Source organism: Myripristis murdjan, chromosome 7 (genome assembly GCF_902150065.1).
Source record: "Myripristis murdjan chromosome 7, fMyrMur1.1, whole genome shotgun sequence".
Lineage (NCBI taxonomy): Eukaryota > Metazoa > Chordata > Actinopteri > Holocentriformes > Holocentridae > Myripristis > Myripristis murdjan.
In genome coordinates, this window is record NC_043986.1 from 4,981,090 (window position 1) to 5,033,071 (window position 51,982).

General features: G+C 41.5%; 3 protein-coding genes across 4 annotated transcripts; all 3 read left to right on the top strand.

Annotated features, from left to right (window-relative positions):
• The first annotated feature begins 9,725 nt into the window (after positions 1–9,725).
• Positions 9,726–31,759, top strand: LOC115362485 (tripartite motif-containing protein 16-like). The gene is made up of 3 exons (XM_030056431.1): positions 9,726–11,465; positions 22,740–22,741; positions 31,709–31,759. Exon 1 carries the CDS (start codon positions 9,762–9,764, stop codon positions 11,427–11,429), a length of 1,668 nt encoding a protein of 555 aa, XP_029912291.1. The 5' UTR covers positions 9,726–9,761; the 3' UTR covers positions 11,430–11,465; positions 22,740–22,741; positions 31,709–31,759.
• LOC115362482 (tripartite motif-containing protein 16-like) lies at positions 22,384–24,598 on the top strand. 2 transcript variants are annotated; one of them, XM_030056424.1, is made up of 2 exons: positions 22,384–24,235; positions 24,444–24,598. In XM_030056424.1, the coding sequence occupies exon 1, from the start codon at positions 22,517–22,519 to the stop codon at positions 24,182–24,184; it is 1,668 nt and encodes a 555-aa protein (XP_029912284.1). In that variant the 5' UTR covers positions 22,384–22,516; the 3' UTR covers positions 24,185–24,235; positions 24,444–24,598. The 2 variants fall into 2 exon arrangements, with proteins under 2 accessions (XP_029912284.1, XP_029912286.1); XM_030056426.1 differs by having other exon boundaries at positions 24,465–24,598.
• An 11,832-nt stretch (positions 31,760–43,591) lies between the features above and the next one.
• tmem81 (transmembrane protein 81) lies at positions 43,592–47,994 on the top strand (the record flags this gene model as incomplete). The annotated part of the gene is made up of 5 exons (XM_030056155.1): positions 43,592–43,726; positions 43,933–44,078; positions 45,064–45,179; positions 47,526–47,713; positions 47,889–47,994. Coding segments are annotated over 5 exons (678 nt in total), but the record flags the coding sequence as incomplete, so codon positions are not given.
• Positions 47,995–51,982: the final 3,988 nt, after the last annotated feature.

A 51,982-nucleotide genomic window follows, 5' to 3' on the forward strand; every position in this document is an offset into this window, starting at 1 on the left:
CTAAATGCTTTACGGGGTCGTCTTTGCTCTCTTTGTCTTGGAACTTCGGTGAAAAAGCGAATTCACTGATTTCTGAAGCTTGTCATGATACAAGCTGAGGTGCAATTTGAAAGCTGGTGGAAATAAGGTGAATATTTCACTAAAATGCCGTGTAAATGTTGGGGTATGAGCTCATTCTGATGCCTCATTGGCTGAAGACACACCTCGTTTATAAGCACAAGATGCCATTTTTCAATTACATCAAATCAAAGACAAATCCTGCTGTCCTGTGCATTATTAAATTAAATGTACATGTGATTCAGCAGGACACATGTGGTGTCTTTTGAAACCTTGGGAACTTGAACCGAATTTATAGAATACAGTTTTGTGAGCTGGCACACGGCGTGGCCACGCGGCGTGCGTGAATGGGAGGAGCTGAAGGAGTTAAAATGTGATTTGCATGACGAACATGAGCACAGCGGTCTGTCTACAGCCGGGCTCGCCGGTGCTTCCATGGTCAAAGACGGCAAATTCAAGGATTTTATTCAGAAAATAAGAATGTGTAGTCATTTGTAAATGGATGTGAGTCATTTCATCATCAACCTTAGAAAAGGCCCATCAGACAACAGACAGCCAATCAGGCGAGGACCTGAGGACGGAAACCACTCAAAATCATTTCAGATTTGATTTCCTCCCCTTCAGATAAAAACGCAGCATTTGCATAAAGCAGCAGACACCGTTATTATCATTCAGGGTTGATCGCTTGAATGATTTTATGTTAATTTGATAGTTAAGTTTGAATAGATGAGTAGGTCAGCTGCAGAAAAATAAAAAAAAATAAAAAAAAAAATAAAACTACAGGAAGAACCAAAGCAGCATGAGAAGGAGGAAGTAGATTTAGACGATTAGTTTGTTTAGTTTGTCGTCCTGCTTTTGGGAAAATAGAGACATCACAGGTAAAAACATGATGCACAATAAAATAACATTCAGAGAAACACCAATATCACAGCCAAAAAAGGGTCTGTGAAGGCAGATGTATAACATTTTTAGTTTTGCACTGGAGAATGGAAGTATTTTCTAATTCTGCGGTAACATAATGTCATTTAAAAACTTTGCGACTGCGCTCACAGTCTCTGAAAAAAAGAAAGTCCACCATCAAAAACACAGGCGGTGTCCAAACCCGTGCTTTTTACGGAAGCCGTAAAAGGTCAGGGGTCATCATCACAAGAAAACGTGCTCCTGAGATAATGAGATGTTTTCGTTCAAGCTTGAGATCATGAAAGCGTTTTCTGAAGAGAATGACAGAAATGTAATTAATCCGAGACCTCGAGGGAATGAAACGTTGATTTCCTGACATGATGAAGTGCCACAGCAGTGCTGGTTATGGTATATATATATATATATATATATATATATATATGTATACCACAGAAACATTATTCCATGTGGAGACAGGCGGCTGTACCTGCGTCAGAGCTCAGAGGGTCCCTCGGTCCGCGCGGCACGTGAGGTGTGATGGAAATTTTTAGAAACCACCTCACAGATTTCATTAAAGAAAATTTCATTACCGAGATCTATCCGAGAAATATCCTCCTGTCGCGTAACTGGTTAGGAGACTGGAGACTATCAGACGTGGGAATGACGTGAGGCGCCCAAATTCAGGAAAGTGAGGCTGCAGGTTCCACAATGAAGGAGCTTTAAGGAGACATTAAGGAGCTTTATCGCCACAAAAACTTCCTCTTCCATAGCATCAAATGGTGGGTCTGTGTTAATTACCCAAACAGAGAAATCAATCACAAAGAAATTAATTTTATTTATTTCCTCATTTAACTATTCTTAATTGTCAAATGATCTCAGTGACTCTGAACAAAAAGGAAAATACTGCAGATTAACACTGAAATTAGTTGAATATGCGGCTAAACAAATACATGGCATTTCCAAACTCAGTAAGAATAACTCACTTTGGACGCACTGTGCAGAGCAAACAGAGCAGCTATTAAACATGATCGAGAATTTAGTGACATTTACATACATTTGCATTTTTACATTTGGAAGTCACTATAATTTCAGGATGATGTTTTGTAGAAATGAATTTATTTGTGAAGCTCTGGCTCCGTCTTTTCTCACGAGTGGAAATCACCCAAAACACTTGGAAGAAAGCACAAAGTGGCCTTGATCTGGCATCAGACTGTACATGCAGCTCTCCAAACATGACTCATCTATGCATTTAATCTGCCCGTTTGATCTGAATGGTACAGTGAAGTACAGCAGCAGGAGGAAGAGGCTCTGGCCTGGAAAAGGAGAGGAGAGCTTTGGAGGCCAGATGGCATTTTTCAGAAAGTCCACAGAGGTTCAGAGAGGCAGTGTGTGGAGTGAAGTGGAGTTATTGTAGCTTTGGCAAAGTGTGTGTGTGTGTGTGTGTGTGTGTGTGTGTGTGTGTGTGTGTGTTTTCAGATGACAGAAGTGTGAAATGCTGATTTACCATATATCAACGTCAAGGGTTGTTGTCTTTGTTTTTGGTGTGTGATGGTGAGGGCAGGCAGGCCAGTAATCTCTGCCGCTGTGTGTGTGTACGTGTGTGTGTGTGTGTGTGTGTGTGTGTGTGTGTGTGTGTTATCAACAGATTTTTGATGGCAGAGGTGGTTCATGACACTGACAACACAACAAATCCCTGCGTGGCATATTAGCTTAAAAACAACAAGTAAATAACACCTGAACCGGAGGAGAGTTTCTGAGCTGCACCGTTTGTATATGTCATAACAATAATTTAAAAAAAAAAAAAAAAAAAAAAAAAGGAAAAGGAAAAGAGAAACTAAATTCAGCGTAGCACTTTGACAACAATGTATGCACACACACACACACACAGCAAGAACACACATGACATGCAGGTACACACAGATCCTATCAGTAACAGTGTCATATGGCTTAGAGGGAAAAACAGACAGTATGATAACTTTTATACACACATCATAGTTCTCCATTATTATTTTATAAGACTCCGGCATTATAATTGTATGTAAGTGGATCTTATTATTTAATTAACCACTCATTATTTAATTAACCACTCATTATTTAATTAACCACTTATTTTTTAAGCAGTCGTTATTGCAGGCCTTTTTAAGTGTCATTTTCTTCTGATGTCAGTTTTTTTTTAAACAAAGAGAGAGAGAGAGAGAGAAAGAGAGAGAGAGAGGTGGTAGAGTGAGATAGATGGTGAATGGAGAGAGAGTAGAAGTACCCAAAACAAACATTAAGCAAAGGTTTTTGACGCACAGCACACACAAGAAAAAAAAAAAAAAAAAAAAAAAAAAAAAAAAGTCTGATAGACCTAGTAGTTTTCCAAAACAATTGTGGACACACACACACACACACACACACACACACACACACACACACATATCTCCACCCCCGGCCTTTTTTGCGTCATGGAGACAGTAAATAAATGAGACAGTATGATTAAAAACTGATTTAGGAGAAGAGTCCAGCACAGGATGTGTGTGTGCACATCATGTATATATGTGTGTGTGTGTGTGTGTGTGTGTGTGTGTGTGTGTGTGTGTGTGAGAGAGAGATGGGCAATGGAGGTTTTTTTTTTTTTTTTGCAGGGTGTTTGTAGAGCTTTGTCCTTGAGATGAGCGAGAGCGGCTGAGTGTTTGAAGTGCAGCGTGGCGCTCGCTGGGCTCCGACCGCCACTCAGGCCGAGTGGGCAGGAAGTGGCTCAGCATCCGGTCCTGCAGGGCGAGGGAGGGAGAGAGGGAGGGAGAGGGGGAGGGAGGTGGGGGGATGGAGGGAGGGAGGGTCTCACTCAGCCTCCTGCAGTCTGCTGCTGAAAAATGAGATCTGTGATCACCCGGTGAGCGCGGATGGTGCTGAAAGCTGAGCTGAAATCAGCAGTGTGTGTGTGTGTGTGTGTGTGTGTGTGTGTGTGTGTGTGTGTGTGTGTGTGTGTGTGTGTGTGTGTGTGTGTGTGTGTGTGTGGGTGGGTGTGTGGGTGGGTGGGTGTGCGCGCGCAGGGGAGAGGGCATGTGGCAGCACAGAGACAGCTTCTGTTTTTCCTGTCAAAACTCACACACTGGAAGTCTCGTTAAAAAGTCCTGGTCAAATTGGATTTTCAGCAGGAAGAGAACAGGTGAAACTGTATTTCTCACTTTTGAATTACACTGATGTTGTTTTCCTTCTTGAAGCAAAACACAGAGACGAATTTCTTGCATGCTCTTGGCAATAAACCTGATTTTTCAAGAGAAAAACCAGCGCTTCTTTATTTATCCAGTCATTCGTAATATCATATGTCATAATTTTTGGCTTAAAATGTTGGTGCTCATATTGTTCCAGCTCTCAACACTGACTCACACCTCAGGCTTCCTAAATTTAACTCAGAACTGGCTTCACAAACTGGGAGTAAGCAACCATGCATTTTCAAAATTAATTTGTTATTGCTGTTGCCATTACAGGACTTGATTATATTTATTTATTTATTTTTAATATATATATCTGACTGGAAATGTGATCCTAAAATTAATTTATTCATCCAAACCTTTGTATAAACACTGAAAATCACTGAAGAGATCCAGAGAAACATGACGGACTGAATGACTGTTAAATCAAACAATATTCTTTGGTAAATATTAGTTTTAGACATTTCTCTTTTATTAATATAACTAACTTAATGTACATTCTGCTGACATTGCAGATGTTTCTTTGCGTTGTAGATGCTTTCTGTGGTTGCTCTTCTGTGTTTGGCTGACATCTAGTGGACATGATGCGTAATTACAAGAGACTGTAAAAATCACCATCCACACACCTGTAGGTGCTCGTCATCCAGAAATGTGATTTATCATATTCAGACGAGTTTACAGGCCAGACTCTTTATGTTTGGAACATACGTGTTCTAAATACCAGAGTTTATAGGTACAATCATCAATTTATTGGACTGTTTACCTGCCTAAAAAATGCATATAAAATTTACTTTTCATTATTTCATTATGTAAGAGCCATATTTGTTTACACTGGTTACCAAGGTGACCAGTGCATTGTCAAGGCCAAGCACAGGTGTTGCTGATTCGGGGAGGCTCACCCTGCGTTCCAATACTCATACTCCCTCACCAAAAAGTAGTATACTCAAGTATAATTGTAAGTATACTTTTTATGAACTAAGTATACTTTCTGTGAACTAATACTTAGGTAAGTATACTTTTCAGATAACTCTCCACTCAGCTATTTGATTTAAGTAAGGCTATGTCAACTCAGTGGCCAAGTGGTAGAGTGTCCGCCCTGAGACTGGGAGGTTGGGGGTTCAATCCCCAGCCGGGTCATACCAAAAACTCTAAAAATGCTGCCCATTGCCTCCCTGCTTGGCACTTGGTATTTGGGGTTGGAATTGGGGGGTTAGATCACGAAATAATTCCCGAGCACGGCACCGCTGCTGCCCACCGCTCCCTCAGGGGATGGGTCAAACGCAGAGAACAAATTTTGCATCCTTATGCAATATGAAAACAGTTTAATTCAAGTATAAGTAAAGTATATTTCAAGTACATTGAGTATACGAATGGTTTACTTTAAGTAAAAGACTAGTACAACTCAAGTACAGGAAATAGTATAATTTAAGTATACTTATATATAAGTAAAGTAACCTTGAAGTTTACTCGAGTATACTCAAAAATGGGCCAAATCAGGGTACTTTTAGTATAAGTATACTTTGTAAGTATACTAACTAGTACATATGTAAGTACACCACTAGTACATAAATACAAGTATACTTGGTAAGGAAAGTATACTTGATAAAGTATACTCAAACTCCACTTAAGTATACTTGGAAAGGTGAACTAGAAGTTTACTTCTTTTTGGTAAGGGCTACCATACTATTTAGTAGGGGAAAAAAAGAATTAGCATGCATATTTCATACTAAACTACATACTTTGTAAGGGCAGCTGCAGTAGGCCTACATACTAAAAGTAAAAAGTGTAAGTATGCGATTTGGAACGCAGGGACAGTTTTAGACTGCTCAGTGTGGTTGACGTGTAGATGTCACAGGGTGTGTGTGGGCGGGCCAATGGACACAGCGCTTCCAAGCGGCGCGTCCAATCCCCTCTCCGCAGGTAATCACGGAGATGCAGGCCAGGTGTGTGACAACGCGCCCAGGATGAGCCAAAAGGGCTGCACCGTGGCGGCTGGAGGAGAGACGGCAGGCGGGTGCGACAGTAGAGGCAGCAGCACACTCGGACGGCAGCTAGTGATGGGAAAATGAAGCTTCTTGAAGCAATGAGGCTTTCCAGCCCATTGCTTTGCCCTAAGGTTCACTACTCGAAGCTTCATTCAGTGCTCACTAGCCCCATCTGTTGGTAGAGCTAAACTATGACAGCCTTGTTATTTTGCAGAGTAAACACTGTGCAGTAAACCAGGGGCCCGTTGCACAAAAGTAGGATTAAGACATCCGGGATAAGTGAGTGAGCCGAGCTCAACGAATCCAAAACAAGAGCGTCCAGGCTCAATTGGTTGCACAAACGCCAAGCCAGGATCAGCGGACACGGATTCATCAAGCCAGCTGAAACCTATCCTGGATAAGTGCGCGCACGCGGCTTCCTCAGTAGACCCCGCCATCGATCAGAGATTCACCGATCCACCATGGCAGCGAGAGCAGCGTATTTCTCCTCCTCTGAGGCAGAAATCCTTACGGAGGCTTACGAGGAGGTGAAAGATCAAATAAAAAAGAAGGGCAACACGGCCGCTGTAATCAAACAACGAGAGAAAGCGTGGCAAAGTGATGCAGACCGCCTGAATGCGTAAGTAGTGCGCAAATACACACTCACTGTTCCGCTGAAACCATCACAATTACAATCCAAATAGTTAATTAACATCTCCGAAAACGTAGTTGTACTCTGATTATTAATCAGTTGAAACTGTAAGTGAAATTGACTGCAGATGTGAGTGAAATTGTGTAAATGCAACTCCATCAGACTGTATAACAATTTGATAAATAGATGAGCTCACTGACTGAATTGAATTTCCCTTTAGGATAAATAAAGTTCCTCTTATCTTATCCTTATATTTGCCCCTCATGCTCCATGCTCCTCTGCATGCATATCAAGATAAAATCCCCCTCAGGTGCTCATGAGGCGGATTTTGTGAATAGGAAATCCTTTCACAGCATTAATGTTTAGGTGAACATGACTTTTTGATATTGTCAATTAATGAACACTGTACATTGCTTGTGATGTGCGTTGATTGGTTTAATAGTCTTCATCTTATAATTTCAGATGGTCTGCAATGCTGACTGTCTGATCAGCAATGTTGTGGCAAAGTGGCCTGGCTCAGTCCATGACTCCCGAGTCTTTCAGACCTCTGGAATCTATCAGCGCCTATCACAAGGTGAGCCACACAACCTCTATTAATAACCACTTTTTACATCATGGCTGTGTCAAGAATGTCACTCTATTTATGAGGTTGTGATGACGAGATTTTGTATTGACAGGTGAATTCTCTGGTGTGTTGCTGGGGGACAGGGGGTATACCTGCCAGCCTTTTCTCCTGACACCACAGGGGAGCACAGCAGGCCTTACAGTCCTGCCCATGCCAGGACAAGTGCCAGGACTGAAATGACCTTTGGCCTCCTGAAGGCACGCTTTCTCTGTCTTCAGGACTTAAGGGTCAGGACTTTGAGGGCATGTGACATCACTGTGGCCTGTGCTGTCCTCCACAGTGTGGCCTGCCTGAGGAAGGAGAGGGCCCCCAGAGTGCCATCACACAGACTGGGACAATCCTGCCATCTTCCCTGATGACGACAGTGGTCGGCTGCTCAGGGACCAGTATGTGTTAAATTATTTTAGTTAACATGCATGCTCTAAATTTAAGTTAAATATGTCCTGCAGTGGCAGAGACGCATGCTGTGAATTTCAGTTAAATATGGCCTGCATTGGCAGAGGAATTAAAAAAAAAAAAATGTATAATTTTATTTAAACTGATTTTGTCTCTTATGTCGTTTGGGCTGTATACTGTGTGTATACAAGCTTGCTACTGCATCCATTCATTTGTCTGTTCATTTGTTGTGTATGGATTTGTCCTGCATTTATTTCAGTGTGCAGACATGCAGGGTGTATTACATACAGACCTTTGAATGTGTCTTTATTCTTGTGTTGTATAATATGCTTTGATTCTGTGCTTTCTATCATGTAGAGTCACTGTGTGAAGGAGCTGATTGTTTACCTGCTCTGCCTTATTCAATAAAGGAACGTCATGTTACTCTTTGATGTGTATTTATATTTATATGGGATGTGTATTTTATAGTCTATGGGAAACTGTAAATTATCTAATATTGCAACATCTAAAATCATCATTTATCATCAAATTAATGATCACAAATGTTTAAATAATGACAGTGGGTCTAGTTTCAACACCTTCCTAAAATAATCGCCTAAGTCTTTTTTTTTTGTCAAAAACAAGTTTTTTGCCTAAATCATCTCCTCTTGATGCTGGCCACCTCTGGTGAAATCACCAGCATCAGAACAGGTCATGCCATTCTACCCCTGAAGTATAACTGCCTAAATCACTTGTGTGCAAAAACTGTGACCTTGGTAGTTTTATTTTTGCCTAAGGCAAAAAAAAAACAAAAACAAACAAACAAAAAAAAAAAAGTTTTTAGGCTATTTTAAGCATTTCAAGATGGCAGCGGTATCAAGAAGAAAGAAAATTATTAAGTTATTTATAAAAATAGTTATAAAAGTTATTTCAATGATCCAGGGCTCATCCTCAATTGGTAAGTGATGAGGTTTAGTATAAATTTGGCATATAACATATTACAACTGCCTAAGTCAACAAAGGCATGTTCAGAAATTTGCCTAAGTCATTTATTTCTGTTATGTTACATAATTGACTGACATTGTTTTTAGTATGTCAGTAGTCATCTTTTTTTATATAACATTTTTGAGTGAAATTATCAATAAATATCATAGTTAATTTTTGGTGAATTTTTTTGTGTCTCTTGAAAAACCTGAAAAAATGACTTAGGTGATTATTTTAGGAAGGTGTCGATGTGATAACAATGCGTAGTGGGCAGTGGAATAACGTTTAGTTTCCGTTTGTGGTGACTGTTGACTGAGATAAGGGATAAGATTAAATAAATCCTGGAACTTAGCCTGGTCTGGAGCAGGCTAGCTCCACAGAATAAATCTCCATGGTAACTTATATCAAAACATATCCTGCTATCCACTATCCTACTTTTGTGCAACCGGATCAAGGATAAATTAATCCAGGATAACCAAGATATCCCGTCTTAATCCCTTATCCTAGTTTTGTGCAACAGGCCTCAGGTCTACATTTTTCAGACTGGATCTGTTGGATCTGTTGTGTTGACTGAGTTCTCACTGACAGGAGGGTCATAATATAACTAGAGATCATATTAGCTATTGAAGATGAAAATGAGATGGAACAGTTTAATTATTTTTGTCATAAACTTCACTTCATGTTGTAAATAAGAGCTAAACACACACTGCCTCTTTAAGAGCGCTCCTCTTCCTGAAGTGAATCAGCAGCTGAACCCCTCCCTCTTCTGTCTGATCTCAAACATTACGAGTTTTATTCTGCCCAGATATTTCCTGTTTCTCAGATCTGACAGTTTAAAGACGAGTGGAAACAACACAGTGTGAAGGACAAGAGCCCACAAGCCTGTTTACAGCAGATCAGCGAGTGACTGTGAGGAAAAGCTGCTGTTTGCTTTGGATCGGAGCACAACTCTTATCTGTTGATAGAAAGTGAAACTAGCAGACGTTTCACTGTGACTGAGAGGGGAAATGGCTCAGCGAGGAATTCAGCTGGACTCAGCAAAGTTTTGCTGTTCCATCTGTCTGGATCTGCTGAAGGATCCGGTGACTATTCCCTGTGGACACAGCTACTGCATGAGCTGTATTAAAGACTGCTGGGATGGAGAGGAGCACAAGGAAATCTACAGCTGCCCGCAGTGCAGAAGAGCCTTCACACCGAGGCCTGTCCTGGAGAAAAACACCATGTTAGCAGAGTTACTGGAGGAAATGAAGAAGATGGGACTCCAAGCTGCTCCTTCTGATCTCTGCTACGCTGGACCTGGAGATGTGGCCTGTGATTTCTGCTCTGGGAGGAAACTGAAAGCCCTCAAGTCCTGTCTGGTGTGTCTGGCCTCTTACTGTGAGCAGCACCTCCAGTTTCACTACAATGCAGCTCCATTTAAGATACACAAGCTGGTGGAAGCCACCGTGAAGCTTCAGGAGAACATCTGCTCTCGTCACGATGAGGTGATGAAGATTTTCTGCCGCACTGATCAGCAGTGTATCTGTTATCTCTGCTCCATGGATGAACATAAAGGCCACGACAAAGTCTCAGCTGCAGCAGAAAGGACCGAGAGGCAGGAGGAGCTCGGGCTGAGTCGGCAAAAAATCCAGCAGAGAATCCAGGACACAGAGAAAGACGTGAAGGTGCTTCAGCAGGAGGTGGAGGCCATCAGTCGCTCTGCTGATAAAGCAGTGGAGGACAGTGAGGAGATCTTCTCTGAGCTGATCCGTCTGGTTGAGAAAAGAAGGTCTGATGTGAAGCAGCAGATCAGATCCCAGCAGGAAGAGGAAGTGAGTCGGGCTGAAGAAGTTCAGGAGAAGCTGAAGCAGGAGATCGCTGAGCTGAGGAGGAAAGACGCTGAGCTGGAGCAGCTCTCACACACACAGGATCACATCCATTTTCTACAGAATTACCCCTCGCTCTCATGTCTCAGTGAATCTACACACTCACCCAGCGCCAACATCCGTCCTCTGATCTACTTTGAGGATGTGACTGCAGCTGTGTCAGAGCTGAGAGACAAACTACAGGAGCTTCTTAGTGAGGAATGGTCCAAGATTTCACTGACAGTGACTGGAGTGGATGTTCTACTGCCACAACCAGAGCCCAAGACCAGAGCTGAGTTCTTACAATATTCATGTCACATCACACTGGATCCAAACACAGCAAACACACGTCTGTCATTATCTGAGGGGAACAGAAAAGCAACATTAATGACATATCAACAGTCATATCCCAGTCACCCAGATAGATTTACTGGAAGGTGTCAGGTCCTGAGCAGAGAGAGTCTGACTGGACGTTGTTACTGGGAGGTGGAGTGGAAGGGGGGAGTTGATATAGCAGTCTCATATCAGGATATCAGCAGAACAGGGAGCGGGGATGAATGTTTATTTGGATGCAATGACAAATCTTGGGCATTGTATTGTTACAACATGAACTGTCACTTCAGACACAACAAAATCCAAACTGACATCCCGCTCCCTGTGTCCTCCAGAGTGGGAGTGTACCTGGATCACAGAGCAGGTATTCTGTCCTTCTACAGCGTCTCTGAAACCATGACTCTCCTCCACAGAGTCCAGACCACGTTCACTCAGCCTCTCCATGCTGGACTTTGGCTTGGATTTGGAGACACTGCAGAGTTTTGTGAGCTCAAGTAGACAGGAGTGATTAAAGCAGTTCTGTCGTCTATTTCTGTAATATCTGTGTTGGTAAGAACTTGTTTCTGTTCTTTTTTTTTTTTTTTTAAATCAAGAACTGCACATATATGTCTTCATTTTAAAATGATTGTTCTGCAAAATATTTTGTTGCATTTTTATTTTGCTGCTTAAAGCTCATTGCTGTGGTTTGTCAGTCCTGCACTTCCCAGACGTCACCTGTGGCACATTTTGTTCTTGGTCTGTTCAGCCGTGGTGGATAAGGGTTGAACTCCATCAGTCGACAGTAGAGAGAAGCCAAATGAACTGCACTTCACCAATAGTAGTTAAAACTTAGTAAAAAAAATATCACTGATTAAACTGTTGAAGAGGCTCTTTATGATTCTTAACTTCACTCAATATTTACTGTAACATGTTTTTGCTCTTCCTGTTCTGCTGCTTAATGGAGTCAGAAGTGTGTTCCCTTACCAAAAAGAAGTAAACTTCTAGTTTACCTTTCCAAGTATACTTAAGTGGAGTTTGAGTATACTTTATCAAGTATACTTTCCTTACTAAGTATACTTGTATTTATGTACTAGTAGTGTACTTACATATGTACTAGTTAGTATACTTACAAAGTATACTTATACTAAAAGTAGCCTGATTTGGCCCATTTTTGAGTATACTCGGGTAAACTTCAAGGTTACTTTACTTATATATAAGTATACTTAAATTATACTATTTCCTGTACTTGAGTTGTACTATTCTTTAGTTAAAGTAAACCATTCGTATACTCATTAGTGTACTTCAAGTACACTATTGCTTTACTTACTTTGCACTTTTATAAACTTAAAAGTGCACTACTCTTTTACTTTCAATGTACTTGAAATATACTTTACGCATACTACAACCATACTTGAATTTGTTGACCCGGCTGGGGATTGAACCCTCGACCTCCCAGTCTCAGGGGAGACGCTCTACCACTAGGCCACTGACTTGGCACAGTCTAATTTGAACCAAATAGCTGAGTGGAGAGGTATCCCTTACCAAAAAGTAGTATACTCAAGTATACTTATATGTATACTTTTTATGAACTAAGTATACTTTCTGTGAACTAATACTTCGGTAAGTATACTTTTCAGATTACTTTGAATGTACTATCAGGAATATACTTAACAAAAGTATACTTAGTTTATACTGACGAGTACACAGACAAAGTTTAAGTATAATCCAAGTATAACATACTTGATATACTTTAAGTATATTATCCAATAGTAGTTAAAACTTAGTACAAGTATATAAAAATGTTGTACCTGCTTGCAACATGGAGTGTTATATTACTGTATTAGGACTACAGTTATAAAAATGATTTATTCAAAAAAGCGAGTCAGATTGTACCTGGTTCGCACTCAAACATTTCTAGCACAGTGTAGTAAAATGTGGCCTGGTGTGTTTTATTTTTCTCTCTGTGGCCCCTCTGCAGCTCCATAATACACAAATATAAAACAAAAGAAGAAGAAGAATATTTACATTTTTAATCCAATCAAAGAGGACATCACACAATTCAAATTCATACAGTGTACTGTACATCAGTGATGGGAATTCCGGCTCTTTGGCTCCCAAGCCAAAAGAGCCAGTCAGATTTTTTTGTTGTTTAAATTAATTTATTACCAACAATAATGTAAAATTATGCGCAAAATGAATTACTAATGTAAAAAAAAAAAAAAAAAAACATGCATTTTTTTTGTTCATTGTATAAATATGCCTTTATTTATTCACTCTACATAGTGCTACAAAAAATAAATTAGAAAATACAAAAACAAACTGTTAGCTATTTACAGTTGAACTGAATTACTGTAGACACTGCAGCAGCAGCAGCAGCAGCAACAGCTGCAGTAGACACACTTCAGTTTTTTTTTGATTGCTTACACACTAAGAACATACGCTTAAACCAATGTGACAAAACTTTAACTCATTGTAACTAAACCTTAAAGACAGCGAGGCCATACCTTAGACACGTGCTGCTCTGAACTGTTTGCAATTCTGCAACACACTTCCTCCTGAACACTACGCACTATTATTTAATTAACCACTCATTATTTAATTAACCTTATGCAGCAAAACACAGAATCAAATTTCTTGCATGCTCTTGGGAATAAACGTGATTTTGCGTGAGAAAAACCAGCGCTTCTTTATTTATCCAGCCATTCTTAATATCATATGTCATAATTTTGGCTTGAAAAGTTGGTGCTCATATTGTGCCAGCTCTCAACACTGACTCACACCTCAGGCTTCCTAGATTTAACACAGAACTGGCTTCACAAACTGGGAGTAAACAACTATGAATTTTCCAAATTAATTTGTTATTGCTGTTGCCATTACAGGACTTGATTTTAATTTTTTTTTTTTAAATATATATATATATATCTGACTGGAAATGTGATCCTAAAATTCATTCATTCATCCAAACCTTTAGAGAAGCACTGAAAATCACTGAGGAGATCCAGAGAAACATGACGGTGGCTGTTCTATGTTTGGCTGACATCTAGTGGTCATGATTCGTAATTACAAGAGCCTGCAAAAATCACCATCCACACACCTGTAGGTGCTCACCATCAAGAAATGTGACTTACCATATTCAGAAGAGTTTACAGGCCAGACTCTTTTGTATTCAGAAAACTTCTGTTCCAAACACAGAGTTTATAGGAACAATCATCAATTTATTCGACTGTTTAACTGCCTAAAATGCATATAAAATTTACATTTCATACGATATAGAGGACAGTCAATGGAAAAAGTCAGTAAAAATCATCCATTGCATAATTTAAAACACAGCTGATGGTCACGGGACAGTGGCTGAGCCAAGTGTACAAAGGTGTTGACTTTTTTGTGAATGGCGGAAAGACAGAGCGGAGCTGATTTTGTGTCTCAACTGGAAAACACAGGAATGTATATTCAGTTTAAAACACTGGTAAAACTCAAAACGTGTTGAAAGCTCCACCCAGCTTTCTTACTCCCTGTCTGAGCCCAGATCAGGCCCAGTTTTGTCTGCGTCCCATGTTTTATCAGCTTTATAGCAGGACTGTGTGCAGCTGCCAGGCAGTAACTCCTCTCACCACAGGGGGGCGATAATTAATTTGTTTAGAAATAATCAAAATCAACCACAATTCTTCATTGCTTAGTCCCTGGACTAGATTTGAAACAGAATTAAGAGGCCTGAGAGTCCACCAAGATATTCACCATTATGCAACAACAATAAAAGACATTAAAAATAAAAAAGCCATGAAAACAAACTGTATTTTTGAGAAGCTCAGCATAGCCCCACTATAAAAACGATTGTGGATATTAGTTATGTATATTTCTGGCAATGTCTCCTGTTTCTGTCTTTGTTTTGTTCTCTGTTTTATTATTATTATTATTATTATTATTGTCTCCCATTATGTCTCAATCTCTTGTTTCCCCTGGTTTCTGTTGAATGTATGTTAATCCATGTATATAGTGTATCCCCTAAGTGTTTTGATGATCATGTCATGTTTATCATGTCTGAAAAAAACACTTAAAAAAAAAAAAAAAAATTCAACTTCTCGGCGCAGACCGGTGCCCTCGCACCCCGCAATCACATATACAATAGGGAGTTTAAGCAAAGGAGCAAAGATTGCTGTAGCTGTCAAATCCACAGTAGTCATTAAGCAAACTACCGCGACAGCGGCAGCGTTTTCCGCAGCGTTAACGTTGTGTAGTTGTATTTATTACAGTTTTTTTCGATTGCTTAGGCTACACACTAAGAACATACTCTTAAACCAATGTGACAAAACTTGAACTCATTGGAACTAAACCTTAAACACAGCGTGGCCATACCTTTGACACATGTGCTGCTTTAAACTGTGTTTGCAATTCTACAACACACTTCCTCCTGAACACCAGACACTATTTCATACAGAAGACACCTCGCTCAAAAATGAAAGCATGTGGTTACAATTTGGAAAACAATTATGTTCAAAATATAAAACACATCAGGTTATAAGAAAACCTGAGACACACGTGAAAGCACTTACTTAGAAAACTGAACACCAATCATTCAGGGCCTAAGCTCTACAAACAGGCCCCAGGTCAGCCATGTTGAGGACTTTGCGTGGAAGCGGTGAGAGAAAGAGGCACAGGAAGACATCGTATGCGATGTGGATGAGATTTTGTAGCTGTACGTAGTTTGATTTTGTTGTACTGTTTTATTTTTGCTTTACATACTATGTATGTATGTTTATTTATGTTCGTCAACTCACAAACCCTGGTTTCAAAACAGTAAATCCATCGGCCTAATGAGAGGCTCTCTGCCCAAAATAACACATTTTGTTTGCAAAAGGCTCTTACCATGACAAAACATTTCAAACATGCAGCAAAAGCACATTTTGTCACCGCCCAATACAACTAATCCAGCCACTCACTCACTTCATACTCAACACCAAAATGCAACACACCCTTTTCAGTCTGAGCAGGTTCAACCTTACTTTCCTTATCCTTAAGGAATGTGGTTACAATTGGGAAAACACTTATGTTCAAAATATAAAACACATCGGGTAATTAGAAAAACCGAGACACACACATGAAAGCACTTACTTAGAAAACTGAACACCAACCAGTTAGGGCCTAAGGCTTAGCTCTACAAACAGACCCCAGGTCAGCCATGTAGAGTACTTTGCGTGGAGGCAGTGAGAGAAAGAGGCACAGGAAGACATCGTATACGATGTGGATGAGATTTTGTGGCTGTACGTAGTTTCATTTTGTTGTATTGTTTTATTTTTGCTTTACATACTATGTATGTATGTTATTTATGTTTGTCAACTCAGAAACCCTGGTATCAAAACAGTAAATCCATCGGCCTAATGAGAGGTGCTCTTCCCAAAATAACACATTTTGTTTGCAAAAGGCTCTTACCATGACAAAACATTTCAAACATGCAGCAAAAGCACATTTTGTCACCGCTCAATACAACTAATCCAGCCACTCACTCACTTCATACTCAACACCAAAATGCAACACACCCTTTTCAGTCTGAGCAGGTTCCACTTTACTTTTTCCTGTGTGGATTGCAGTCATATTTTTTTGACAGTTTACATAGTTACATATTGTAAAGCAAGTAGCAAAAGCCAATATTTCCCTCGAACAACTCAACTTATGGCCAAATGAGTAGATTCCTTCAATCAGCTCTACTGTACTGTAACACAGCTGACAGCAGAATACAAAATACAGCTGTCAGTTTGAACAAGGTTCTCCTGTGAGCTACACATTCAAATGTGAACTTACAGTAAAGAACTGCATCCAAACTCAGAAAGACTTTGAGGTGAAATTTTACTGTCTTGATGGAAAAAACTTATAGGTCCCTTTTTTGTAGGTGCATCCTGATTGATGATGATTTGTGGAAAGGGCAGTGATGCAGGTGCACTAGTGATTTCACAGTGATGCAGGTGCAAAAGAGAGTGAAAAATGTGTGAATCCAATGAAAAGGTACGAACACATTTGCAAAAGAAAACTTCTGCTGTGGTTTAGAGGTGGAGATGACGACAAAGTGGATCCCAGTTCCAGTGGTGTAGTCTACGTGATACGCAGGTATACGCCGTATACCCACTAGAAAAGGTCCCGAATTTCCGTATAACCACTTAAAAATGTGCAAAGATATGTATCAGTATGTTTTTTTGACATAACGTTCACTTTCCCGTTCATAAAGTCACCTTCTCTGTGTTACGAAGCGGGCTCTTTTTGACCATATTTCGGGGGACACTACAGCTGGAGCTAACGTTAACGTTTCAGAAAGGGAGCCTGTGTGTGTGTGTGTGTGTGTGTGTGTGCATATACCCACTAGAATAAACTAGGCTACACCACTGCCCAGTTTCATTATACTGGAAAAAGTGATTGAAAAAAACTGTACTGTAAAGTACAGTATACTCTATACTGTATTCAGTTTTGAGTTTACACCTTTCTTATTTATTTTTTATTTTTTGGTTATTTTGGAAACAGTTGTTACTGTGAAAAATGTGCTTAATTTCTATTTTGAGCTTTCCAGAATTCTTTTTGAAGAAATAAATGAAAAGCAGTAAAAAATGCAGTGTTTTGTGTTAGTTACTGTGTTGCTTGCTGCTGCTGTGAAAGTGTGTTCATATGATGGAAATGTTTATCCTTTTGTCATCAGAGTTACATTTTGACAAAGGATTTTGAAGTTTTGATGACAGTGTTTCAGTTTGCCATAAATGTGAATGGTTTATTTCCAGGTGTTGTGTCTTATTTGCGTTGTGTTTAGAGTTTTGGCACAGTGAGCAAAGCATTTGCAAAATGAGTTCAAGCAATAAAAAAAAACTGTAAACTCCCTAATGAATGGCTGCGGCGGCCGAGGTCTGCGCCGAGCGTGCGCGCTATGTGAAAGCCCCTTAACATTACGGAGCATGCGCGAGAGTCATTTCACGAGCTCTCGCCTTGTTTAGGATTTAGGATGAATTTACCGACCCCAGATATGTGTGTTGGACCTGCAGAGTCTAAACTGCTGCTCATGTGTTTCCATTTGTTACAATTTTTGTCTCTTCCTTTGGATTAAATCCTTGAGGTCAGGTGTTGGTTTCCCAGTTAATATTACGTTTTTTAAAACGTAAAGTGTTGTTTGTGAAGTGTTTTCATGGGAAATCTCCACCTTCGCTGCCAAAAGCAGTGTGCGCTGGTGACAACAGCATCGCAAGACCTTGTGGGGGGTTCAGGGCCTGTCGGGATTCCTGACATTCCCGACTCGGGAAGCCAACCCACAGAGGCAGAGAATCGCTGGGTCTAAATGATGCCCATTGAAAACAGCGGGAGAATAGACTATACATGAGCATTGTTTTCTTATTCACCGGTTCAGACATGTTCGCAGAAGCACAGTCAGTTTAAACAGGCAACACAACACACAGCAATGAAACACTTTTACTGGCTGATGTACAGTACACTGTATGTATTTGAATTGCAGCAGATGACCGCCTATACTGCTTATGCCAAGAGCCGGCCCTGCCCCCCACCACCTCTGCATTTACTGTCTTCCTTTCTTTTGGGTCTTTAGGGATCCAGCTCGCTCTTAGCAACTCGCTTCACTTATCCTCCTCCTCCTGCTGATGCTCTCTCTTAATCAATGAAGCGATCAATAACAGCCATGGTTTGTAGCAGTAAAAGCAGAGAGAGCACAACTTCATCAACTATTGAACTCAACATTTTTTTTTGACAGTTTTATTGATCACTAAGAGAGCAATGACCTGGAGTGAAGTTGATTTGATGTTTGGAAAAAAAAGTAGGTTTGATGTAGTTGAGCTACATTTAGTCATTTTATTGTAGCTCAGCTCGCTGCATTTCTCTGGTGGGAGCTTCAGTGGAGTGAAGCTTCATGTAATGTACAGTAACAGTAACAGTGTACAGCTCAGCTCACTACATTTTCCAAGTAGCTTGCCCAACACTGGGTATATATGTGACATGGTGGGACTTTGGGAAAACAAACATTTTTCTAACTTTGAAGCTTTTTCTGTCACGGGAGTGGAGGAAGGAGGACCCAAAAGCAGGAGCCGGCAGGAAAAATGCTCAGTGGCAAACAAAATATTTAATAAACTTAGGCAGGAAGCAGAATGCAACACAGAACAGAACAGAACAGAACAGAACAATGAACCAACAAGGAACAGAACTCAAGACAGGACTTAAATACACAAGAACTAATGATCAAACAAGACACACCTGGGGAAGGGGCTGGAGCACAAGACAGGAGAACACAGAGGATAGGCTGAGGTTAAACACTGGGAGGGATCAGAACAATCAGGGATAATTGACAGACACGGGACAGGTGTGGCACTGGGAGGGGCAAACAAGACACAGCTGAAATCAGTGACTAAAGAGACAGAGCTGGGCAAAGGAGGCAACACCAAAACACAGGAAAACAGAAAAACAAATGTCCAACCAAAGTACCAAAACACAGAAAACACCAAACCATGACAGTACCCCCCCCCCCTCAAGCGACTGCTCCTGACGTCCCAAAAACAGTCTCTGGGGCACGGGGATAGATGGCCGTCATGAGACGGGGGGAGGAGGAGGCCAAAACAAACAAAAAAAATCTCCAGACAGAAGTCTATGGACGAGGCGGTGCTCTAACAGACGACCAGGGCGCAAGGAACTATGGACGAGGCGGTGCTCTAACAGACGACCAGGGCGCAAGGAACCATGGACGAGGCGGTGCTCTGGCGGATGACCAGGGCGGAGGGAACCATGGACAGGACGGTCCTCTGGCGGACGGCCAGGGCACAGGGAACCATTGACGGAACGGTGCTCTGGCAGACGGCCAGGGCGCTGGGAACCATGGACAGGACGGTGCTCTGGGTGACGGCCAGGGCGCTGGGAACCATGGACAGGACGGTGCTCTGGCGGACGGCCAGAGTGCTGGTGGTCAAGGCGGACCCTCCCTGGATGGTGGTAGTGCAGGTGGCACCACACTGCACACCGACCGTAACATCCTGCAGTGCAGATTTGGGATCGCCGGGCAGCAGAAGCGGCAGGGTGAACTCTGGACCGCCAGAAAGCGGCAATGTGGACTCTGGACCGCCGGACAGAGGCAGCAACGGTGGCAGTATGGACTCGCCGAACAGCGGTAACGTGGACTGGGGACCGCTGGGCAGCGGCGATGTGGACTGGGGACTGCCGGGCAGCGGTGGCAGCGTCGGCAGCGTGGACTCTGGACCGTCGGACAGCGGCGACGTGGACTCGGGACCGCCGGACAGTGGTGGCAGCGTGGACTCTGGACCGCCGGACAGCGGCAGCGTGGACTCGGGACCGCCGGGCAGCGGCGACGTGGACTCGGGACCGCCGGGCAGCGGCAATGTCCACTCCAGGCTGCCGGGCAGCGGCAGCGTGGACTGAGGGCTGCCTGACCGCTGATGAGCTGGTGGGACCAGTGACACAGGACACCGAGGAAGCAGCAGCACAGCCATGGGAGGTTGGGATGAGTGCTGCACGGGTCCTGGGGGCTGGTACTGGGACTGTCACAAGGGCAGTGGGAACTGAGCCTGGGGCAGTCAGTCGGGCTCGGAGAACTGGGACTGGGACCGTGTCAGCTAGTCGGGCTCGAGGAACTGGGACTGGGACGGGGATCAGGACCGGGTCAGCCAGTCGAACTCTGGGAACTGGAACTGGGACAGGGACTAGGACCGGGTCAGCCAGTCGAACTCTGGGAACTGGAACTGGGACAGGGACTGGGACCGGGTCAGCCAGTCGGGCTCGGGGAACTGGGACTGGAACAGTGACTGGTGCCGGGGCAGCCGGTCCAGCTCGGGGAACTGGGACGGGAGCAGCCAGTAGAACTCGGGGAACTGGGACAGGGACTAGGACCGGGTCAGCCAGTAGAACTCGGGGAACTGGGACAGGGACTGGGACCGGTCAGCCAGTCGAACTCGGGGAACTGAGACAGGGACTGGGACCGGGTCAGCCAGTCGAACTCGGGGAACTGGGACAGAGACTGGGACCGGGTCAGCCAGTTGAACACAGGGAACTGGGCTTGCTAGACTTCTGGAGTTGGTAGCTGGACTTGCTAGGCTGCTGAGGCTAGTGACTGGACTTACTGGGCGGCTGATACTGGTGGCTGGACTCACCAGACTGCTGAGGCTGGTAGCTGGGGCTGCTGGGATGCTGAGGCTGGTGGCTGGATTGCGGCTAGCCTACAAGTGGCCGACACACCCGAGAAGTGCACTCACAGGAGCAGCCGGAGCCCGGGATGCAACCATCGTCCTGACGGAGGAGGTGATCTCCGCGACCTGTTGTGAGATCTGGGCGATTTTAGCCGCCAGCGACCGGTTGCAGTCAGCCAGTTCTCCAAGCCTCTGCTGATGAGAGTCCAGAAAAGTGCTTTGTCCAAACAAACAATATTGCTCCGCTGGGTCCTTTAGGGGTTGGTTCATTCTGTCACGGGAGTGGAGGAAGGAGGCCCCAAAAGCAGGAGCCGGCAGGAAAAATGCTCAGTGGCAAACAAAATATTTAATAAACTTACAGGTGATGCAGGGAACACAAGAAACTCAGGCAGGAAGCAGGAAGCAGAATGCAATGCAGCACAGCACAGCACAGAACAGAACAGAACAATGAACCAACAAGGAACAGAACACAAGACAGGACTTAAATACACAAGAACTAATGATCAAACAAGACAGGGGGGCTGGAGCACAAGACAGGAGAACGCAGAGGATAGGCTGAGGTTAAACACTGGGAGGGATCAGAACAATCAGGGATAATTGACAGACACGGGACAGGTGTGGCACTGGGAGGGGCAAACAAGACACAGCTGAAATCAATGACTAAAGAGACAGAGCTGGGCAAAGGAGGCAACACCAAAACACAGGAAAACAGAAAAACAAGTGTCCAAAGTACCAAAACACAGAAAACACCAAACCATGACATTTTCTGAGGCAGTTTTAGGAGGAAGTTGGAGCTGAAGGGGTTAAAGGAGTGTTGTAGCATGAATGGAGTTTTGTTTCACTTCCATAAGTCTCTTTATGTCACTTTTTTTTAATTTTTTTTTTTACCACCTTTCATACAAAAGATTTTCTATTTTTCTTGTTATTTAGCAGAGTAAACACTGTGCAGTAAACCAGATCTACATTTTCCAGACTGGATCTGTTGGATCTGTTGTGTTGACTGAGTTGTCACTGACAGGAGGCTCATAATGTAACTGGAGATAATATTAGCTATTGGTTGAAGATGAAAATGCGATGGAACAGTTTAATTATTTTTGTCATAAACTTCACTTCATGTTGTAAATAAGAGCTAAACACACAGTGCCTCTTTAAGAGCGCTCCTCTTCCTGGAGTGAATCAGCACCTGAACCCCTCCCACTTCTGTCTGATCTCAAACATTACGAGTTTTATTCTGCCCAGATATTTCCTGCTTCTCAGATCTGACAGTTTAAAGACGAATGGAAACAACACAGTGTGAAGGACAAGAGCCCACAAGCCCGTTTACAGCAGATCAGCGAGTGACTGTGAGGAAAAGCTGATGTTTGCTTTGGATCGGAGCACAACTCTTATCTGTTGATAGAAAGTCAAACTAGCAGACGTTCACTGTGACTGAGAGGGGAAATGGCTCAGCAAGGAATTCAGCCGGACTCTGCAAAGTTTTGCTGTTCCATCTGTCTGGATCTGCTGAAGGATCCGGTGACTATTCCCTGTGGACACAGCTACTGCATGAGCTGTATTAAAGACTGCTGGGATGGAGAGGAGCACAAGCAAATCTACAGCTGCCCGCAGTGCAGACAAACCTTCACACCGAGGCCTGTCCTGGTGAAAAACACCATGTTTGCAGATGTAGTGGAGGAAATGAAGAAGATGGGACTCCAAGCTGCTCCTCCTGATCTCTGCTACGCTGGACCTGGAGATGTGGCCTGTGATTTCTGCTCTGGGAGGAAACTGAAAGCCCTCAAGTCCTGTCTGGTGTGTCTGGCCTCTTACTGTGAGCAGCACCTCCAGTTTCACTACAATGCAGCTCCATTTAAGAAACACAAGCTGGTGGAAGCCACCGTGAAGCTTCAGGAGAACATCTGCTCTCGTCACGATGAGGTGATGAAGATTTTCTGCCGCACTGATCAGCAGTGTATTTGTTATCTCTGCTCCATGGATGAACATGAAGGCCACCGCAAAGTCTCAGCTGCAGCAGAAAGGACCGAGAGGCAGGAAGAGCTCGGGCTGAGTCGGCAAAAAATCCAGCAGAGAATCCAGGACACAGAGAAAGACGTGAAGGTGCTTCAGCAGGAGGTGGAGGCCATCAGTCGCTCTGCTGATAAAGCAGTGGAGGACAGTGAGGAGATCTTCACTGAGCTGATCCGTTTGGTTGAGAAAAGAAGGTCTGATGTGAAGCAGCAGATCAGATCCCAGCAGGAAGAGGAAGTGAGTCGGGCTGAAGAAGTTCAGGAGAAGCTGAAGCAGGAGATCGCTGAGCTGAGGAGGAAAGACGCTGAGCTGGAGCAGCTCTCACACACACAGGATCACATCCATTTTCTACAGAATTACCCCTCGCTCTCATGTCTCAGTGAATCTACACACTCACCCAGCGCCAACATCCGTCCTCTGAGCTACTTTGAGGATGTGACTGCAGCTGTGTCCGAGCTGAGAGACAAACTACAGGAGCTTCTTAGTGAGGAATGGTCCAAGATCTCACTGACAGGGACTGGAGAGGATGTTCTACTGCCACAACCAGAGCCCAAGACCAGAGCTGAGCTCTTACAATATTCATGTCACATCACACTGGATCCAAACACAGCAAACACATGGCTGTCATTATCTGAGGAGAACAGAAAAGCAACATTTATGACACAGAAACAGTCATATCCCAGTCACCCAAACAGATTTACTTATTGGAATCAGGTCCTGAGCAGAGAGAGTCTGACTGGACGTTGTTACTGGGAGGTGGAGTGGAAGGGGACAGTTTATATATCAGTCTCATATCAGGATATCAGCAGAACAGGGGGTGGGGTTCAATGTAGATTTGGATACAATGACAAATCTTGGTCATTGGATTGTTACAACAGAAACCGTCACTTCAGACACAACAAAATCAAAACTGAAATCCCGCTCCCTGTGTCCTCCAGAGTGGGAGTGTACCTGGATCACAGAGCAGGTATTCTGTCCTTCTACAGCGTCTCTGAAACCATGACACTCCTCCACAGAGTCCAGACCACGTTCACTCAGCCTCTCCATGCTGGACTTGCGCTTGGAGGTGGAGCCACTGCAGAGTTTTGTGAGCTCAAGTAGACAGGAGTGATTAAAGCAGTTCTGTCGTCTATTTCTATAACATCTGTGTTGGTAAGAGCTTGTTTCTGTTTTGTTTCTGCACTGCACTGGCCAGATCACCTGTCACTCAAACCGTGTGGGCAGGACTATGACTCTCTTTCCAGGTCTCAGTGTAACAACATCAGTTGAAATACAATAGATTTGTCTTTTTTTCCTTTTTTTACTCAAGAACTCCACATATATAAAATATTTTGTTGCATTGTTATTTTGCTGCTAAAAGCTCATTGCTGTGGTTTGTCAGTCCTGCACTTCCCAGACGTCACCTGTGGCACATTTTGTTCTTGGTCTGTTCAGCCGTGGTGGATAAGGGTTGAACTCCATCAGTCGACAGTAGAGAGAAGCCAAATGAACTGCACTTCACAGGGAAATGTAAAAAAATATCCCTGATTAAACTGTTGAAGGCTCTTTATGATTCTTAACTTCACTCAATATTTACTTTAACATGTTTTTGCTCTTCCTGTTTTGCTGCTTAATGGAGTCAGAAGTGTGTTTGCACTCGTCCTTCTTTGTAGCTGAACAGCTGTTTGTTGATTTTGTTTCCAGTACTTTGTAACTATGATTTTTTTTAATGCACTGCAAATGAAATGATTCTTCTTCTTCTTGTCAGTGGGAAATGATTCATGTGTTCCTCCACAGTGTTGACATGCTGGTTTAACAGGTCGAGTGTGAGAATCACGTGACTGCTGAGATAGAAATGCCTGTTATGAGATTTTACCGATTAGGTGTGTCAACCAAGTGAATGTTTATGAAAATGAATAAAAAATATTTCCAAGAATCAACAGTGTTTCTTCTGTTCTCATTCCAGAAAGTCTATCAACCAGCTGAAGAGAATCTGACAATAACAGGACAGTATGTCTTGACTGGTTTACCTGCTAAAACACAAAGAAGTGCTGTAATGCCCTCCATGAACAGTAGAAAAGACAAAGTCCCAATGCGTAAAATCGGTTCTCAAATCCAAACTCAATATCACAAACAACAGTCTAGACCCACCTGCATTATCAGAAGATGTGTTTAAGCTCAAAGACACAAATAAAACTCTTTCAAAATTATACAAACTGTTAATAAACACAGACACCACAATAACACTCCCAACCCAAAAATGGGAGCGCGACCTATTGATCAGCCCCGATGCCGATTTCTGGACACAAATCTGCCATAACACCTTCACAATGACCAAAAACACTAATATACAGCTGATACAATACAAAGTAATCCATAGAACTCATATCACTCAACATAAAATGCATAAAATGGGATTCATAGACTCAGACATACATAGACTCAAGGTGTGTCCAAAAGTTTGGACACACCTTCTCATTCAATGCGTTTTCTCTATTTTCATGACTATTTACATTGTAGATTCTCACTGAAGGAATCAAAACTATGAATGAACACGTGGAGTTATGTACTTAACAAAAAAAGGTGAAATAACTGAAAACATGTTTTATATTCTAGTTTCTTCAAAATAGCCACACTTTGCTCTGATTACTGCTTTGCACACTCTTGGCATTCTCTCGATGAGCTTCAACAGGTAGTCACCTGAAATGGTTTTCACGTCACAGGTGTGCCTTATCAGGGTTAATTAGTGGAATTTCTTGCTTTATCAATGGGGTTGGGACCATCAGTTGTGTTGTGCAGAAGTCAGGTTACTACACAGCCGACAGCCCTATTGGACAACTGTTAAAATTCATATTATGGCAAGAACCAATCAGCTAACGAAAGAAAAACGAGTGGCCATCATTACTTTAAGAAATGAAGGTCAGTCAGTCCGGAAAATTGCAAAAACTTTAAATGTGTCCCCAAGTGGAGTCGCAAAAACCATCAAGCGCTACAACGAAACTGGCACACATGAGGACCGACCCAGGAAAGGAAGACCAAGAGTCACCTCTGCTTCTGAGGACAAGTTCATCCGAGTCACCAGCCTCAGAAATCGCAAGTTAACAGCAGCTCAGATCAGACACCAGATAAATGCCACACAGAGTTCTAGCAGCAGACCCATCTCTAGAACAACTGTTAAGAGGAGACTGCGCGAATCAGGCCTTCATGGTCAAATAGCTACTAGGAAACCACCGGAGAGGCAAGCAGAAGAGATTTGTTTGGGCCAAGAAACACAAGGAATGGACATTAGACCAGTGGAAATCTGTACTTTGGTCTGATGAGTCCAAATTTGAGATCTTTGGTTCCAACCGCCGTGTCTTTGTGAGACGCAGAAAAGGTGAACGGATGGATTCCACATGCCTGGTTCCCACTGTGAAGCATGGAGGAGGAGGTGTGATGGTGTGGGGGTGTTTTGCTGGTGACACTGTTGGGGATTTATTCAAAATTGAAGGCACACTGAACCAGCATGGCTACCACAGCATCCTGCAGCGACATGCCATCCCATCCGGTTTGCGTTTAGTTGGACCATCATTTATTTTTCAACAGGACAATGACCCCAAACACACCTCCAGGCTGTGTAAGGGCTATTTGACCAAGAAGGAGAGTGATGGAGTGCTGTGGCAGATGACCTGGCCTCCACATTCACCGGACCTGAACCCAATCGAGATGGTTTGGGGTGAGCTGGACCGCAGAGTGAAGGAAAAGGGGCCAACAAATGCTAAACACCTCTGGGAACTCCTTCAAGACTGTTGGAAAACCATTTCAGGTGACTACCTCTTGAAGCTCATCGAGAGAATGCCAAGAGTGTGCAAAGCAGTAATCAGAGCAAATGGTGGCTATTTTGAAGAAACTAGAATATAAAACATGTTTTCAGTTATTTCACCTTTTTTGTTAAGTACATAACTCCACATGTGTTCATTCATAGTTTTGATGCCTTCAGTTAGAATCTACAATGTAAATAGTCATGAAAATAGAGAAAACGCATTGAATGAGAAGGTGTGTCCAAACTTTTGGCCTGTACTGTATGCATGTATGTATGTATGTATGTATGTATGTATGTATGTATTTATTTATTTATCTATTTATTTATTCTCTCCCCTCTCCTAAACTCATAGCATTATTGCTGTTCATCCTGTATATTAATGACTTATGTTTGGTTTCAAAGTCACTTAAGTGTATATTATTTGCCGATGATACTACCATTTTTTGTAGTGGGGAACATTTGAAACAACTTCTGGATACAGTGGAAGAAGAATTGCAGATTATTAAAAAATGGTTTGATGTTAATAAACTATCTCTTCACCTTGGTAAAACTAAATATATGATATTTGGAAATCGTGCTCCAAACATTGACAGAAAAATTTTTATAAATGAAATTGGAATTGATAAAGTAACCAATATAAAATTTTTAGGAATAATTATCGACAATAAACTCAGTTGGAAACCACACATAGACCATGTCAAATCCAAAGTGTCAAAATCGATTGCAATCATGTACAAAGTTCAAGATTTCCTAAATCAAAGCTCCCTATACACACTTCATCATTCATTCATAGTCCCTTATATGACATACGGAGCAGAGATAAGGGGGAATACTTACAAAACAAACACAAACTCCATTTTTTTATTGCAAAAAAAAGTTATACATATTGTAAGCAAAAAACCCTATAATGAGCCAACCAATTCATTGTTTATTTATCATAATATTCTCAAATTCCAAAACTTAGTAGATTACAAAATAATACAGAATATGTATAAAGCTAGAAACGGACTACTACCACAAAGTATCCAAAGGCTGTTTAAAATGAGGGACAGTGGTTATAATCTGAGGGGAACAACATAAAAACCTCGACTACATTAGTCAGTCTGAAAAAACTTTTCAAGAATATTTTAATTATGCAGTACACTGTCAAAAAGTAGTAAGTACATCTTGTATCACATGAATCCATGCCATGCTGCTTTTTTTGTTTTGTTTTGTTTTGTTTTGTTTTGTTTTTTGGACGAATCCATGCCATGCTGCCTTTCTCTCTTTTTTTTTTTTTTTGGTCTTTTGGCGTGTGATGTTCTGGTTGACATAAATTTTACTAATTAGTAGCTTAGTTAGGTTTGTATCTGTTGTATGAAAGCTGCATCATTGGTTGACCACTTAGGTAGTAGTTATGTTGAATTAGCTCATATTGTGTGTAAATTGTTTACTTGTGATAAGGGTAGGCGTTATAAGCTCTGCTTCAGCCTACACCTTTTCGGTCAGGCTTTGTTTTGATTACTTATGCATTGTTGCTGATATTTTCTTTTTCTGTTGTTTCAATTGACCGAAATCAATCAATCAATCAATCAATCAATCAATCAATATTATATTATATTATATAGGGGATCATTAGTTGCAGCCCCTAACATTATCATTATATTATATCGTAATATATTATATTACTATTATTAATTGCTCGCTACTACACTCCATATACTTAATATACCATCAATGTTCTCCCTTTCCTGTTCAGGATCGTGATTACCAGTACAATGATAGTGACTATATTATTATACTAGTATAATTATTATGACTATGATTATGACTGTCATAATTATTAGTGTTGTTACTATTTTTGTCATTTTTATTTCATCAGTATAACTATTGTTTCTTATTTAAATTCAGCTTAACGGTATTCATGACAATGACATTGTTATAACAAAATAAAGGCGGGGGGTGGGGCCGGACTGGTTTTGCTGACGGTGGGAGTGGGCGGGGGCTCCCTGCCTGGCTCTCTGGGAGCGTGGCGGGACCTCCGGTGGGGGCGGGTGGGGGTGGGGTGGATGTACCCCACCTCTCTCTGACAGGGAAAAGAGGAAAAAAGAAAAGGGGAAAGGAAAGGGAAAAAAAAAGAGGGGCATCAGGGAGGCGAGCAAGAGGCCCCCCGCCCAGCCCCAAGTAGCACGGCCAGGAGCCAGGGGTCCCCTTCCGCTGCCGTCTCGCCTTTCTCCCGCTGGGGCTCCTGGCCATGCTACTTGGGGCCGGGCGGGGGGCCTCTTGCTCGCCTCCCTGATGCCCCAGTCTGGCCCCATCCCTCGCCGCAATATATATCAACATATAGGTACATATCATCAGATATCAGTATATTAATATATATACATGAATCAGTTATTATTCTTATGATTGTCATTACTATGTTATATTGATTTATATTGGGTCATATTTTATATATTGTATAATAATGGATTATTATATCATATAATGTTATATTATATTGTATTGTGCTACATCACATCATGATATGTTATATTAGCTCATATAATATTATTTTATTATATATATATACACTATATTACCAAAAGTATTCGCTCACCCATTCAAATGATCAGAATCAGGTGTCCTAATCACTTGGCCTGGCCACAGGTGTATAAAATCAAGCACTCAGGCATGCAGACTGTGAAACAAGACATTTGTGAAAGAATGGGCCGCTCTCAGGAGCTCAGTGAATTCCAGCGTGGAACTGTCATAGGATGCCACCTGTGCAACAAATCCAGTCGTGAAATTTCCTCGCTCCTAAATGTTCCACAGTCAACTGTCAGCTCTATTATAACAAAATGGAAGCGTTTGGGAACAACAGCAACTCAGCCACGAAGTGGTAGGCCACGTAAAGTGACGGAGAGGGGTCAGCGGATGCTGAAGCGCATAGTGCAAAGAGGTCGCCGACTTTCTGCACAGTCAATTGCTACAGAGCTACAAACTTCATGTGACCTTCAGATTAGCCCAAGTACAGTACGCAGAGAGCTTCATGGAATGGGTTTCCATGGCCGAGCAGCTGCAGCCAAGCCACACATCACCAAGTGCAATGCAAAGCGTCGGATGCAATGGTGTAAAGCACGCCGCCACTGGCCTCTAGAGCAGTGGAGACGCGTTCTCTGGAGTGATGAATCACGCTTTTCCATCTGGCAATCTGATGGACGAGTCTGGGTTTGGAGGTTGCCAGGAGAACGGTACATTTCAGACTGCATTGTGCCGACTGTGAAATTTGGTGGAGGAGGAATTATGGTGTGGGGTTGTTTTTCAGGAGCTAGGCTTGGCCCCTTAGTTCCAGTGAAAGGAACTTTGAATGCTTCAGGATACCAAAACATTTTGGACAATTCCATGCTCCCAACCTTGTGGGAACAGTTTGGAGCGGGCCCCTTCCTCTTCCAACATGACTGTGCACCAGTGCACAAAGCAAGGTCCATAAAGACATGGATGACAGAGTCTGGTGTGGATGAACTTGACTGGCCTGCACAGAGTCCTGACCTGAACCCGATAGAACACCTTTGGGATGAATTAGAGCGGAGACTGAGAGCCAGGCCTTCTCGACCAACATCAGTGTGTGACCTCACCAATGCGCTTTTGGAAGAATGGTCAAAAATTCCTATAAACACTCTCCTCAACCTTGTGGACAGTCTTCCCAGAAGAGTTGAAGCTGTAATAGCTGCAAAAGGTGGACCGACATCATATTGAACTCTATGGGTTAGGAATGGGATGGCACTTCAGTTCATAGTATGAGTAAAGGCAGGTGAGCGAATACTTTTGGTAATATAGTGTATATATATATATATATATATATATATATATATATATATATATATATATATATATATGTACACACATACACACACACACACACACATATATATATATATATATATACATATATAACATGTGTATGTATAGGTATATGTATGTTTTCTTTTTTTTTTTTTTTTTTTGTTTTGTTTTGTTCTGCTTTGTTTTGTTCTGTTCCCTCTTATTTATATCTTTACTTTACTTTTTTAGCTGTCGTCATTAGATTATCCATACCATATTGGACATAACACCATACCTTCTGTTTCTCCATCTGCACGCGCACATACACACACACAAGCACACACACACACACACACACACACACACACACACACACCCTACCTATACACATATCATTGTAAGTTTATGTTGTAGTCTATTGTGGTTTGTACTCTATGTTTACTATCTGTACTCTATGTCCACTCGGTGTAATAAAGGGGAAAAAAAAAAAAGAAATGAAACCAGCTTTGATCGACACTTTTAGCTCAGAACTGAACTGCGTTTTCTTCACCTGGGATTGTGGACGCCATTCCCATTTTTCTTCTGTTATGAAAGCAGAATTTTGGATGATTTCTTGAAATTTAAGGGCCAGTTTGAAATCCAGTGTGTTGCTATGACAGGACACGATGTTGTGTTGGTGCTCAAACTGATGAATGGTTTCATTTCACACAGAAAATACATTCCAGGCCTTCAGATCACACAAATTGCCAAGAAACATACAGTTTCATACAATCTTAGAATACAATCTTAGATACACATGCATATTTTGTTATCATGTGAGGCATGTTGTGTGTTTTTGTTGCCGTGGTTTGTAGCAGTAAAAGCAGAGAGAGCACAGCTTCATAAACTATTGAACTCAACATTTTTTTTGACACTTGACAGTTTTATTGATCACTAAGATAGCAATGACTTGGAATGAAGTTGATTTGATGACTGCGGCTTTACGATGACAGAGCCACTGCAGAGTTTTGTGAGCTCAAGTAGACAGAAGTGATTAAAGCAGTTCTGACGTCTATTTCTAGAACATCTGTGTTGGTAAGAACTTGTTTCTGTTGTGTTTCTGCACTGCACTGGCCACAGATCACCTGTCACTCAAACCGTGTGGGCGGGGCTATGACGCTCTCTCTTTCTCAGTGTAACAACATCAGCTGAAATACAAAAGAAGGGTCCTTTTTTTTTTCTTTTTTACTCAAGAACTCCACATATATCAAATATTTTGTTGCATTTTTATTTTGCTGCTAAAAGCTCATTGCTGTGGTTTCTCAGTCCTGCACTTCCCAGATGTCACCTGTGGCACATTTTGTTCTTGGTCTGTTCAGCCGTGGTGGATAAGGGTTGAACTCCATCAGTCGACAGTAGAGAGAAGCCAAATGAACTGCACTTCACAGGGAAATGTAAAAAAAAATATCCCTGATTAAACTGCTGAAGAGGCTCTTTATGATTCTTAACTTCACTCAGTATTTACTTTAACATGTTTTTGCTCTTCCTGTTTTGCTGCTTAATGCAGTCAGAAGTGTGTTTGCACTCGTCCTTTGTAGCTGAACAGCTGTTTGTTGATTTTGTTTCCAGGACTTTGTAACTATGATTTTTTTTAAAGCACTGCAAATGAAATGATTCTTCCTCTTCTTGTCAGGAATGATTCATGTGTTCCTCCACAGTGTTGACATGCTGGTTTAACAGGTCGAGTGTGAGAATCACGTGACTGCTGAGATAGAAATGCCTGTTATGAGATTTTAGTGATTAGGTGTGTCAACCAAGTGAATGTTTATGAAAATGAATAAAAAATATTTCCAAGAATCAACAGTGTTTCTTCTGTTCTCGTTCCAGAAAGTCTATCAACCAGCTGAAGAGAACCTGACAATAACAGGACAGTATGTGTTGACTGGTTTACCTGCTAAAACACAAAGAAGTGCTGTAATGCCCTCCATGAACAGTAGAAAAGACAAAGTGACAGGAGGGAGAAATACCTGCATTCAAAAGTCATTTATGACATTTTAGTGTGTCTGGGATGAAATGAAACCAGCTTTGACCGACACTTTTAGCTCAGAACTGAACTGTGTTTTCTTCACCTGGGATTGTGGACACCATTCCCATTTTTCTTCTGTTATGAAAGCAGAATTTTGGGGGATTTCTTGAAATTTAAGGGCCAGTTTGAAATCCAGTGTGTTGCTATGACAGGACACGATGTTGTGTTGGTGCTCAAACTGATGAATGGTTTCATTTCACATCTAAAATACATTCCAGACCTTCAGATCACACAAATTGCCATGAAACATACAGTTTCATACAATCTTACAATACAATCTTAGATACACATGCATATTTTCATTTAATCTGTGAGTCCGTGTTTACATCAGTTAAAAATAAATACATATTTTCACATCATCCAACACTCAGATGGCATCAAAACTGTCAGTGGTGTGGTAAGAGTCAACAGAATGGAAACACATGAGCAGCAGTTTAGACCCTGCAGGTCCAACACACATATCTGGGGTCGGTAAATTAATCCTAATCAAATTATCTCCATCTCAGCTGTTTAATATAAGACATAATCTGATCAATATAGGCATAAAAAAGCTAAATAGGTATATGCTGAACTTTTGAGTGCACGCATGCCATTTTCCTTCTTTTGTATGTAATAATTGATGCATTTCCTTTTTTTGGCCAGTTGTTGGTATTTGGTTGGTAATTGTGGAGAGATTTTTGTAAATCCACTTGGTGTGATTAATGAAGAGTATTGTTGGACATAGCAGTTTCATTTCATAATTACTGGACTTGCTGACAGGACGTCTCATTACTTTGAACACACTGATGGATTATTTTCACTGATTTCAACACACATATAGTTGACCTTTGTATTGGGAGCAGAGGTCGTGATAACCGAATATTTTCCGTCATTGACGTTTTTTTTTAAACAGTGACGGAAAAATCTGAAGGCAATCTGTAATTTTGACAGATTGCAATTCACACCCCTGACCACTTGGTGGCAATGACAGGGCAGATTGCAGTCCGGCGCCGTGCCAGATCTCCGGCGTACCGGTGTGACTGCGAAAAAAAAATGTGGGTTCGCCCAGCTTTATCTAACAGACATTTCTCTGGATCCAATAGAAGCGTAGCTTTCGTTCTCACAATAAGCCTACTAGCCAATCAGAAGTAGGGCGGGACTTGGTTGTTGACAATCAGGCGCTCCATGCACCGTCGAAAGTGAGCCTTGTTAGCCTTCAGTGACGTACATAGGCATATACACTACTCACAAAAAGTTAGGGATATTTGGCTTTCGGGTGAAATTTACGGAAAATGTAAAAAGTTCACGCTACAGTGATATTATATCATGAAAGTAGGGCATTTAAGTAGAAGCATGCACTGGTGATTTCCTCATCTCAAACAATTTCTTGAAACAAAAGCCAACAACAGTGGTGGGTATACCACAACAAAAAATGTCAGTGTCAATAACTTGTCATGTGCCCTTGAGCATCAATTACAGCTTGACAACGACGTCTCATGCTGTTCACAAGTCGACTTATTGTCTGCTGAGGCATGGCATCCCACTCTTCTTGAAGGGCGGCCCTCAGGACATTGAGGTTCTGGGGTACAGAGCTCCGAGCCTCTACACGGCCACTCAGCTGATCCCATAGGTTTTCTATGGGATTCAGGTCTGGAGAAAGTGCAGGCCACTCCATTTGAGGTACCCCAGTCTCCAGCAGCCGTTCCCTAATGATACGACCTCGATGAGCTGGAGCATCAAACACCTGATGTGAATTTTGCCGTTAAACTCCTTGTTAGAGAACAGCAACTTGTGCAAAAAGTACTGAAACACTGAACAGTTGGACATGTGCATTCAAAAGTTTACAGAAGGTCACATTAAGTTCACCTGTAAAGGTTAGAATGAATTTTAGGTTCATCCTGAAATTTCACCCGAAAGCCGAATATCCCTAACTTTTTGTGAGTAGTGTATGTCTATGGTGACGCATTGTAACCCACAGGATGGACTGCAGGTTCATGAAGCCCGGGAAAGACAGCTAAGATGTCTCTTACACCGATGATGTCGGCGCCGACAGGATTCAGCATGCCTACTCTACATATCTTTATCTCCTAGACCATTTATGACATACAGAAACTTTAAAAAACGTCGGAAACCGGAGAAACGGAGCTTTGCGCCTATATACAGGCCATTGCGGTAACTCCGTAGGACTACTGACACTTCGACCGTCAAATCACAGAAGAGTCCCCGGTGTGTCACATGTTTGTAATATGAGCTTCTCAGTACCGTAACTCCTGAACCAATGGTGCGATCAAAGAAAAATCCGACAGTTTCTGAGAGCAGAGAACCGGAGCTTTCCGATGGTGTGCAAAAGCACTCAGTCATTGCACAATTCTGACAATTCTACAACCATAAAAAACAAAATAAATCAAGGCGGATTTAGTTTAATTGCAGGGTTAATAAGAATAAATGGCGATGAGCTTGGATAGAGCAGAATGGGCAATGTGGCAATAGATAGTTACAAGATTGTTAATATCTCAAATAATGTATATATGTTATATGATGAAATTTGCAGTGTAACAACATCAGTTGAAATACAAAAGTTGTGTCCTTTTTTTCTTTTTTACTCAAGAACTCCACATATATCAAATATTTTGTTGCATTTTTATTTTGCTGCTAAAAGCTCATTGCTGTGGTTTGTCAGTCCTGCACTTCCCAGATGTCACCTGTGGCACATTTTGTTCTTGGTCTGTTCAGCCGTGGTGGATATAGGTTGAACTCCATCAGTCGACAGTAGAGAGAAGCCAAATGAACTGCACTTCACAGGGAAATGTAAAAAAATATCCCTGATTAAACTGTTGAAGAGGCTCTTTATGATTCTTAACTTCACTCAATATTTACTGTAACATGTTTTTGCTCTTCCTGTTTTGCTGCTTAATGGAGTCAGAAGTGTGTTTGCACTCGTCCTTCTTTGCAGCTGAACAGCTGTTTGTTGATTTTGTTTCCAGTACTTTGTAACTATGATTTTTTTTTAATGCACTGCAAATGAAATGATTCTTCTTCTTCTTGTCAGTGGGAAATGATTCATGTGTTCCTCCACAGTGTTGACATGCTGGTTTAACAGGTCGAGTGTGAGAATCGCGTGACTGCTGAGATAGAAACGCCTGTTATGAGATTTTAGTGATTAGGTGTGTCAACCAAGTGAATGTTTATGAAAATGAATAAAAAATATTTCCAAGAATCAACAGTGTTTCTACTGTTCTCGTTCCAGAAAGTCTATCAACCAGCTGAAGAGAATCTGACAATAACAGGACAGTGTCTTGACTGGTTTACCTGCTAAAACACAAAGAAGTGCTGTAATGCCCTCCAAAAGTAGGGGCGCCATTGGCCCCCCTACTTTTACCCTCTTCCCACATTATTTTTAAGCACAAGCAGAGGTCCCTATATTGCAACACTTACCGTAACTCATACGTCAGGTAAAACCCAGAGAGAAAGACACAGAGAGAAAGATCCAGCCGACAGCAGACATTCACTGTCTGCTCGGGCTCCACAGCTTCCTGTGAGCTCCGGGTGACTCTCAGCTGTCTGGCTCTGTCCCACAGCCCCCAGCAGCAGCAGGAAGCCCTCACCCTGCCACCGGACTGTAAGGAGGACTACAGTTATAAAAATGATTTATTCAAAAAAGCGAGTCAGATTGTACCTGGTTCGCACTCAAACATTTCTAGCGCACAGTGAAGTAAAATGTGGCCTGGTGTGTTTTATTTTTCTCTCTGTGGCCCCTCCGCGGCTCCATAATACACAAACATAAAACAAAAGGAGAAGAAGAATATTTACATTTTTAATCCAATCAAAGAGGACATCACACAATTCAAATTCATACAGTGTACTGTACATCGTGATGGGATTTCCGGCTCTTTTTAGAGAACCGGCTCTTTTGGCTCCCAAGCGGCTCTTCAGATTTTTTTGTTGTTTAAATTAATTTATTACCAACAATAATGTAAAATTATGCGCAAAATGAATTACTAATGTACAGTAAAAAAAACTTGCATTTTTTTGTTCATTGTATAAATATGCCTTTATTTATTCACTCTACATAGTGCTACAAAAATAAATTAGAAAATACAAAAACAAACTTTTAGCTATTTACAGTTGAACTGAATTGCTGTAGACACTGCAGCAGCAGCAGCAACAGTTGCAGTAGACACACTTCAGTTTTTTTTGATTGCTTACACATTAAGAACATATGCTTAAACCAATGTGACAAAACTTTAACTCATTGTAACTAAACCTTAAAGACAGCGAGGCTATACCTTAGACACGTGCTGCTCTGAACTGTGTTTGCAATTCTGCAACACACTTCCTCCTGAACACTACGCACTATTATTTAATTAACCACTCATTATTTAATTAACCTTCTTGCACCTGATTTTGTGTGAGAAAAACCAGCGCTTCTTTATTTATCCAGCCATTCGTAATATCATATGTCATAATTTTGGCTTGAAAAGTTGGTGCTCATATTGTTCCAGCTCTCAACACTGACTCACACCTCAGGCTCCCTAAATTTAACACAGAACTGGCTTCACAAACTGGGAGTAAACAACTATGATTTTTTTTGTTATTGCTGTTGCCATTACAGGACTTGATTTTAATTAAAAAAAAAAAAAAAAAAATATATATATATATATATATATATATATATATATATATATATATATCTGACTGGAAATGTGATCCTATCATTCATTCATTCATCCAAACCTTTAGATAAGCACTGAAAATCACTGAGGAGATCCAGAGAAACATGACGGTGGCTCTTCTATGTTTGACTGACATCTAGTGGTCATGATTCGTAATTACAAGAGCCTGCAAAAATCATCATCCACACACCTGTAGGTGCTCACCATCAAGAAATGTGTTTTATCATATTCAGACGAGTTCACAGGCCAGACTCTTTTGTATTCAGAAAACTTCTGTTCCAAACACAGAGTTTATAGGAACAATCATCAATTTATTTGACTGTTTAATTGCCTAAAAATGCATATAAAATTTATATTTCATACAATATAAAGGACAGACAATGGAAAAAGTCAGAAAAAAATCATCCATTGCATAATTAAAAACACAGCTTATGGTCACAGGACAGTGGCTGAGCCAAGTGTACAAAGGTGTTGACTTTTTTGTGAATGGCGAAAAGACAGAGTGGAGCTGATTTTGTGTCTCAACTGGAAAACACAGGAATGTATATTCAGTTTAAAACACTGGTAAAACTCAAAACGTGTTGAAAGCTCCACGCAGCTTTCTTACTCCCTGTCTGAGCCCAGATCAGGCCCAGTTTTGTCTGCGTCCCATGTTTTATCAGCTTTATAGCAGGACTGTGTGCAGCTGCCAGGCAGTAACTCCTCTCACCACAGGGGGGCGATAATTAATTTGTTTAGAAATAATCAAAATCAACCACAACTCTTCACTGCCGAGTCCCAGGACTAGATCTGAAACAGAAATAAGAGGCCTGAGAGTCCACTAGCCAATCAGAAGTAAGTATTCAACATAAGTAAGGGATAATGTGACAATGTCTTTTCTTCTTTCTTCCTTTCTTTCTTTCTTTCTTTCTTTCTTTCTTTCTTTCTCTTTCTTTTTTTTTGACAAAATAAGCCCCAACAGAGTAAATGAAGTCCCAGCCAAGCAAAAGAAGCTCATTACATCTGCAGTTACTGAGCACAGCGACACATAATGAAGCTGATTTCTGTGTTTTTGATATTTTTTATAACCATAGTTTTGACAGTACAGAATAAATACAGACTGACCGTGGAGGGAGGCTCGGTCTCTGCCAGTAGGATCTCAGTCTCAGTTTAGTTTCTGCCGGTTTGGAGCTTCTTCCTTCCCGTTGGTCTCTCCTCTCAGTCTTGACCATTTTCTGGCCTGATCTCTTTTTTTGTGTGTGTTTTTCTGTGTGGCTCTCATGTTTAAGGCAGGCGGTCCAGCTCGGTTTCTGTGTCCTGCTCCCCCTGCGCCCTCCACAGCTTTGCTTTTAGCTTTGCTTTGCTCATTCATTTATGTGTTCATTCTCGGTTGCCTCCCGAATGTCTTCCTTTCCCCCTCATCTTTTTTTGTGTGTGTGTCTCATATTCAGGAGTATGAATGCCTTGTGTGAATGAGACTGACTTTCTCCCACCCCTCTTGGAGAACTAGACCTCCTCTGAACGGCCTCGCTCTCTAGTTTGTGTCTGTAAAGTTTGATGAGGCTGTGATTCTCCTCGAGGTCACTAGAGGTCATTTTCTACAGCGATGTCCAGTTTGACAAAATGCTCTGCCTGCAGTGAAATGGCTGATATGGGGGCCAACATCATCACACAGGAATCAAATGTGGCTCATTGAATCCACAAGAGTCTCAGCTTTCCAGTCAAAGCCAACTGATGCAGCTCCAAGACTGTTTAGGCCCCAGTCTGCACACACACACCATTTTACAACAGGCCACAAGAACACATGTGGACTGCAGGCTTTGGGGCCCAAACTGCATGGGATTAGCAGAAGGTGGGCGTGTCTGCAAAGGGGAGAGCCGTGGCTGCCCAGAGAACCCATTTTCATTCACACATCTGGAGGTCAGAGAATCTGACAAAAAATCTGTTAGTCCCACTTATTTTCAGTGCGAATCCTGAATTTTCGTGAATCAAGTATCATGTTCTTGATCTTCGTGGGCTTACTCCCTGAAAAATTCCTGAAACCAGTTAAACTGCGTTGGAAAGAAGAAGCATTAGCTCATTTCATCGGCAGATTTTTATCAGTTGTTTAAAAAAAAAAAAAAAAAACAACAACAACATGATTTTAACAGTGAAGATGGCTCATTAAGATGCAGTGTAATCTTTCATTTTGAACACAGCCAAGCGAGTTTTTTCCCTCGCCAAAGTCTAGCTTTAAATCAGAGCCCTTTAAAGACTCTGAGAGACGGTAAACCAGTCAGGTGTGTTTTAATTATGCACCGAACAGTAAGGGGTTAATGTTATCTTGGTGACTTAAAGGCACTCTAACCAGCTCCTCTGCAGTTCATGCCTGTTTCATCCCGTATTCTGCCAGCAGATGGCAGTGTTGAGTCATTTTTCAAGCAAGGAGCAGCAAACATTTTGAATTGAGAGTTCACTAATGTAACCCTGCTGGGCCTGTGTGTGTGTGTGTGTGTGTGTGTGTGTGTGTGTGTGTGTGTGTTTGTGTGTGAAGACAGGGCTAACAGAGAGGGGTGGAATGAGTCAGAGGGAAAGTGTGAGGTTGAAGAAAGATAAAAGGGATGAACACACACACACACACACACACACACACACAGTATCAAAGCGATATAGGTGCCCATACACAGATTTGAACCACGAGCAGAAATGCACAAAAAGAGGAAGAAAGCGAGGAGAGAGTTTTCATATTTGAAAATAATCACTCTTAATTTGAAACAGTCATTCTAATGAACGCGCCGCTCACGTTAAAGCTGAACGATTTTAGAATAATCTCCATCAGCAACAAGAGGTGCAGAATGACAGAAGAAGTTGTTTTTCTTTTCCTCTTTATGAGCATGTTGTTGTGGGAGGAGAGGCCGACTAAAGACTCTTTGGGGAAATAACAGTAATGCAATCATGCTGCTGTGCTCGTTGTAATTCATTAATTTCCTCTTGTATGTCTTGTTCCATTCAACACAGAGGAGCCATTATCTCCCTCATCCACTGTGCTCATTTATAATATGACTTTTACAGATATAGGCTTTGCACCAGTGCATACTACACGACTTACATTTAACTTAAATTGTTCACTTCAAGAGCAAATTGTCGCTCTGCTGTAGCATGACTCAGCAAATTCGATTCTACAGTGTAACAAAATAAAGTGCATGGTGAAATGGTATTAGTTTTTGTTTTGCTGTTCATGAACAGGGTGGAAAATATATATGTGCACTTACACTACATGGACAAAAGTACTGGGTCACACGTGTTAATCACTGAATTCAGCTGTTTCATTCAGTCCCATCACCACAGGTGTATAACCTCCAGCAGCAGCCATGCAGTCTGCCTTTACCAACATCAGTGACAGAGCGTCTGGTTCTAAAGAGCTCACTGAGTTCCAGGTGCTGCTGGAATAGTGATGGAACAGGAAGCCACCGCTGCAACAAGTCAGCTGCTGAAGTTTCTTCCCTCCTAGATATTCCACCATCAGCTGGAAGTGGGATTATTGCAAAGTGGAAGCGTTTAGGAACCACAGCGACTCGGCCACCAGGGGGCGGCACCACGTAAAGTTACAGAGCGGGGTCGCCGAGCGCCGAGGCTCATAGTGTGTAAAAGAGTCCGACGCTCTGCCGCCTCAGTACCTGCAGAGCTCCAAACCTCCTCTGGCATCAACATCAGCACAGAAACTGAGCGCCGGGAGCTTCATGGCCGAGCGGCCGCACGCCAGCCTCACATCACCGAGCACGACGCCGAGCGGCTGCACGCCAGCCTCACATCACCGAGCACGACGCCGAGCGGCTGCACGCCATGCATGGATGAGTCTGGGTTTGGGGAACGCCAGGAGAACATTCCCTGCCTGAGCGCATTGTGCCGACTGTGCAGTTTGCTGGAGGAGGGGTCACGCTGTGGGCTGGTGTTTCTGGGCTCGGCCTCGGCCCCTCAGCTCCACTGAAGGGAAATCTGAACGCTTCAGCTCACCCACACATTTTGGACAATTCTCTGCTTCCAGCTCTGTGGGACCAGTTTGGGGAAGGAAGGCCCTTTCCTGTCCCAGCATGACTGAGCCCCAGTGCACAGAGCAGCTCCATAAAGGCGTGGCCGGCTGAGTTTGGTGTGGAAGAAGTTGAGCGGCCCGCACAGAGCCCCGACCTCAACCCCATCCAACACCTTTGGGATCAACTAGAACGGAGACTGGGAGCCGGGCCCTCTGGTCCAACATCAGAGTCTGAGCTCACAAAGGCTCAAAACTCCCACAGACACTCCAACATCTCGCAGAAACTCCCACAGACACTCCAACATCTGGCAGAAACTCCCACAGACACTCCAACATCTGGCAGAAAGCCTCCCAGAAGAGTGGAAGCTGTTCTGCTGCAAAGGACCAACTCCATATTAATGCCTCTGGATTTAGAAAGGGGAGGTCAGAAAAGTGAAATGTGTAGTTGGCCCAATACTTTTGTCCATATAATGTATATATATAGTTACATATTTTTCCCAAGGTCTGAGTTTTTAAGTCATTTTTTTTACACAGCAGTTACTGAAAAATGAACTTCACTCCATTACAGCTCTGAGAGGAGAGCCTCTTCACTAACGCAAGTATCAAAGACAAGTTTTGTTTGGATCCAAGGACACATCAGATCACAACACAGAGAGACGTTAGACTTTGCTTTGTGTTCAAAATGTCTTAACCCCAAAAAAACAAACAAAAAAAAACAAACAAAAAAAAAAATAGAAAAAGAAAACCAATGGATGACGCTTTGCAAAAATGAAAAAGACTTTAATTCACTTTTGATTAAAGTCTACGGCTTTCAACTTCGCAGTCTTCTTCAGGGTTGTTGTATAGGGAGTGAGTGATTTATTGCTTGTGTTACACAACACCTGTAGCAAAAAAAAAAAAAAAAAAAAAAGATAAATGATAAATGATAAACCCACCTTGACCAAAAAGCGTAATCTTGAAATGAAAAGAAACAAATTCAACTGAAAACTTTTTTTTTGTTAATCGATCGATCACTTAGTGCATCCAAAGCTGCTCTGAAAACTAAAACTGAAAAATAAATGAATAATTAAATAATAATCCCATGTGAAAAACAGATCTCAGACTTAACTGAATGGACTCAGTGTTCAACAGAGCAGTGCTATCTAACAATTCAGGAATATCATGAGCCGAGCCACCTGATTGGTCGAAGACTCGTTCCAATTGGTTGCTATGGCAACATTTGTGGTAACCGTAATCTTTTTTTTTCTGACAGTTTCTGCCAGTGAAAATTAGTTTTAATTTGTATTTGTACAACTTTGAGGAAAACTTCTCTGACACTGGTGAGGCACAGCTCTCCTGACGATGATGATGATGATGATGATGATGATGATGATGATTATGATGATGATGGTTAAAAGACACAGCTGAGTGTTATGATCCTTCAGCTTTGACAGGTTTAAGATCTCCTGTTTACGGTTGCTATAGTGTTGCATTATCAGTTTCTATCAGTCTGTTGTTGTTTCTAATCAGCTGTTAATTTTCAGTTTTCAGTTAAATTTGTTTAATTGGGTCATTTTAACTGTTTTATTTGGACGGTCCAATATTAATATTCATGTGTTTTAACCTATTATTCATGCCAGCTGACACAAAGTTGATCCCAGGTTGAAAGTTAGCTGATACTTCGCTGAATATTAAGATTGGACAGTCCAAATAAAGTGAGTGTTCATTACTTTTTGCCTAATTTAACATAAAAAATGTTCATGATCCTGTTTGGCAGTTTCATCTTATTAAAGTCACGAAAAAAAAAAAAAAAGGCAAATGTTATGGACAACCCGAACATGAAACTTCACACTGAAATTCACACACAAAGTGCTGGATAAACACTTACAATACTCTTTGGTTTCCTTAAATTAAAATATCACAGACTGGATTTGCTTTCTCGCTGGCTTTTCAGGTTTCTATATAATTTCATTTAATTAATAAAATGTATTTAGTGTAATTTGCTTGAATGGACTAATTTGATTTTATAGCTTGATTTGCTTTTAACTTGTTTTGTTTTATTCTAACATTTTTGTTTGTCTGATGTTGTGCAGCTATATAAATAAACGGATTTTTATGACTTGAAAATAATTTCCAGTAGTGAAAGGTGAGATTTGACTTTTATCTTTTTTTTTTTTTTTTTTTTTTAAATGTCTCGCTCAGATTTTATCATCAAACACACATGAAGCTTCGTCTCATCCTCCTCCTCCTCTGCCTCCTCCTCCGACGACCCTCCACCTCAGCGGAGGAGGCGGAGGAGGCGCTGGCCGAGGTGATCGTCGACAGCTCGCCCTGCAGCGCCACCTGCGGGCTGGGGGTGAAAACACAGACGCTGTGTTTCCTGAAGGGAGGCACAGCAGAGACGGACGGAAGCCCAGAGGAAGGAGAGGCAGGTTTTTCAGCCATATTATCCGCCATATTTTCATGAGAAATATGTTTAATCTTTTACTTACAGACCTGAGATTTTACTAGGAGACCAATATGTCAGAGTTAGACTTTTCTTTTCTCTTTAAATGTTTTGGTAATTTTCATCATCTGTACGTGTGAACCAACGGATCGAAGGTGTCCAAGGTGTGCAGGGAGCGAAAGGCAAAATGTCTGGAGTCGTGGCAATGTGGACTCAGGACGGTTACCGTGACGACGGGGCAGCGGCTGGTGCTGGACTGCGTGGGCGAAGTGATGGAGGCGATGGGGAGGTACTCCTGGAGGTGAGGAGGGGGGTGGATGGCGCATCCGGATGAAGTTTCGGGAGTTCTGCAGACGTTTAGGACTTTTAATCCGGATTACAATCGCAGCATGATACAGTGTTAGAATATAAATGTTCTAATCCTCAGTTTTGCAGTCCAGGATCAGCCAGACTTAACCGATTCCTAGTCATTTATTTATTTATTTATTTTCATTATCAGATAAAAACACAATCTCACAGTCACAGAGTACAGATTTAGGTTTTTAAGTCGATTAAAGTCTCTATAATCTGTTGGACCGACACTGTTAAAACATGTTGCTGAGCCGAGAAGACAAGAGCGAATTAGATTAAAAAAAAAAAAAAAAAAGTTTGTGAGTTACGTTAACCGTGTTATTTTTACTTCAGTGTCACATTTTGTTTCATAGTAAATAAAACACTTTTCTAAGAACAAAGCAACATATTTCAAACTGCCATAAAACAGACTTATTTGTCAGTTTTTTATTTCTCTGTAAATGTTTCACTAATTAAATTAAATTAAATTAAATTAAATTAAAGGTTATCTAGAGCACACGGCTTAGTGGCAGCTAATGTGAGATATTCATATGTTTTGTTCCTTTGTAAACAAACACTATTCCTAATTAATCTGATTTTTAATTGGCTTGTTTTTCCTCCTCTCACTTTTTTTTTCCAGTTAAGCATCATATTTCTAAATGCACTCACCCTTCCAGTGGGATCGAGGTTGTTTTTGGCATCTAAACTATAACTAATCGCTTTGATGCTGCACAAACAACATTTAATGAATTAAACTTTAATTCAACAAAAGGCGTTTAAAAGTTTTTTGGTTGAGGCTGAGACGCTGCGTGGAGAAGAAACGACGCTTGAATCGAGTGCGACCACACAGACTGAAGAAGTGTCATATGTCTAAATGTGTTTCCTGTTATTTGAATGTGGATTCGGTCCCGTGTGGCGGCAGTCGGAGTGTGTCTCGTGTGTTTGTCGCGGCGCAGGGTGTCGTGGCGTTACGCCCGGGGGGTGATCAGCTCCGATGACGCCCTGTTTGCCCGCTGGGAGGCTCCCCTGCTGGACCGAGTGGTGCTGGACCCGGTCAGGGAGGACGACGCAGGTCAGCACACACACACACACACACACACACATGCCAGGGACGGGGGGAAGCAAACATCAATTCAGCACAGTATCGCAATATTTTGTGCTGCAATATTGTATCGATACACGAACGCCATGTATCGATATTGTATCGCCAAGAATTGATGAGAGTTTTCATGGCAGAGTTGGTCAGCCTGTCCCATTTTGCTGCAGTAAAAATGACTCAAGGATGAAAACTTTGTCAGCATCTGTTTTATCTCATAAGAGAGGAAGTTTTCCCATCATTTTCATTTATTCATTTATTAAAATAAGCGTGTTGGTCGATGTTACTGCTGGACATCAGACAGAGGAAAACTTGTTTGATATATTCAAACTGTGTGGACGGAAAACTGTGAATTTAAATTTTAACCGATTCATCTAAAATTAGAGGCTGATAGGGTATGTGTTTTTACTATTTTTACTATTTTTTTGTTCTTAACAGTGATGGGTCGTTCGCGAACGAGTCGATTCTTTTGAACGGCTCTTTGAAGTGAACGAGCCAGTTCCCAATTTCTTTGTTTTTTGCTTTAATTCACTCTGTATCCATTAATTTCAGTGTATTTGGTCATTTTTGAATGTTGTGAACAAAAAGAAAGAAGAAGGAGTCATGTGTGTGTCTTGTTTGGCCAGCAGTGGCGGTTCTGCCTATGTTGCCGCCCTCGGCGAAATTGCTGGCTTGTGCCCTTCCATGTTACTACTCCCACCGCCCCCCGCGAGCCGGCCGCCTGATACCAGCCAGTGGCTTTTTTATTCAAACAAGATTTTGTCCATATAAAAAGTATAGCCTTTTTTCCAAAAAAGGGTCTTGAAAAAGAGAGGTCATCATAAAATCAGGGTCGTCTTTTATGCAGGTCAATATGGTAGTCTAGAAAACTGGCGATTTTTTTTTTTTTTTTTTTTTTTTTTTGAGGACGCCACACAGACCATTGCCTCGTGAAATTATCATCATTTCAGGATAATTCAGGATAATTTCAGGATAATTCAAACTCAGATATCCCACCAATAGAATACATAGGGGAGAGTGGGGTAAATAGTGCCAATTTTTACTTAAAGTGCCTTTAAAGCGAGGGGATTACAGTAATGCCTCCAACTAAAATATGCACATATAGTTTAGGATATTGTGCATCCCTGGGAACAATCACTTTGGATCTTATATAAACTGTTTGAGAAATATAGCTTTTGAAAAAAAAGTGGTTTTGTGGCACAACTTGCCCCCGGTGTGGGGTAAATTGTGCCATTAGAGAGAATAGACTGGGGTAAATTGTGCCATTGATAATTAAAGTAAAAGAGATCATTTTAATCTCACAAATGATAATGCTATATAAAAGCAAAGCAAATTCAATACAAAATTATTTATTTAACATTTATTTATTATTTTAACAAGATCACAGGCCACTTTTCTATAACAAGGCCTAGCACCACATGAACACATACCCAGAACAAAATAAAACTTCCAAAATGAGCACCTGCAAATCATCTTCATCTGAATCTGAATAGTTTTAGTGATCAAAGGTAAGAAGACAATGTACAATAACAATAAAATACAATAAAGTAATATATAGTATATAATCACAAGTTGTGCTACTGGCACAAATTACCCCAAGCCCACCATTTTGAAAAAAATGCATCCCCCAGCTGTTTTGAGCTAACATCCAAGTTTTTTTTTTTTTTTCACAATTTTTGAAAATGCGAATAAAAATAGGTGGATGGAAACACGGTTTCTGATACGACACATATCTCGACACGCTGCCAGCGATCCGATACGTTAAATAAAAAAAGAGCGATTTAATGATGCAAAGGAGTGATGCTGTGCAATTCAGTGAGTTTGATTATTTATTAACCAAATAAAATGATGACCTTTCACAAACGGACATTTTGATCTGTCAAGCTGTCCGTCTGTCTTGGAGAATCTGTGTTTTTTTTTTCGGGCTTTCAGTGTGTGGTTGGCCGGTGTGTGTGTGTGTGTGTGTGTGTGTTTGTTTCTCAGCACAGAGGAGTTATTATCGGATGGGTCATGTTTCTAAATAAAGGCATAGAGCATCGAATAATTAAAGGGATCGGATTTTATCGATGCAAAGACGCAAAAATCTCAAATTCAACCCAAAATTGTTTCTATTCATGGCTTCTCCACTGATGCACAGTGTTTAAAATCACGGTCTCACTGTACTGTGACTTTAGGAACATGATAATATCATGTTGTGGGGCCTCTTGTGATTCCCATCCGCAACACACACACACACACACACACACACACACACACACACACACACAACTGTCAGATATAAGAGAGAGAAAGCATCAGTCATGTGTCAGTCATGTTTTGTAGGCACGTACCGCTGTGAGGTGCAGGACGCCGCCCTCCGCAGGGTGAAGAGGGCGTACTGGGGCGTCCGGGTTCTGCCCCAGGACGTCCTGAACCTGCACTACGACAGCTCCCTGGCCCGGTGGCAGTGGGCTGACGGCTTCCAGAACCGGACCGCAGCGACGGACCTCCTCAGCGACCTGCACATCACGGTACAGTGACGCCCCACGCGGCTCTGCGGGACGCCAGCGAGGATTTACAGAATAATTGAATAGCGACTGGAGGGAGAGGCTCATTGAAATCTGAGTTCTGTGTCCCTTTTATGACCGCTGAAATGAATTTAAAAGCATAATAACGACACGAGCCTCTGGTTTCTGGTGTGTAAAGGTGATCAGCTTCAGCCTCACAGGCCTGGTGGTCGGGTCGCTCCTGCTGCTCCTGTGCTGCTGGGCGATGAGGAGGCCGAGGCCGAGGAGATGAAGGACAGAGTCACCGGGTGGATCTGCAGCTAATTTGATTTTATGGCTTGATTTGCTTTTAACTTGTTTTGTTTTATTTTATTCTAATATTTTTGTTTGTCTGATGCTGTGCAGCTACATAAATAAACGGATTTTTATGACTTCAGTTTTCAGTTAAATTTGTTTAATTAGGTCATTTTAACTGTTTTATTTGGACAGTCCAATATTAATATTCATGTGTTTTAACCTATTATTCATGCCAGCTGATACAAAGTTGATCCCAGGTTGAAAGTGAGCTGATACTTCGCTGAATATTAATATTGGACTGTCCAAATAAAGTGTGTGTGTTCATTACTTTTTGCCTAATTTAACATAAAAAATGTTCATGATCCTGTTTGGCAGTTTCATCTTATTAAAGTCACGAAAAAAAAAAAAAAAAGGCAAATGTTATGGACAACCTGAACATGAAACTTCACACTGAAATTCACACACAAAGTGTGGCAGGCCTTTTTTTTTCCTAGGATTACATTTTGACAAGGCGTTTCATTCCGTAGCCATCCTGGGAAATGAAAACCGGCTGCCGGCGGTTAGCCTGGCAGGGAGGAAGGATCGGCTTTGTCTCCCTCAGTTCTTGACCGATTTTCAAATATCAGATTATTTCTGATAATGAACATGTTGTTTAATTATACAGACTGGTTTTCATAACAAAAGACTCTGTTTTGTAGATGGTAGCAGCAATAACTTTACAATTTTTAAGAGTTCCTTCACGAAAATAGGTTTTAAGCTCATTTTCTTAGTGGTTGTGAAATGGCTGTCAGCAAGAAATGAGAATATAGTATAACTGTATATAAAGTCAGTCAGATGCAGGTCCTTGTAGACTGACCCTGAGAGACCAGCTTAGCGAACAAAAAACTGTTTTTATTTCTCCATAAATTCTCTCATCACCTCATGACGTTTCTTTGTGTTTCTTCGTGTTTTTCTGTCAGCCGGCACCTCGCTGCGTTTCTCTGACTCTGACTTTGCCTCTGATAGTTTTTCCTTCCTTTTTCCTTCCGTGTGACTGCAGCGTCTTTTTCCTCTTTATAGAAAATATGCGGCCTATGTCTTACATGAATTCTCAGGTAATTCCTGGAGTATACCAACAACATTTAAGACTTTTTTTTTTTTTAGGATTTTTATAAAAGTTCAGCCAAATCGAAAAAACTGATGATTGCATCTTTAAATCTTTTCTTTGGAACAATATTACCGGTGCAAAGCAAATGTGCTCTGTAGAAAAATGCTGAGAAATGTAAGAGGAAATCATAGGAAGATCTTATTCTCTGTCTCATTTCTTATGAATTTCTGAAATGTTCCTACTAATGAACCTTTCAAAACAGGTCCTGAATTAATTATTATTAATTAATTTCTGTTAAAACACTTTATAGCCTAACCACCACCGGAGCCAAGTGACTGAATTTAATTTTTCATTTATTAAAATAAGCGTGTTGGTCAATGTTACTGCTGGACATCAGACAGAGGAAAACTTGTTTGATATATTCGCCTGTGAAGACTTTAAATTTTAACCAATTCATCTAAAATTAGAGGCTTAAAGGAATTTTTAAAAACAGGTGATGGGCTGTCTAAAAATTCAAGAACAACTTTGGAAAGAGAATTAAGAATATACATATGTATTTTTGCTATTTTTTTGGTCTTAAGACTAAAATTAAAGGGAAATGGCATCTAATAAGACTTTTTGTTCTGGCTGGTTGCTTTTAATTCTCAAGTGACAATTAATTAAAGCTCGATACTCGAAAGCATTTGTCTGTGTTCTTGCTGTCACATCATCTGTTCAGCAACAATATGTTTATTACTGTGTGTGTGTGTGTGTGTGTGTGTGTGTGTGTGTGTGTGTGTGTGTGTGTGTGTGTGCAGACTGAATAAGAAGCGACCCCTGGCTGCCTCGTGCTATAAAGACTCTGGCAGGGATCTGACACACATTACCACTACAAAGACGCTCTCAGCTTCTTCTCCACGTGCTGCACACACACACACACACACACACTAATCTTCCTGGGTTCAAGCACATCTGTGTGTGTGTGTGTGTGTGAGAGAGAGAGAGAGATCCCTCGAGCTAAACCTCCATTAATTATCAATTGACCCGTGTTTATAAGAGTGTATGCACGACTCACTTCAGATCATCTGATATTTACATTTGCGTCAGTGAGTCGGTTCATTTCTTGCTCATTCGTGATGAAACGCTCGTTCCTCTCCTCGTCCTCGGAGCTCCTCGACCTCATGGCACCGGACACACACACACACACACACACACACACACACACACACACACACTCAGACCACTGTCGCTCTGCATACAGGCACACTGTCAGTATCAAAGTCACTAATGAGCATTTAAATCGGCAAATTTGGCAGAAAATCTGCAAAACAAAATGTGAATTTATGCACATTTCCATCCACTCCTGTTATGTGAATATTTTGGAGTCGGTTCATCGAGGTGAGCAATAGGTGGCGCTAATTCTCCAGCCGGGTGACATTATACCACTGCAGAGGAAAGGGGCACAATGTCAATATTGTTTTCCTTAATTAGTTCATGAAAAAGTGAAAGTCTCTTTTACGGTCCAAACACACCGGAGCTGTGTTCCAATTCAGGGTCTGCATCCTTCGAAGTCGGCATTTGAAGGCCAGTTACGTCACAACGCTGCGCGAAGGCCTGTCCCAATTCATCCAAAGTCGAAGGATCCTTCAAAGTCGTCCTCCTCTTCAGCCGTTGGTAGCCGATTCGGAGGATGCACCGTGACTATGATTCTCGGGCTCCCGTATCCCAAGATGCTTTGCGTGCTGCTGCTCAGTCGAAAAAAGTTAACTGAAATGGCGACGGCGGCATCTAAATTCAGATTTCACTATTATAAAATATTCGTTTTTTACTCATTTGAACATCCAACGCCATATATGTTAAACCAAAACCCCTTTCTTTACTGTTCTGTCTTGTCTGACGGAAAGAAACGTTATCTTTCTGTCTCCGGAGTTTGTTGTCATGGGAACGGCGGTTACCCGACCAGGAAATACTCCGAAGGCTAGACCGTCCCATTTGGTTGACGGGGAGGACGCTTCGAAGGATGCAGACCCTGAATTGGGACACAGCTCAGCTGTTGTTGTCGTCTGCCGCCATTTTTCCTCCGTGCAGTGGAGCGGAAGTCACGTGGTTATGAACGTCACTGTTTATTGGCTAAACCTGTTTCCATAGCAACTTATTCACATTTTCCTTTTATTGTCACACTGACTTTTCCGCCTCCCCCGAGTGTAAATTTTTTTTTCGATATTTGGAGATTTTTTTTTTTTTTCAGTGTTTTTCCATCCAGAGTTTTTAATGCACAAATTAAAAATGCGAATAAAGGCAGTTGGATGGAAACTCACCCACTGACACAGAAGTTTTGGGACACTCCAAAAAGGTAAGAAAACAATTAGATGAGACAAAATGAATAAATGAATAAATAAATTAATTACAAAAAAGTTTCTCATGAGTTGCTTGTGTGGTATTATTATTATTGTTATTGTTATTATTATCATTATTATTATTATTATTATTATTATTATTATTATTATTATTATCTGGGGGGAAAAAACTTTTACATCTCTAAATACTAAAAATATAATTTGATTACCAGTTGTCCTTTTGGAGTCTCCGATGGCCTTTTGGAGAGCCGTCTAGACACAGCCACAGGGAGAAAAACAAAACAAAACGATGCAGAACATTTTTGGTGATATTAGAGGAATCAAATTATTTTGGCCAGCCTTATGTCTGCAGGCTGAGCAGCCACAGAGAGACGCTTATATTCAACTTTTAATCTCTAAAATGAACAAATATGATGATGGACAGCAGCACCAACCCTGTCACACAAAGTGGATTATTATGTCTTTAGTATTGTTTTGTAATACAATGAATTTGTATGAAATCAATGAGATCACTGGTGATGTTTTATTTTGAAAGTCCGATGCTGACACTCACATCATACTGACTGTAACTGA

What these genes read in the sequence shown, in the direction of transcription:
- LOC115362482 (XM_030056424.1), top strand. Translation starts at nt 22,517, where the DNA reads ATGGCTCAGCAAGGAATTCAGCCGGACTCTGCAAAGTTTTGCTGTTCC.
- LOC115362485 (XM_030056431.1), top strand. Translation starts at nt 9,762, where the DNA reads ATGGCTCAGCGAGGAATTCAGCTGGACTCAGCAAAGTTTTGCTGTTCC.